We start from the raw sequence: 72,089 nt of genomic DNA, 5'->3' as shown, positions 1-72,089 counted from the left end.
TGAGCTCTCTTTCGAGTAGAGCGAAAGTTTCTCCTACCTGAGTTTTAGGAATTCTGTCAAAAATTCCCTTGCCTGCTCTTAAAGCCTTGCTGTGCTCACTGATCCTACTTCTAGGTTTTAGTCTGCTTCAAGTTTTGGCCAGGGAACCTCAGTGGGAAAACATGGTACATACACTGTGATCTAGCACTACTGCGAATCTTTTCTTCACTAGTCTCTCTGCTGCCATGTACTTTTCAGAGTCCCCAGATATCTGCTTTGGGTATTCTAAGTTTTTGGCTGCTTTCACTGGAACATATAGGGTAGCATGTGCTTGCTTCATCTTACTCTAAACTGAAACTGGGTAGAAAAGTTTTATTAGATCAGAGGGCGATATACTTTGAACTGAAAAATGTTTGTAATTGTAAATCTGATGGAGGACACTAAGTCCCCTAGTGGAATGGTGGTGCTGGTAGGATTATGTCAGGATCAGAGTTAAACAGCTTCTTCATAACTTCACCCAGTGCTGAGCCAGCTCCCATCTCTTGTCCCTTTCAAACCTCCAAGGTCTCATATTAAAGAGTTGGGGATGTTTTCAATACAGCAAAAACATTGTCATAGCCCTCAGTGTCACAGGACTGCAAATGGAGTGCCACAGAATTATACCTCTATTGACTTATTTTTCCAGTCAAGTGTCTACTGATGGTTTAATATGTCTACATTTGTTAACTTCATCATCATTACATATGAAACCTGTAGTAAGCCTAAAGACCATTTCATTTCCTATAATATCTACTGGATAAACCATACAAATCCTTTTACTTTATATCTTTGTTTTGAGTCATTCTAGATGTTCTCTTTAGATTGTAGTTGGTAGACAATTCAGGAGGGTGTTTAAATGGTGAGAGTTCACACCGCTCTGAAGTACACAAAAAGGATGATTACATGTAATTTGCTGGAATCCTCCTTGCATTTATGTTACCAGTAAATCTCTGGTAAGCAGTTTAGTTGTTCACACACTGAAAAGTATGTGGATTAAGGAGGGAAAAGACTGTGTGGGAATTTACAAAGATCAGGAACGCTGGCTGGCCCTGTTGAATCTAATTTTCTCCTCTTGAAGATCAGCTTAGAATAAGAGTATTACTCTGAAGTGTACATTAGAGACAATTAACCTAACTTATGAAAAAGGAAAACAAACATTCATGACTTGTTTCAGGTTACACGGCTTGTAGCTGCTAAGAGTTGGTGTAAAGTTTAGATCTTCTGACTTACAACCCATTGTACCATGTTTAGGAAGCAATTCTGTAGAACTCACTGTTAGCAGGCCTGGTGTTCTGGGTGTGAGGAGCCACCAACTCTAACAGGCACACAGGAAGTTTCCATTCTTTTGAAGCCTATATCCTGGCCTTAGTTCCTGTTTGGGTTGGTTGAGCTCTCATACACATTCTGAGAAGGTCTGGAAAGGGCTAAAAGTCAAGGATTTATGCACCTGCACTTTGGTCACTTAGCAGGACAATATCACCGGCTTTCTTGCTGGTATATTACTCAATTGTATTGTCCACAACAAGAGCAATGAAGGCAAACATTCACTGAGTGTTTGTGTGGCAGGCAGTGGACTGGTCACTGGTGATGAAAGGGTAGGTCAGGTTGGGTCTCTGCCCTCTGAGCTCATGATGTCATGAGTGGTAGTTGTGCTTTTCTGACAGATTTTCCTTAAGCTAAAGAATATATAATTAGAGGTCAGTCTTTTTTCTTTTCCTTTTCCTTTTCTTTTTTTTTTTTTTGTATTAATTACTCTTCCTAAGTGCCTTATGCATTGAAGAACTATTTTTTAAAAAAATTATTTGTCATTTTGAAAGTTCACAGGCATCTCTTGGTGAATAAGAACCAGTGACATGAGCACAATGATTCTTAAAGTGACCACACTCTTTTTCTGCATCCCTGTGTCCTGTCCTGCCCCCCACAACCTCCTGTCATGGAGGGCCACTGTGTCTCTGGTTTCTTGTCTTTATCCCTACTAGCATCTGGATAAAAGGTGTGAGATGTTTCTAGACTCAGCTCATGACTGGCTCCACTTCTTGTGACCTGCTTTGCTCTTCAGTGTCTGGGCTCTATCCTCCACCTCATTTGCCCTGGGTTGGGCCATGTTCTCTGACTCACTGCTCCCTGTCAGCACCAATATCTTGACTTGGGCTCACCCTGTTACACAGAGCATGATATCACCATGTACCCATATCACTGCTGAAAAAGTTATACACTAAACACTGAAAAACAGTGGCAAAATGAAACACAGATAATTGTTGCAATATAGTTCCTTGGAAAAGGAGGTGAGGTAAGGGGATAGTTCCTGATAGTAGCAATAGCTAGTTTTTGCTTTTCGCCCTATGTCTTCTGGGTTATCATATCAAATATATTTAGTATTAGATAGATAATGAAGACAAAGAAGTGGGGTGGATCCTAGAAATTTTATTTACTTCAAGGACTTTGTTCCTTTAAACTTATGTCATCCAGTCTTTAAACCTATACCCAAGAGAACATGGCAACTCTCTTCAGACAATGTGTAACAATACTTTTTAGTAGAAGTGATACTACTGATGATTGTGGTGAATAAACAGGTTAAGGAAGAATGAAACAGATTGTCTTCTGCAATCTAGGTTAGTTGTCTTTCAGTGTTAGTCTTTGTAGTTTTTTTGTTAAGATGTGAAGCTCACCATGTCTACCTGAAGTCTTCAGGTGGAGTCCCCACTCTGTAGGGGGAATCTATAGGCTGCAGTTCAGATCAGAATGGTCTTTGAAGGATCTGCCAAGGGGCTTTAGTGAGGATTGGTTAAGGCATAAAAACACTGACCCCCTGGGCATGTAAGACATGGACCTTTTTGCAGCAACTTAGACTAAAAAAGATTCTGGGAACCATCACCTTGGCCAGTCTATGCAGACTCTGAACCTATGCAGTCTATAGCCCTGGTTTATGCCTGAAGACATCAGATGAGGCAACAGGAATGAGGGTAGGGAGGGGAGTCAGTGGTTTGTGGGGTTCCTAATGCTGTGGGACAGAATCAGAACAGTTTAAGATACATCACTTTCTCATTTTACACATGAGGAAACTAAAAAATATCAAAGACCCAATATCTCATAAATAGAACATGGAATTTTTCTTTGTGCCAAATTCAGATTATTTGAATGATTCAATGTAAGAAAGAGAACATTCCTATTTAATGTGAGGACATTACTATTTATATGTGTCTTGTTCTTACTAGGGTAACAAAATTTGTAGTTTTAGATCTTCAAGATACCCTTTGCTTTTATGGTGGGGGAATCAGAAGCTTCGAAAGGCCCATTTGCCCCAAATCATACAAAAAAATAAATGGCAGAGCTGAGAGTAAAACTCAAGTGTTTTGACAAGCAAGGCAAAGTGCTTCCGCAAATTTTGATAGCAAAATTCAAACTGTTATGAAAGTTACTGGCTGTCTGTAAACATTCAGTAACCATTCAGTAATCATTCAGAATCTGCTACCATCTAGTGGGTCAACCGAGTAATTTACATTTTTAAAGGAAGTCGCAGATATTGCATGTAGAGCGCCTCTCTCTCTCTCTCTCTCAATCTCTCTCTCTCTCTCTCTCTCTCTCACACACACACACACACACACACACAAACACATGCATATGAGTATACTGTTATCAGTGAATATGAGTGAAGAGGAATTGGAGAGGCTCTTAGTCTATTACCAACATTTTATAGTTAGGAGGATTTGAGCACAAAGAAATTGAATGACGTCTCCAAAGTCTCACAATATGATGCTAAACTCCAATCTCTTCACTTTTGGTTCAATGCTCATTTCCCCTGTTAGACCACAAATGACAACGGTCTTTTGAATTCACGGAGTTCAAAATCAAAGTATTTGTCTGAAGCATTGTGAGGTATTCAGCATATGATCATTCAACTTTCAATTTTGGAATCAGTTATTGGTTAAAACAGTGGAAGGAAAAACTTGTGCATGTAGTATGAACATGGATCTATATGTCCACACTTGCACATATCTATAGTCTTTTTTACATAGGCTAATGCTAGAATAAATTTCCATTTCTTAGGAACCCGATAAGTTATGGTAGCCTGGATGTAGCCAGTAATTTTTTTTAAATAGTTAATATGAGAAATATATTTTCTATACATTCTAGGCTACCATAGCAGAGCCACAATCAGACTAGTGTCAGGGGAAACATTATCCTTACTCTTCTTCAAACATTGTGAAAGATGAAGTAGGTTGTTCTTCAATTGTATAAGGACAATGCTAAGTTCTGGCCCAGCTCTTGTCTTACAGGTTCCTGGGCAGGTAACAATGGGCAGAACTGCTCTCTGAGAGTGAAGCCTTTGTGACAAGTCAGGCCTGGCCAAGGAGACCTGGGCATGAAGGATTTATACTGGAGAATTACTTGGAAAACCACATAATATCCTTTCATCTCTCTTAACTAGTATCCCAGACCAAGGAAGGAGAAAGCCTTGGAAAGTGTAAACCAAAACTATACCTCAGAGGTAGGAATGAATTGATAAAGTTTCAGCAAAGCATATTTGTCTTTTTCTTCCCTCATTTTATTTTAAAGTTGTTTTTAAATGGATATCCTAAACATAAAAATTGTATGTATCAGTGTGGTGGTACCATGTAATGTTGGGATATCTGAATGCATTGTCTAATACTTAAATCAGGGTAAATATATATATATATATATATATATATATTTATATATATACTCAAACACGTATCATTTATGGTGAAAACTTTCAAAATCCTTTCTTATAGCTTTCTGAAATGCATAGTATATTACGGTAGAATGCATTGATTCAATCTTCATTTCCTTTTCTAGGTTAGATTTTTTTTCTTTCTCATTGAATCAAGTGTGGAAGGTCAATTTCATGATGATTGTCACTCTTTAGTTTAGGTGCATTATCATCTTCGTCCTATGTAAAGCTCTTGTTTAATTTATTCCCACTCTTCATCCTCCATTTCAATCTGTCTATAAGGAGCTACTTTATGTGCATCCTATGTATACTTTCATTGTATGTTCTTGTTAAATATAAAATATTGTTTTGCATGTGCATTTTTAATTTATGTGGATAGTATTGTGTAATAAAATCTGCATTTTTTGTTAACATTATTCTCTTAAGCTCCATTCATGTTGTTAGTTTTACATCTTCTGAAGTTTTTAGCTTCTGTGTGATATTCCTTGGTGTATATCTGATCTGTCACATTCTAGCTGTATGCTATTCTGGGGATAGATATCTAGTTTTCGTTTGAGTCTGCCTTTACCAACATCACATGGCACTACTATGTGAGCCTCTTCCCCTGGATTGTTTTTAAACTTCCACTCCAATAGTGAGAACTTCTGTCTTCTCTATCCACTTACTAAATTGTTCAGTTCCACCATACATGTGTAGCAGTATCATAATTGTTAATATATATCTTCATGGGAAGGAATTTTATCAATGGGAGTACAATGCTTTAATGCAGTTCCTTTTGTCTTAGACTTACAGATTCTCTTCATTTCTACAGTTATGTCAACAACACCTTTCCCCCCAACCTCTTCAGTAACACTTTCAATACAGTTAGATTCTCTTGTCATAGTTTGCATTCTCTCCTGGGAGCATCAAACTCTTAAACGATGTTTTTGAAATTGCATAGATTAAAGCTTACTTTTTGCAATATGAAGTTCTATGGATTTTTAAAAACGTATTCTATCATTTGTACACCCTTATGGTATTATACAGAATAGTTTCACTACTTTAGTAACCTCCTGTGCTTCACCTATTCATTTGATTGATGAATTTTTCTTTTGCTTTCTTTTTTGTTTATAGATTTGTAGGTTATATTTTTAAATACTTTAATACCTTGTCAGTTTTAAAACTGTAAATGTATTATTCCTACCTGCATTTTCCTGTGAACTTTATCCTTGATGTCTTTTGTTGGACATAATTCCTTAACCTTGATATAATTAAAATTCATCAAGTCTTATGATTTGTCCTTTTTGAAATTTTAAAATAAGTTGTTCTTTTGCCCATGCTACAAATATATTTGCCTTCATTTTTTTCCTGTTAGCTTTAGAAATCTATCTTTAATTTTTGAGTGTTTAATTCATTTGTAGTCTGCCTTTACATGTGTTTTTTTTTTTTTAAGTTTTTTTCTTCATCCTCTTGTACTTCTTGTGTGTGTGCATGGTGCTGGGGATTGAACTAATTAAGGGCCTCATGCATGCTAGGCAACTGTTCTACCACTGAGTCATACTCCTGCTCCTGCATGTGCTTTCGATAGGTTTATAGTTTATACTACCTATACAATAATACAATCTTTTTGCATTGATTTCTGATAGCATTCCTATAGTGTTCTAAGTTCTTTTATATTCATGATTTAATATTCCATCTTATTTATCTCTTTCTATGCTATTGTATTATTTATATGACTGTTTTATGTGTTAATATCGGTTATGCACATTCCTAGACATTTTTCCTTTTTAGGCTGATTTTGTTGTAGACTTATTTCCATATACATTTTCAAACACGAATTTTGAGTGACTCACAAAAATTCATCTGAAATTTTAATAGGGATTATGTCTAATTTACAGATAAATTTGGAGAGAATTGATATTTTTATAATAGTAAGTCATTTACTCTGAGTGCACGGACCAGTTTCACTTATTCAGACCATCTTTTATGATTTTATTAGAGTTTTAAAGGTCTGTAAATACAAGTACAAACTTTAGATTTCTTCCATCTTTTTTTGCTCCAGGGTGAACCTCTTATAATTCAGTCTCCCTCTCTCCCAAGGTTCCCAAGTTCAAGACAGCCTTAAAGGAATTCTCCAGTGTTCAGAATACTCCAGGGTTCTCAATATTGTTGTTATTATAGCTCTTAGTCCCACAAATCAATGTGTCTCCCCTTCACATTTTTAGCTTTTGCAGGCTTGATTTTGGAGGAGAGAGTCAGCAGCTTAAGCCAACATCCTAAAAATCCTGGTATAACTTCTTGTTGTTAAACCTATTTGGATAAGGCTGTGTATTTCTATTGTGTAGGGCAGAGAAAGAGATGTCACTTGCTTGATTCATTTTGGTATCTCTATACTATAGACCTGGCCCTGATTCCGCAGGCCTTGGCATAAGAGTATACACATGGAGGTCCAGCTAGCATATGTCTTAATATTTAAATCTTTGAAATCAAGCTGATAAGCTGTTCAATAAAGTACATTATTTTCTCCTGCCTTGGCAAATATACCTTCAAAACAACCTGGAAATCTAGGTTTACGTTTAAAATCTTTGATTCCTCTGAGTTCTGAAACAGAATGTGCAGAGTCAACATCCAGACTATGCAAGTCCCCGTTTTTTTCCCAGACCCAACTCAGTTCAGCTCCATGAGAATCTTATACATGTACATTGTTGACCTTGACCCACATGTCTAGACTCTGTCTGCATCCTCCAAATAACCACCTCTTGGCTCCCCTAATACCTAGAGCATTGCTCACTACATGCGGTCTGCCTGAAGAGGAGGTCTGTACAGATTACTGGCAGTTTGCATGAAAGTCGGGGTACTAGACTGCAATGAGGAAGAGTGGACTTGTGAGAGGCACTTTAACCCTATGGTTGCATGGACTCCTGGGGAGGGTCCTGGAGGAGGGACCATAGAGGAAGGCTAGAATAGGACTTTCTAAAGTGAGGTACTTGGAGCTGGGGCTCTGCATGGTTGGGTCCCAGGGAAGTACTGGTCAACTGCTAATGTTTCTTTTAAGCTTTGAAGAGAAATAAATATAATTTCTTCCTTTTAATTTCTAAAGAGTCATATTTGCTGCTTAACATAGTACAGAGGTGAACTTTCTAATCTGTGAGTAAAATAAGCTATGGATTATGAGAAGAGATGGCTTTCTGAAAATACATTTTCTGTTCTACCTGCACAATGCAGATATTAATCACAAGCTTCCTATTTCTCAACCCAGGTATTTAATGAAAATGGAGCAACCTAAAATAGAGGCTGGGAAGTGTGGCTGGTGCCTGGAGAAAACCTTTTGGTAAAACTTCACTTAGTATAGTATAGTCGTAGAGGTGTTTGAAAGTTATGACCAGAGGTCAAAACAAATGATGTGTTTATGTAATTATTATTTTGTATGGACAAAAGGATCCAAACCAATAATGACTTTCTTAGCACTTTGTTCAAGGGGCAAAAAAAAGTATTTTTTTAAAATTAAGAGTGTGGTGGAGATTGAGGGCAAAATATGAACTTTATTCTTAATTGGTTAAGATTGTGTCCAAGGCTGGCATTTGCACAGATTAAATTTTGCTTGGGAGGAGCCAATAGTACTGTTTCATATTACATAGCAGAGAATGTCCAAATCTCATAGATGTGCTTCAGCTGGGGAGACGATGAAGTTTGTGCAGTAATGCATCATCCTTCCTGTGCCTCAGATTCTCATGTGATGGACTCATGTCACTGGTAGTACACTGGGTGGATGTCACTGTTGTGCTTGGACTGAGTTTCTGGGGTTAAGTCCTATCCTTTGTCATGCATCTCCTATACTTCTCCTAAATTGCAGCAGAGAAGTAGTGATAAATCCCACAGACAGGTGCTCCTGAAAGAACCCTTACAGCTTTTTATTGAAGTATTTAAATCACAGCACACCTTGGCTGTGTGCTGGGATATTTAAGAGATAGGAGAAAGAACTGGGTATCTATTGTCACAAATACTGTTCTAATCTAAAATATGGTGAGAAGGTGCTGTTTAAAAATGTTTAACTTGCTCTCAGTGTTTGTGGTATATATTCATGGAAATCTTAGAGCAACAACATTTTGAAAAACAGTCTTGCTAATGAAAATATTGGGTATAATTGCCAATTGAGGAGAATAATGATTTTATTTGAATTGAAATTACTGCTTTCATTATTATTTGGGCTTCATTTCAGTCTTTTGAGTCAATAACTGATGATTCTTTACAATGTAATTCTTTGCCTGTTACACAGAAACAATCCATTAGAAATCAGAATAACAACTGAGCATAATTGTTGATTAACTTTTAGATATCATAATTGGGCACTTAAAAATAGCAATGAACCATATATATATTAAACTGGATAAGAAAAACTTATTGTGGATTTTAATTGTTTTCCTCCTCCATGTTAAGTTTATTTACCAGGGTTCTGAGTTTATACTCGTTTTTAAAATTTCATTTGATTAACTTTGTAATATTTGAGCTTATTTTATGAACTGCTTCCCAGATTGCTGACATAGAGAGTAATCATTTTAAAACATTGGTGACTTTGTTTCTGTTTAGGATGTTTTCATTTGACTTAGATTTCTTAGACTTCTGCCTTCAGAGAGGTTTGTTATATTCTGCATAGCAAAAATGTCAAACTAAGAACTTTCAAAGTGAATCAAATATATCTTCGATTCTCTCACTTTGTGTTTTTGTGCCCCTTATTCTCTATGGTCTTCCCCAACTCAGGTATTTCATTCCCTAATGGCAGAAAATATACACATGTACCCCCTCCCCTTATGGCTGAACCATTTGCCAGTGATTCCTTTCAATCATGTATTTTTATTGTCCAGTGTCTACTCTGATTAGTCAGGAAATATGCCCTTCCCATTATTAAATGTTTTGAATTTCACCCTGGTAAATCGTTTTTGGTCCTATTCCTTTCCCAACAAAATTAGTTTTAAAAAAAGTATCTATTTATCACATTTATTGACATATTTCTTTGATTTGGGGGTCTATGTTTTACATTTTCAAGGTCACTGCATTGGAAAATAGTTGAGACAATTTTATTTAAGCCCAGAGGCATTTGTAAGAAGGGTATCACTACAGGGTAGGTTGGCCTCACAGATAGTGAGGACACGTCCAGTTCTTCTCAGTTTGTCAGAGCTATAATCTGGTCTCCTGGAGAGTCTACTGTTCTAAAATATTTTCTCCTCTCCATCTATTTCTACAACTTGTAACATATTGAATCCTTTGCCTTTTAATTTCAGCCAATATGTTTTTGAAAAAAAACTCAAACATTTCTGAAACGAGAATAATACATTTAAATCACTTTAGGTTATTCATCCAATTTGGAGACTGAATAAACAAATGGAATGTAGTAATAACACAAATGCACTGAAAAGAATTGAAAGATACATAAGACGTCATTGTTGTTATCAGAACATTGAAGGCCTGAAGGAGAGTTTGAGTGAAGGGAGAATTTCTCAAAGTACAAAAGGGAGTCCAGAGTAGGTTACTGAAATCCTTGGAAGACATCTTCCTCCTCCCCATTTGCCCAGGTTTTACAGTGTCTGACTCTGTAGATGATGGCAGCATGATTTATTTTAATTGTATGATAAGTCACTCCCACCCATCACTAAAGTAAACAAAAAGCATAAAACCAACTTCTAGTGAGTCTTCAGTGAGAGATCAATGAATGGTGTGCCGTTCTCATTGTCCTTCTCAGCTTCAACTCCTAGATGGCATTTCAAGAGAGCTGACTTGGCTGTTGAGAGGCAGGAGGAGAAATGACAGATGATATGCTCCTCACACAGAAAAGAAAACTTTCAAGGTGACTGCGCTGGAGCTGACCCAAGAGTAGAGAGCATCATATCACCCTGAAGAGCCTGCATCCATATTATATTCAAATCAGGAAACACCACTGGCCAGTGTTCTTCTCAGTTCATCTTTAGTGATTCTCTTCTCTCTACCTGTGTCATTCTCTTCCTAGTTTATTAGTCTCTAGTACAGTGGAATTTCCCTTAATAAAAGGACTGTGCTTTCTAAATGCCAACTGGATGTTCCATAAATGTTTATTTAAAATATATACATTCTGCAAAACATAGCTTTGCTAGATCTGACTTTCTTGTGCAACTGGGATAAAGGGAAATATAAATATAACCTTTCCTTTCCTTTTTTTTTTTAACCTGCAGTTGGAAGCAAAATACCCTTCACAATTGTCATTGTGAATCCTGCTTCCAGTTTCAGTGTCACAAGAGTATGTACAGAGGTTAATAGTATACTGGAATCCAGAGTCCTGCTCTCTGGAATCACCTCCGACTGCTGACTCTTACTAGCTGTTTACCTTGGGGACATAATTTAGCCACACCATGGATCAGCATCCTCATCTATAATTGGGGATGTGAGGAGTATCTACCTCATGAAGGTTAATGGAGATAATGTATATGTGGTGATTTTGAAATATCTGCAAATTCTTTGTTACTTCATTCATTAAAAATTATCCTCTATTTCTCCTTCCCTGAACCTAGATGAGCCTTTGGACTTATTTGATGAATATAACATAGAAAGAAATGTAACATAGTAGGAAGTATGCTACCTCACTTCTGAGGGTCAATTAGAAGGGATAACTTTTGCTATTGTCCTATGGGAAACTCTGGGAGCCTTCAGCCACCACATGCAGAGCCTGGTTACTGGGAGGCTACTGTATGAAGAGACCACCTGAAGAGAGAGGTGCCTAAGGAGCTCCATTGTTCCAGACCCTTACTGTGTCATTTATCCCTGCCCAAGTGCCAAATATGCTAATGGAAAAGCTTTTAAGATGGTCCTAGCCCCTGCCTGTCACCACATGAAAAACACTGGCCATCAAACCCAGATTTCTAAGCACATTTTATGATTGTTATTGTCTTGAGTTGTTCTTTCATGGTGGCATGTTGCTAAGCAATAGATCAATGTCATAGTTACAAAGTATTAAGTGCTATACCTACCTAAGGAAAGTCCTGACTAAGCACACTCTCTATTGTCACACTGGTCTTTGTGGTTTGTTAATGTGTCACATTATCTAGTGTGTTTATCCCACTGAACCCACTTTACCTGTAAATTAGATGTGATAGTACCAGGATTATCTGCCTTGTGCAATTGTGATGAAGATTAGATAAGATCATAGGTCAGAAGGACCTTTGAAAAGTAATAGTCTATGAAAAGTGAGTCATTACTATATTTTACATTTTTTCTTACCTTAAGTGTGACAGGAGTTTAATATAGAGAAGGTATTCGTATGCCATTATCAGTGCTTAGACAAAAGGATCTTTTATTTTCCTCAAATTTTAAACATTCTCAGGTCTCTGTGTACAAAGTTGCCAATTTGACATAATTGTTAATAAATTTCTGAGAATAAAAATTGAAAATTCCCTATTTTACTAACTACTTTCCATGTTCTAAGTGGGGCTATAGCACAAAGCCTATTCCAGATGATTTTGTATTTGCCGTTTAATTAAGATCTGATATCAGAATCTTTTTGCATAGTCATATGCATTTAGCTATGTCATCCACAAGGTGGAGGCAAAGGTTCTTATTTGAATTAGGTATACTCAGACTTCAGTATGGCACACAACAGATACAGAGATAAATTCTGACTTTGAAGACTGTGGACAGACACTAGAATCATAGTTAGACACTTTCTTACTGGGATGGAAGCAATGTAGGAATGCCCAGACCCTAGTCTATGAGTGCATAATTTCTGTCACTAATTGCAACCTAAAACTTGCCAAAAAGCCTAAATTATGAAACCAGGAGGCTCGGGGTATTGGTTGTGGTAGAACGAACAATTAGGTGTTTTCTTGGCCTTTTGGGAAAACAAATATTTCAGATCCTGGAAGAAATGGACAAAAATGAATTAGCCTTAAAGAAAAGCAACTTTTCGACTCTATTATTAATGACTGGGATTCATTTGGTGGAAGATAAAAGTTTCATTCTATAATTAAGGACAAAATACTCAAAATGCAATGCCAAATTGAGATAACCCAGTGTCAGAAATTTGCGTGAAGGCTTGGAGTTCCTGAGGCAGTGATTTTTCAAGCTTGGTTAAACAGCAGGTTTTACTCAAGACTGATTAAACCTGAAACTCAGAGGGTGCTGGGGCACTGTTCCCCACCCTCAAAAGTCTCCATATGATTCTAAGATGTAGCAAGATTACAAATCACTGGTCCATAGGTTGGTAAGGGAGAAATCTCAGTAGTGAAGACAGGTGTACAAAAAAAGACCAGACAACCTTCTATGCCTTCTTATTTATTTTTAGCTATTCATCTCTCAATGAACTTGGGCAAACTGTCAAGCTGATCACATTCTTGCTTTACTAGGGCTTATTGCTGTTGAAGTATGTGACATAATAGAATGGCCTTTCACTTGTTGTATTTTTAAATCAAATATTCACAAAGGGAAGCTTTGTTTCTCAAGAATTTCCAGGTGAGATAATTATCCTGTGAAGACAGTTAAAGTGATGGTTCTTGGGTGATGTGTAAGAACCACCTGTGAGATAACCTCAGCATCCAGAAAGGCAAAGTAAGTGAGTATTCTAACTCGAAAGACTTCAAACTTTCTAAATGGCAATAACAGAAAGCTTGGGTGGTAATTAATAGGTGCCTACTTGGGCAAGTCATGGAGCCCATTTGTTTGGTGAAACATTTATGCAGACATTGTTGTAGAATTATGTGTAGTTGTAACTAACATTTACCATTAGCTGCCTTAAAGTGAAGGGAATTATCATTGGTAATGTGAGTGAGCCTCATCCAATCAGTTGTAGGCCTTAAAAACAAAACAGTTTTCCCAGAAAAGAATTCTACCTCAGGACTGAAACAGAAATGGTACCTGAATTTCTGGATTGTCAGCTTGCCCTGTGGATTTCAAACATGACATAGGGTGAACCAATTCCTGAAAATAAATCTATTTCTATTGTTTCCTTGGAGAACCTTGACTTACATAACTTGTAAATGTCGTTCTTAGAAACATAGTGGTTTTGTTTGTTTTCTATCATGGTATGGATCCAGGTGTTTGGATGCAGGTATACGTAAGGTATAAAAAGATTGAGGACTTCTTGTATAAGAGAAATGAACCAATGGAATCATCTGTGACTGACAGTAGAGGGAAATTCAAAAGCATCTCTAATGTTGAGCAGCATTTAGGAAGTTAGTATATTTTGGCAGCATTCTATCAAAAGATCTTAACTTTTTATAAAATGGAAAACTAGGCATAATTATATATATAAAATCTAAAATTAAAACTCATTATAAAATGACAATATTTGGATTGGTGATTCTTTTTTTTTTTTTTTTTTTTTTGTGGTGCTGGGGATCAAAGCCAGGGCCTTGTGCTTGCAAGGCAAGCACTCTACCAACTGAGCTATCTTCCCAGACCAGGATTGGTGATTTTTAACATCAGAAAAAAGTGGTGAATGGTAAAGATGGAGACGGTTGGCAAGTCACCGGAGAAGTCCGCTTTATTACAAGTTGAGGCTTACATATATACTCTTGGGGCTTCCGGGTTAAGGGAGAAAGTGACGTGTGGGTTTCTGATTGGTCCGGCTTGCCGCCGGCGGGAAAATAGGTGGCGGGAAGCCGAGACTTATGGGAAGAAGAAGCCGCTCAGGGGCCATCTTTGGTGTGGATCGGACTGCATATGGAACCTTACATTCCCCCCTCTTTGGTTTATGGGAATTCGGGACGTTGATTTTCAATCTGGCTGCTTCCTGCTGATCAGGGGCGTCGTCAAGGGGCCCGGGGCAGAGGGGTTGGTTGTGAGGGGAGAACAAAGCGTTGGCTATTATATTGCATAATAAGCCATGTCAGATCAGAGTGATATATTACTTCGTCCCCCGTAAAGTCCATAAAACTCCCTTGGAGCCATAAGTCCTCAATTTGGTCTAGGAATTCATTGTAGTCATTAGTCGGGTAGAGGAGCCATGCATCAGTGTCCAAGGTCCGTAGAAAGGATATTAGCCTTGGAAGAAGTTGGGGGAAGTCCATCATAGCAGGACGTCACCAGGCGTTGTTCCCAGTAGGTAGCAGTTGATAGTTCCTGAGGAGAAGCTGGTTAAAGGCTTGGTTAGAAATTTTTTGTACTTGGTCTCTAACGAACCTTATGAGACAGGGGAGGAAGAAAATGATGCAAAGAACTCCAATAAGTGGACCTAATAGAGGGAGGCAACTACATAATTTTTCCCTGTGGTGGTCACTGCTCCCGGGGTTGAGGCCCCTTTGCAAGTTGCACAGGGTTGTTGTTGACAGGTGGACCAAATCCAGCTAGGGTCAGGGAAAAGAAGGGGAAAAAAGCAGAAAGGTAGGAAGTTATCATTCCTCCTGAATGGGTGAGAGGCGCGAGAGACGGAGTTTCAAAGGATTAGAGGGATCCACGGAACTGGTGTAGATGTTTGGCTTGCCCATATTTATAGGGTCAGGATCCAGAGGAGTAGGGGGTGAGTCTCCTTGGTCAGCCAGGCAGGGTTTTAACCTGGAAATATGGATCCAAGGAGTGGTCTCGTTAGAAGGTAGGATGAGTTTAGCTGCGGTGGGGGTACTAAGGATTACTGGGTATGGTCCCAGCCATTTAGGAGATAAGGGTTCAGGTGTGGTTGGTGGAGTATAATAGGCAAGATCCCCTGGGTTCAAGGAGGGAGGAGGGGAGGTTGCAAGAGGATGGGGAAGTAACCAGTCTTGATGTTTCCAAAGTTCAGCTCTAAGGTGAGAAAGGAGAGGAAGGCTGAGGGTATTTGGGATATTTAGGGAGGTAGGAACGATTCCGGGGGGTACAGGAGATCTTCCATACATCACCTCAAAAGGGGACAAATTGGTAGGTTTCTTTGGAAGTAAGCGTAGTTTAAAGAGTGCCAGAGGGAGGAGGCGAATCCAGTCTAAATGGAGTTCTAGGGAAAGTTTAGTGAGAGTCTCCTTTATGGACCGATTTGCTCTTTCAACCTTATCTGAGGCCTGGGGACGATATGGGCAGTGTAGATGCCAGGGTAAGGCTAGAGATTGAGAGAGAGATTGGATTACTTGAGCTGTGAATTCCGGTCCGTTGTCCGATTGAAGGGAGGTAGGCATCCCAAAGCGTGGGATGGTGGAGGTAAGGAGGTGATTGGCGACAGTGGAGGCCCTTTTGTTGGTAGTAGGAAATGCCTCAATCCAGCCACTAAAGGTATCTAGGAAAACTAGGAGGTACCGGTGTCGGCGAACAGGAGGCATGTGTGTGAAATCAACTTGCCAGTCTGCCGCCGGAATGGAACCGCGGGCTTGATGTGAGGGATATGGGTAAGGAACTGTAGTGGTGTTAGGGTTGGTTCTTTGGCATATAACACAAGTTTGAGAAAGTTGTTTTAGCATTTCTCTATCTTGGGATGTGAGAGGAAAGAAGGATTGTAAGAAACGAGACAGGCTTTGAGGACTGGAGTGAAACAGGTCATGCAGCATTTGAAAGAGAAGTTTCTTGTCCGGGATTGGACTGGGAGAGGACAAGTGAAGAATGGGGGGTGGGGTCTCAGATGACTCGCTAAATGCCGCGTTCTTGGCAGCAGCATCAGCTAATCGGTTTCCTTGTGTAGAAGGAGAGTTGTCCTTCTTATGGGCTTTACAGTGGATAATTCCGAGCCGCGTGGGTAGTTGGGACGCTTGTAATAGCTTGTGAATTAGGTCAGAATTGGTAATGGTGTTCCCACGAGTTGTCATAAATCCTCTCTCTTTCCATATTGCCGAATGGGAGAGGAGTGTGTGGAACACATATTTAGAGTCGGTGTATAAGTTTAGGGTTTTCTCTTTGGCCAGAATGCATGCTCGGGTTGCCGCGATAAGTTCAGCTTGCTGATTGGTGGTACCCGGAGGGAGAGGTTGGGCTTCTATAGTGGCTGTTAGGGAGACTATGGCATAACCAGCTTTGGGGGCTGTTGGACTTCTATATGAGGATCCATCCGTGAACCAATTGTGATCCACATGGGGTAAGGGGCCCTCGACAATGGTAGAGGGAGAATGAGTTAAGGATTGTAATGTTTCTAGACAGTTGTGAAGTGGAGGCTCTGGGGTAGGGTGAACAGGAAGAAGAGTGGCTGGGTTGAGAGGAGAACAGGATTGAAAGGATATAGAAGGGTTTTCTAAAAAGGAAGTAATTAGGGCTAAAACTCGTGAGGGGGGTAAAGTATGCAGGGACTTGTAAGCTAGGAGATCCTTTAGATGGTGTGGAGAGCATATAGTTAAGGGGGCTCCAAAAGTAAGTTTAAAAGTTTCCTGCTGTAGTTTTTGGGCAGCTGCAAGGACCCTGAGACAAGGGGCCCATCCCCTTACTGTGGGGTCAAGTTGTTTTGATAAATAGGCTACTGGGGCAAATGTGGGGCCCTGCATTTGTCCCAGTACCCCTAGGGCCTGTCCCTGATTTTCATGAACATAGAGAAGAAAGGACCTTGTTAAATCTGGTAAGTGTAATGCAGGGGCGGATAGGAGTTTGAGACGTAGGTTATTAAAAGGCGTTTTAGGGGAGGAGGGGAGTGGTTCATTTGGGTCTCCTTTAGAGAGATCGTAAAGGGGTTTGGCTAAAAGAGAAAAGTTAGGGATTCAAGCATGGAAATACCCTGCTAAGCCCAAAAAAGAGAGAATTTCAGCCTTGGTTTTAGGTACGGGCCAGGACGAAAGGGCTTGTTTCCTGTCAGTTGTAATGGATTTATGTTGTGGTGTGAGTAAGAACCCTAGGTAAGTGACTTGGGAGGCTGAGATTTGAGCTTTAGAAGGTGTCACTTTGTATCTATGTTGGGCCAAAAAGTTAAGCAAGGCAGCCGTGTCCCGTTGAGAGATATCCCAAGAAGGGCTACAGAGAAGGAGATCATCAACATACTGCAAAAGTGTGGAAAGAGGACAAGTGGGGTAGAAATTTTTGAGGTCATGGGAGAGGGTCTGTCCAAATCGATGTGGGCTGTCCCTAAAACCCTGAGGAAGAACCGTCCAAGTGAGCTGTTCGGAGTGTCGTGTGTGGGGGTCAGTCCATGTGAAGGCAAAAAGGTCCTGTGAGGAAGGGTATAGAGGTACGGAAAAGAAGGCATCCTTCAAGTCCAGAACTGAGAAGTGAGTGGAAGAAGCTGGGGTGAGAGAGAGTAGAGTGTAGGGATTGGGAACAAGAGGGTGGATGGGTATGACAGCGGCATATATGGAGCGGAGGTCCTGTACCAAACGGTAGGAATCATTGGGTTTTTTTTATACCCAGAATGGGGGTGTTATAGGGGGACTGAGTGGGACGTAAATATCCTTTGCGAAGAAGGTCAGAAATAATGGGAGAAAGTCCGAGAAGGGTAGAGGTGGTTAAGGGATACTGAGGCTGATGAATAAATTTGGTAGGGTCCCGTAATTGGATGGAGACTGGGGGGCACTGAGCTATGGAGGGATTGTCCGTGTCCCAAACTGAGGGATTAACAGGGTGGGAGATACGTGGATGTGAGGAGGTAGGATCCTGCAATAGGGCCATAAAAAAGGAAGTAGAGGCATCGAAAAGTGGGAAGGAAATAGACGCCTTGAATTGGGAAAGAATGTCCCGTCCCAACAAGGGAATTGGGCATTGAGGCATGACTAAAAAGGAGTGGATAAAATGTGAAGAGGAATTCTTAAGGCGACACAGAAGTGGGGGAGTTCTGAGTGGATATATGCGTTTCCCTCCTACCCCGACAATAGGAGTGGAACTAGGAGTGGTGGCACCATGGAACTCTGTCAAAAGTGAGAAGGTTGCTCCTGTATCTAATAAAAAGGTGACAGACCGGCCATCCACTACAAGGGTTACCCTAGGCTCGCGAGTGGTGATACTGAGGGTCAGGTGTGTCCCAGGGCTCCGTCAGTCCTCCTCAGCCAATCCCACTATCGGAGGACAAGAGGGGGGCATTCTAGCGACTGGCCCTTCACCCCTTCGGGAGAAGGGGCAATCGGAGCCCCACTGTCCTGTTTGTTTACATTTGGGACAGGGTTTATTGGGGGGCCGCGGCTGAGGACAGGAGTGTGACCAATGACCCTCTTTTCCACATTTAAAGCAAGCTCCAGGAGGGGCCCTTGTAGGGATCGGGAATTTCTGTGAATGGGGAACAGGATGAGGAGTCCCCCAGATTATTTGAGCAACCATTAGTAAATCAGTTTGCCTGGCCTTATGCCTTAGGCGTTCTTTTTCGTCATCTCGTCCATGGAAAACCTTAAAGGCCAGCGACAGAATCTCACTTTGAGGAGTTGCCGGTCCATGTTCCAATTTTTTTAATTTGGCCTTAATGTCGGGGTAGGACTGAGCTAGGAAACTGGTCATAAGGATATGACGGCCCTCATCTGTGTCCGGGTCCAGTGTGGTATATTGCCTGAGGGCCTGAGTAAGCCTCTCTAGAAACTCAGTGGGGGTTTCATCCTTTTTTTTGGATAATTTCCTGGACCTTCTGAAAATTAACTACTTTGCGGGCTGCCTTCTTTAGGCCCACAATGAGACACGAGGCAAAACTATCTCGGGCTTGTATGCCTTGATTTGTATTGTAGTCCCATTGTGGATCGATTTCTGGGACCGCTTCAGGCCCTAGAGGGAAAGTAGGGTCTATGCGATGTGTTTCATTCGCATGAGTTTGAGCCACATCCCAAACTCGTCGCCGTTCCTCGGTCAGGAGGGTGTTGGCGAGGAGCATAAATATATCTTTAAAAGTTAAGCTGTAGGCTTGTAAAATCCATTGGAATTCCTTTATGTAAGTGGTAGGATCGGAGGAATAGGAGCCCAATTTGCGCTCCATCTGAGATAAATCAGCCAGGGAGAAGGGGACGTGGACACGGACAATACCTTCAGCTCCAGCTACCTCCCTTAATGGGGCCATAAAAATGGGAGGGGCCGGAGGGGGTCCATGGGAGCGCATGAGCGGTGGGCTGAAGGGTGTAGGAGCTATGGGGGCGGGAGCCAAGGCGTCGGGGGTGGGGGGAGAGGGGAGGAAGGTGGCTCCGGGAGTATAGGGTTGAGAGGAGGGGCCCTATAAGGGGGAGGCTCATCTGCCGGGTCAAAAGAATCAAGAGAGGAGGATGGGGGAGGGGAGGACAATGGGGAAGCAATCTTACATGCCAGAAGAGCCTGGGAGGGAAAGCAAGTAGTGCAAAGTGAGGGGTTTTGGGATAGTAACCTAAAAGCTTCGACATAAGGAATCTCCTTCCACTTGTTCAGGCGCTGGCAATAGTTGAAAAGGTCCCTTAAAAGATTTGGATCTAAAGAGCCTTCAGGGGGCCATTTGTTCTGGTTATCTAGAGGGTAATGGGGCCAATCCTGAGTGCAGAATTTTGTCAATAATTTGGGTTTAATGTCAGGCTTAAGAGAAAGAGGTCCTAAATTTTTGAGGAGACACTGGAGGGGCGTGTCTGCCACCTGGGAAGATGGGGAGGTCCCCATGGTTAGAGGGAAGAAGGGTGTAGGGAGCGGAAGACCTCGGGCGAGGAGGGAGCAGTCTGCGAGGTAAAGGGCGTCCCCAATGCCTCGAGAGAGACCCGGAGGGGGATCAATCTACAAGGTAAAGGGCGTCCCCAATGCCTTGAGAAGGATCCGGAGGTTCCGGAGACGGAACGGAAGGGAAAGCGCGATGGAGATCGTCACCTCGATCGCTATTCCCAAAGGGGTAAGGAACCCGGATGGCCACGAGGTTACCAGTACTGGATTTAGGCAGTTGGAGAGAAAAGGTGACTGGGGTTCCCCGGGGGTAGATTAAGCTCCTCACTCCTCATAAAGTGTCTTCTATTGGCCTCTTTTGTGTTCTGACGGAAGGGCACAGGGGTCCACTGTGACCATGAAGGTCGTGGTGGGAGGTTGTCCCCCCTTAACTCAGCGTCGGGAGGCTACCAGACGGTCATGGCTAGTACTCCCGCGTATAGCTGAGTTAAGGTGTGCTCTTCCAGGGGGAAACTTACGAATTTTCGAAGCCGGTGTTGAGTGTCAAGAGCTAGCGCTGGAGCAAGAGGACGAGGGTGGCCTGCCAACAGAGGAACGGAGTGCCGTTGAAGGCTAACTCCATCCCGGGTTTTGGCACCAATAAAGATGGAGACGGTTGGCAAGTCACCGGAGAAGTCCGCTTTATTACAAGTTGAGGCTTACATATATACTCTTGGGGCTTCCGGGTTAAGGGAGAAAGTGACGTGTGGGTTTCTGATTGGTCTGACTTGCCGCCGGCGGGAAAATAGGTGGCGGGAAGCCGAGACTTATGGGAAGAAGAAGCCGCTCAGGGGCCATCTTTGGTGTGGATTGGACTGCATATGGAACCTTACAAATGGCATCTGAAGTTTACTGGAAAATAAATCCAGTAGAACTGTGAAAATGCTACTTTGGTCAATCATGTAAAATTTATTGGCTACTTAGTAACAATAACAGCTGATTCTGTCTGATCAAGCATAAAAATAATTGACCAAGATGGACCAGCTTGTAGTAGTTGACTGTTATGGTTTAGATATTTGGTGTCCCCAAAAGCTCATGTGTGAGACAATGCAAGAAGGTTTAGAGGAGAAATGAGTAGATCATGAAAGCCTTAACCCAGTCAATGAATTAATCCCCTGATAGGGATTAACTGAGTGTAACTGTAGGCAGGTGGGGTGTGGCTGGAGGCGGGTCATTGGAGGTGTGCCTTTGGGGTATATATTTTGTATCTGGCAAGTGGAGTCTCTCTCTCTCTGCTTCCTGATCATCATATGAGCTGCCTTCTTCTGCTTCACTCCTCTGCTTTAGTGTTCTGCCTTACTTCAAGCCCCAAAGCTGGCTGCCTATGGGCTGAGACCTCTGAAACCATGAGTCCCCATTTAAACTTTTCCTCCTCTAAAATTGTTCTTCTTGGGTCTTTAGTCAAAGCAGTGAAAACTAAAACACTGATGAATGATATGTTATTGTGCTTTCTCATGTAAATACAGAGCAGAAATTTCCAAGTTGATTTCTCAAGACAATGATTTTGGAAAGTACTAGCACAAGGGAGGTTGTTGGTTAAATAAATTCAAAAACACTGAATTTATGTACAGTAAATTGTGACTTTCCGAATGAGTGATATACAATGTTGTGTTTCCAAAATAATTCAGTTAAAGAACATTTTGTTCAGTTATGCCTACTAACCTTCCATGGATTGCTGGAATTGGAAGGTAAGTTCCTGTTTTGTTCTTTGGTAACTGTATGAATTTGAGTCACTGATTTCAGCATTTTGGAGTCTATCTTCTTATATTTTATCAATGATATGTATTTCTCAGAGTTCCTTGAAGTTTCAGTGAGGTATTTTTTTCAGTAAAATAAATTTTAAAAATATAAGTGCTGCCTAATCATATGGTGGACAGTTTGTTGCTTTTCAACTCCATGGCATCCGCAGAATTTCTCTATTTGTGGTTAATTTCCCAGTTTGGGATCATTGTGAGAGTTAGAGCTGCACCTTTTATTACAGAAGATGCAAAGGTACAGGCATTTTATTTCCTAGCTATTTGTCATGTGGTGTCTCAGACCCAGGAAACAAAGTTCAGGGTTCGAGAGGTGGAAGAAGATGCAAAATGCAGTTGGGAGAGTAGATGTGCTTTATTTAGAGGTAGCAATAGCCTCCAGCTTCAGCTTTAGCCCCTAGTCAGTTCCAATATTTTGCCCCTTATTTGCCCCCATTTAGTCCTGACTCTTTTCTGTAGACCCTTTTTATATGCAGGCCTAACAAAGAAGGCAGGTGCCACAAGTAACCTAAGGGGGCCCATACTCACAAGTTAGTGTTTATGACCTTGAGTATATACCCTGAATCAAAGTGTTTCTGACCTTGACTATACACTGATGGAAACATAGTGGATTCTTGGCTTACTCACACACTAGAAATATAACCTAGTTTGCTGGAAGCCTGGGTGAGGGACCCTTACCACAACCATTTGGGGTCTGCCCAAACACTATTGCCTTGGGCCCTTGACCTTGGCTCAGTTAATGAAATGCTCCTTGCTGGGACTTAGACTCTTAGAAGTGATAAGGATGATTAAAGTCAAGTTAAATAGATGCTGATTGTATTTACCATGAAATACATAATATCATTACTATATAACCCTACAGCTACCAATAGGTGAATTCAAATTCCCTGATACCATTAATCATACATAAAGAAGGTTTTCCTTGTTCTTCCAAAGCAGAAATGTAGAATTAAATTAGCTTCCATGGACAAAGAAGGCACTTAGAAAAATCACAAATTTATATGGTAAAGTAAAGTAGGCTGAAAAAGTGTCATGTTCTGAAACTGTTTCAGTTAATCGCCTTCAGGGGCCTTTAGCAAAGACAGAAAACCAAAATAAAAACAAAATCTCATTGAGACTGCAATGATTTTCTTTTTGCAAGGCAAAACTACCTAATTAATGCCATGCAGCTGGGAGCAAGAAGGTAGTCTTAGGAGATGTTTAGTTTTGTTTTTCAAAAGTGAAATATTCCAAGCTGTTTTCAGTAGAAAGTTGGCTTTAATGGCACCTGCTAAGCCCAAGAAGCAATCAGGGAGTGAAGTTTAGTGTGTTGGGAATTATAAACTGTATGATTTATGTTGTGAGTTTTGGAGAGAAACAGCAGAGGTCTAGATTAAAGCAAGGGCTTGTGAGGTTGAAGCTGCCTACCACAGCAGCATTGTGAAAGATGTAGGAACAGTTCTGAAGATTAACATCATTCTCAGTTGCATTTTTGGTTTGTATTATATTTGAATTTATTCTGATAGCAAATCATCATGTTCATCATTTGTATGAAGACACTATGGCTGGATAAAGCAGTATCCTCGTGTTCTTCCTGGGAGCTTGGTGGTTTGCTTAGGTTTGGCCATCAGAGGTTATCACCCAGGATGGTTCCAGCTCTAGGTCTATGAGAACAATGGAAATGAACATGTTATGAAAACAGCTAATGGGCATTAACTGAAATACTGCTCATCAGCTGCACACAGGGTCATATTTTTGTGGTGAGGTCGAAAATAAGCCTGTCCAGAATGATCCATATATCCAATATGGCCCACCTCATGGGTCCAGAAAAAAGAAGTCAGAAATTCCCAGTACCAAAGAGAAAAGGCCATCACTGTTACTATGCCAAGCTACATCACATGTTGCCCAGTGCTTTTTCTTTTTCTATAAACTAATGATGTATTTGACTTTCTGCTCTGAGAATGAATAACCACTGTCAGAGCAAAAAAGTAAACTGATGGCATGAGGCCCTTTGCTCTAGATTGGATGATGTATGTCCCCCAAAGGCCCATGTGTTTGTTTTGGTTCCCAGGGTGGTAATCTTGGGAGGTAGGACCCAGTGGGCAGTCATTGGAGTGTATACTCTTTGAAGGAATGATGGGATGTTGGCCTCTTCTTCTTTGCTTTCTGACCATGAAATGATCAGTATATTCTGCAGCATGCTCTTGGCCACTGGAGGCCTGGAGCAATGGGTCTGCCTGGTAATGAACTAGAACCTCTATAACTAAGCTGGAATAAACCTTTTATTTTTATAAGTTAGTTATCTTAGGTATTTTGTTACAGTGATGGAAAGTTAAGCAATACAGCTCCTGATTGTGGATTTGAGATAAGAGGTCTATAGTTTTTATTTTAGTAAAGCACGGATAGTGTGAGTTTTTTAAAAAAATATAATTACCTTCTCCTTTGTATTATGACAAATGTATCCCCCCTTCAGTTTTTCTCTTTCAAGACAATCTAATAGAATTCTATTTGCACAGTACAAGAAATTTAATCTTTTATTTTCTTGAATGAATTCGTGTCTTGGAATGAAGATGAAATAATAGATATGAAGATCTTCTTCCCTCATGTAGTCCCAGTTCTTATGTTTCTCTCCTAATGTGAGATGTCTGCTGGGTGTGGTTCTAAAATATTTTTTTACCCAGCTTAATTCTACAGGGTAAGGAAAAATCATTTCTTTTTTGGCAGCCCAGGGAACCCTAAAACACTAATTGCTTCCAAAGCAAAAGGGCAAAACATACCCTTTGCCTTTTTCAGACTGAGACATTTACTCTCTTTCCCATGGGGCATGCAATTGTGACCACAATTCAGTTTGGAGGCTGGAAGAAAGTAATCAATCAGGGGGACCAAGTTTAACACTTTAGTTAAAAGTGAAATAGCATGAAGTTGTTGATCATAAGGTATGAATTGGAGGTGTATCTAGGAATCAGAACACCTTGAGAGACCAAAGAAATTGACTTCTAAGAGCTATTTAAATCTCCAACTTGAGAGGGGTGGGTCCAGGTGTTCACTGGAAAAGAAATACATGCCTGATACTGTACTGCTTCTTGGGGTATTTTATTTACTGCTTCAGATAATTCAAATTCTTAAAAATTTTTTTAAAAATCTTTTTTAGTTATAGATGGACACAATATCTTTATTTAATTAAAATTTATTTTTATGTGGTACTGAAGATAGAACTCAGTGCCTCACACATGCTAGGCAAGTGCTCTACCATTAAGCTACAACTCCAGACCCTAATTCAAATTCTTGATAGTTGAAAATCTGACTATGGTGAAATTATTCATTTTCTGTTGTGGATTGGAGGGCCTTAGTTTTCACATCAATTAGGGCAACATTGTCAATAAGGTAGCAAAATAAAAATTTGACAGCATTGGAAACCCTCAGTTCAACTAAACTCTGAGATAAACCCCAAATGTTTGCATGATTTTAAAATCTCAGATGTAATATCTTTAAAATATATATAGTTGGATCTGGAGAGAAATTTTTTGTTGTAACATGCAGAGTTAAGGTTACCTTCAGTTAAAGGTGTGGCATTAAATCAAAAACTATTTTGGGCTCTTAACATCAGACATTTTTGAAGGAGTGAAAATGTAATACCTGAAAGAAGCAAGTGATAATATTTCAACAGTATTGCTTTAATTCGAGGAAGAATACCTTTTCCTCCTAAGAACCTTGCTGTGTTTTTTTAAAACTTGATGAGCACTGTCTTGAAACTGTTTTTCCTATTGAAGTGCATTGGACTCCCTTACATGATCTGTATGGTGTCATTATCTCAGATGAGATATTACAATGGATGTAGCACCAGGCTGGGGTCAATAGATCTGGAGCTGGTTTTAACTACATCAGAAATTGGCTGTGTGCACTTGTGTAAGCACTTTAATTTTTTCTAGATATTTCATGGTCTCAATTGTAAAATGAATTTGAGTAGATAATAGGATAATTTAAATGATAGTCTTCCTGTTCTGTGATTTTTAAAGTACATGTCCAATACTGGATTCTTTACTGCTGTATTTTAAAAAATGTACTCACCTAAGATGAGATAAACACGTCAGCCTGCAGTATATCTTTCATTTCAGCATCAATCTGATAAGACAAATTATATAACTTATGAAACACTGTATTTATAGACTACTAGATCAGATAAGAAGTATACAAAACTTTGGAACCTTAGAGGAAAAGATTCTTGCCAAAATGCTATGTAATTTGTCACTTTTATTTGTCAAGCTTCACATTGATTTAACTTTTCATTCTATCCCCCCTTAAAGAGTTTGTAATCTGCTGTGAAAAAGAGACAAAGAAATGAGAATTGAATTTCAGTGCTGATCTGGGTGTAGTGGTGCACACTTGTAATCCCAGAGACTCGGGAGGCCGAGGCAGGATGGTCACAAGTTCAAGGCCAGCCTGGGTAAGTTAGTGAGTCCCTTCTCAGAATAAAATAAAAAGGGCTGAGGTTGCAGCTTAGTGGTAGAATGGGGATGGGACCACGACCAAGTGGGAAAAAGAAAGAAAGCGTTTAGTAAGTGCTGATGTGTGAGCAACACACCATATTATGTGGTAACAAGGAACTTGAGTGCTAGGGAACTCCCAGAGGAGACAGTCTCTAGAGTGAATTTTGAAGCCTGGTGAAAGCTAGGGATATCAGGCTGCATCATTTTGTGCAAAGACCTTGAGTTATGAGCAAGTGTAATGTGTTTGAAAAACTGCCTCTAGCTCAGGAGAACCCCAGGAGGCACAAGACACAGTGATGGGAGGAATTCAGGAATTCTATATCTCTTGAATATTAAAAGAAAAAAAAAAAGGACTTCAATTTGGTAGCGATGGAGAGGTCCTTGAGGAATATTTAGCCATTTTGCTCTTTAAAGAGGTTTTTCTGATCTCAATATAGGGATGGGATTGAGGATGAGTCACTGGTGACAGAGTGGAGACAGACGGGAGACTAAAGGGGAGCTTGTACTCCAAAGGTGACCTACAGTCAGATACCGAGAATGCTGAAGAAGATGGGTAGGAGACAGAAATGTTGACAAATTAGAATTGACAGGATTTGGGATTTGGTTGAGTAGGTATGGAAGGAAAAGGTATGGAAAAGGAAAGGAGAAATTATCACCAAGTTTTTTTTTTTTTTTTTTTTTTCCTTCAGACAATGGGTGAATGATGGTGAAATTCATAAAATTAGGAAAAACAAGAGGAAGTTTTAGAGACATGATTTTGGTCATGTTTACTTTAAATTTCTTGTGAAACAAGAAAGTCTAGTGATGAGGGGAAAGATCTCGACTGGAGGTAGATATTTGGAGATAAAATGTGCATAGATAGGAATGCTCAGGAAAAGGTTGTGGAGTTGAAGACAGGAAAAAAATGCCAGGAAAGAGAAATTTAATGGGTAGAGAGAGGAAAATATGAAACTAGAACAAGAAAGGAAGAGCCGTAGGACTAAAGGAATAAAATAATAATACACAACCTGAACAAATCGTTTCAGGAAGGAAGGAATAGTTGTAGTTGTCTGCTAAAGCAGAGAAGTCTGCTAAGGACTGGAAAATGTTAGAATTATCAGGGAGACTCTCCTGTGACCTTATTGATGGTGGTAGAGGCCCATGAGAGCCAGATTGCAAAGGGTGAGTGATTAAAGGAGGTGGGAGGAATCATAGGATGTCTTGTTCCTTCATGCATCTTGTAAGGGGAGAAGGACAAACAGGGAGGTGCAGAAAGTGTTGAGTTTATTATTATTTTTTAGATAAGGAGAAGAGCAACTTTAAAACAAATTGGACAAAGTAGTAAAAAGGAAGTGCTGAAGCAAAAGAAGAGCATATAATTAGTGGATGATACCAAGGAAGGGTGGTGGATAGAATTCAGAGTGATACTACCAACCCAGTACTGTTTTTGCCTTTTTAACAACAGTAATTTCGAATTTTCAGCCAATAGTTAGTAGTCTTTTTGGTGTCAAGATTTTACTTTTATGACTGTTAGCTAAGTTAGGGCTTAAGTCCATGACAATGATATGAAGTGAGAGTAAAGGCTAACACAGCTTGTGATTTTTCCTAACATCATATAACCTCTATAAATCGTAACCCATCTACAAGAGGGAAACGAAAATGGTACTTAACATTTAGAGTTGCTTTTAACTATTCTGTAAACATACACATGTAAGGCTATTCATATTCTGCTTAACATATCATAAAATCTTTATCTCCTGAGAGAGATAAGAAACTAAAGTGGGTACATCAGGTTTTCCTGCATTATGAGGTAGGGAGGAGGGGGGACAGAAGATGTCTCTTATCTTGTCAGTCCAGTTTCCACCTGTCTATTTGCATTTGTTCCCGTTTTCCAGATTTTAATAGTTATCAACTCCAGCATATGACAGTGGCCTTCTAAATACTTGGGGCAGTCATAGTTGTGTTGGCAAGCTCTCTGTTGGGGCATCTCAGAGGAAGCACAGTAATGAGTTCTCAGAAAAGTGCATAGAATGCTCTGTCAGCATGACAGTAGAGAGAGAAAAAGTACTTCAAGTCTGATTTGGAAACTGCATGTTTTTCTGTAGGCAATTAGTCCTCTCTGGTATAAACAAATAAACCGGTTCTGAGAGTGCCATGGTAAAGCCAAGAGATGATCTCACTCTTGGTTCTACTTTCTGGTCATGTCAACAAGAGGACGATAGTAGGGGTGGATTTCCACACAGGGAGACACTGCTTGGTGTGGTTCAGAAGCCCCTTTGCTACTCTTCCAGTACTTGTACCAAGTACAAGTACAATGGCAAACAGGGCCTGATCCCTTGTTGCAAGTGGCTTGATGTGAAAGGGCAGCTAGGCATATTCCTTTAAGGAAACAAAACTGTCATTCAAATATAGCAGGGAGTCTAACAAATTATGATCCAAATAAGGGTAAGTAGGATAAAAAGCCACAGTAAGGACTTGGAGTTAGGGGGAGAGAGATTCTGACAGGTGTTAATTAGCATAGCTTTCCTAGCTATGAGATCAGTTTAGAAGGACAGCCAGAAAGACCAAAGAAACACCAGAATGAATCTGAGCCCTCTAAATATTCAAATGCATCACAAGCACCTCAACAACTCCTTTGGCTATTTAACAGCAGCACTGCTATAACATTTCCTGGTGACAAACAAAATGGAAAGCTATAAACCTGCCATCTCACCATTGCCATTGAAACCAAGTGAATTTTAGAATGGATTATGATATAATGCAAAACAAACTGAAAATTACTTATATTTCCAAAGATATGAAAAACAAGGGACTGGAGGAAGAATAGATTTGGTTCATCAAATTCAGTTTATCATGTGTGATGTTAAAAAGGAAAATGCACATCTGGAAAAATAGATAAAGGTGACAGGGGGTTTCAGAAGTGATATTTCTTATAGAATCTAGAAGATTATTTAGTCCCCCCCTTTTAAATGGGTAAGACCCTCACAACAAATTTTTGTTGGTTAAAAAACAACTTTTAGGTAAGGTAATTTTATTTTTCTGGGATAAGGCAACCTAGATAGTCTAACTTTTTTTTAGTGTTTATGTTCAAATCTTATGTGGTTTGAATTTTAAAAAAACATAAAGATGACATATTTCATCAGTGGAATTTAAAGAGTGGTTTTTATTGTACTCTTTTTGTTTTGAAATTCCAACTTTATAAATCATTATAACAAGATTAGCAAATAGTTTTGCATGTAGATTATAAATTTAGAAATGATAAATTATAATCCCTAAAGTTAAGAAGGAAAATAAAACCAACCCAATATGCAGCTTTGGTTGTCAAACTGATGAAAGACTGTTTATTAGGCAGTAAAAAATAAAACTTCACAAAAAGACTAAGAGAATTGCACTCATAGCCTAAGACTTTAAAAAAGTGTAATTGAAAAGAAAGTCATTTCAAATATTAAACAACTGCTACTGAGAACAAAAGAGACATTTTCTATTTTAGAGAAAGCTAGGATAGGTTCAGTAGAAAATATAAAATTTTCATGAAATGATTTTACCTTGGCTATGTGAGATGAGCTCTAATATTTGTACTGTATTTTTCTTTCATTTTTATAAGCTGCTACCAGGTTATAAGACACTACATTGTATTTTCCTTCCTGGATTCACAAACCTTTTTGTTTCTTAAAATATACAATTTCCTACATTTTGTAACTGCCTCAGTTTGCTTTCAAGTGGGCATAACATGGAAACAGTCATTTTTCCTAGTTCTTCACAAAGACAACAAAGTTACAATAGGAAAATGTGACAGGAAAAGCCTATCACATGATAACATTTTACTAACAAAATACTGAGTAAATCTGAGTGCTCAAGTTCTTCAAAATCTCTGCAGTGATAAATAGAGGGCTGTTTTCCTACCTGTGAGTCACAGTAGAGAGGAGGTGAATTTATGGAACAGCACTTGGAGGCAAAGTCTGAATGCTTGTCAACCAGCCCTGCCAGCTCTGTGGGTGTGGCTTCAGGTGCTTTTGCTCTTAGTCGCTCTGCCAGTCTAAAAGACCATTTTTATTATGCAAGGTTTTATTAGATGTATTTTATAAACATTTCTAATGCAAAATGACAGTCATTTCAGATATTATACAATAAAAAAGAAAAATACTTGTCTGTCCCAAGAAAAATTCTATATATGTGGAATGATTTTCAGTGAGTCAATTTGAAATTAGAAAGTGAAATCAATACCTATTTCAAGAGCATAAAAAGAAACATAGAAATTGCTGCTGAGTTTGAATTCCAATCTTTCCCCATTCATTTGCTCATGATTTCAAAGAAAATGATTCCTTTTGTATGTGCTCTGAACTTTTACCTTCTCTCCAATTGATTCAATCTCCTTAAAGAATATTTCTTTACAGGACCTGATACTACCTTTATATCTTTTCTTTTATCTCATATTTCTCCCCTCAGTTTGTTTGCTTCTGAACATACTGTGCTCATTTAAATGTGCATCAAGCACTTTGACCCTTGTTTTTAGCTATTTGATTGACTGTCCATCTCACTTTTAAGATGTCAATAGGACTTAATAGCTCTGGATTATTTGAATTTGGACAATCTGTGATCTTGGTTCCTCTCCACCCTTGTAATGGATAGCTCAGTCTGGTTTTGGGGGAGGGGATTTCAAATACCAAAATGCAGTTGTCTCTGTCTTCTCTAATTTCATAACCCTGGATGTCAGTTCTGCTTCATGTTCATCTGGAATCATGACTATGTAAACAAATGATTACTTAATTGCCTCCTTGCATTCCTGGAATTTGTAACTGTCTGCAGAGGACTTAATCTTGAGTTAACTGTTTAACATTCAACTGCTCTATAATATTCTTTTGGGTTATACAATTAAATAGTTTTCTAATAAATGAGAAATAACCACTTTAAACTTGATTGGTTTTCATTTACTTCTTGAACTTTGCTAAAGTAGACTTTATAGGGCTCACTGATGGAGATGACCTTTGGGATTCTTTAGGAGTTCTGTTTGTGCTTATTTGAGGCCCAGACTGATCAAAATGATTTGAAGTGGGTCTGAGAAATTCACTAGATAAAGCTGAGGAGGATATGGTCTTCTCAATGGAGAACTTCCCCAAGAATTCAGTACCATGTCTTTCATTATTTAGTGCCAATGCCTATTTATAAAAAAAAAAAAAAAAAAAAAAAAAAAAAAAAAAAAATGCTTTCTATTCCCCTTAATGGGGAAAAAGCGACTTGAACATTATTGGTAATATTAGCATTCCTATTTCCAGTTTATAGGGAACATAGGCTGATGATGGCAGACTACTTGGGTCTTGTTGTCAGGCAATATGTGGGGGAAGTTAGATAATATTTTTCAGCAGTTCTATAGTTCCTCAGTATGCACAGCAATATCTACAAGTGGTTTTGGGGCAAGAATACTGGTCAACAATGGGCTAATGTTGCCATTTTGACTCAAGTTCTTGCAGGTAGATTGTATAATTTATATTTTTGTGTCCCTGTTTTAATTGGTCACTCAGTTCATAATGACATTTTCCTCACAGAATATAACTCAGCTACTTCTTGTATAGATATCAGATTATAATTACTTTTTATAATTCTTAATTTTACCTCTTTGTTTTGCTGTTCACTTAACGTATTCTGAGTTTTCAATCATGCATTCAAATCACAGTACTAGAAAAGTATTATTGAAACATTTGGTGAACACATCTAGAACAAGTGCCTTACTTTTTCTTGTACTCAGTAAATGTGTTTTCAGAATAATCTGCACACAATTCTTGTCCCCTTTCAATGAAAAGAGAGAGTTTCCTCTTCAGTAGATTGCCCTGTAAGAAAAGCAGTATTTGCATAACAAATTTCTTTATCTTGAAACACTGTCCCCTAAGGCCATTACACCAAAATTCTATGTTCTATTTGTATCAGAAATCAGCAAATATTTTCAGCATAAGGCCAGATTATAAATATTTTAGGTTTTGCAGGCCATTTATGGACTTATAACTACTCAACTCTGTACAAAGCAGTCGTAAACATATATGTACACGAGGATGGCTGTCTTCCAATGAAAATTTGTTTAAACACTGAAATTTGAATTTCAATTTTTATGCAAAATGAAATATTATTCTTCCCCCCAGCAATTAAAAAATGTAAAACCATTTATCTATTTTTAGCTTACAAGCTATACAAAGGTAGGTAGCGGTCCTGGTTTGACCCAGGGGTTGTAGTTTGCCAACTCTTGATGTACATGGTTGATAAAGAAAATGTAGCAAATTATACCTGAGACTTAAAGCAGGAAGTAGGGTCTTGAGAGTCACAGCATTCACTAAGACTTTTCAGGGTTATCTCAAGTATTTTGCTGAGGAATACTTCTGGAATGTGAGTCCTTCTACTTAGTTCAAATGTATACCTGGTATGAGAGAGAAAGGTGATAATACCCTTTAGGATGTATATAGATATGTGTGTATGTTCATGTTTTGAGTAGGATGTAGCTTTCATAAAGGCAGAGTACTTGGTTTCTGCATCTTAAGGTTTATCTCAAACTAATTCCCCATCAACAGGCTTTGGATTGTACAGCATTTTTCTTAAAATGAGTTATTTTATTGGAATACTTTGAATTTATTACAACATATTCATGAAAACATGTTAATACTTTTAAACACATAGTATGTATTTATATATTATACATAAACATATGTACTTCAAATTCATATGGAACTCTGTGCAAGTAATATAATTGATCCTATGAGTAACATCAAGGCATTTAAACAGCTTTTCTGTAAAAAATAAGTCTGTATAAATTCTTCCAGTATATCTTATTCCATTACTGTCTATGCACTGATAAAAACAATTAGTATTTATAAGAAAAATGTAAATTAGAGTTTTAGTCCTATCTAAAATCTGTGTCTGATATGGGGAATTTTCAAGCTGTTTGCAAATATTTTTATGCCTTGAGTATGCATGTATTCATACCATATGCAACTTGTGGTATGTTTACCTCAGTTCCCTTGTTAGATAAAATAAGATAAAGGTGCACCATTTCTTGTTTGGGAGGCAGTACGGGGGTTGAACTCAGGGAAACATAACTTGTGAGCCACACCCCCAGTCCTATTTTGTATTTTATTTAGAGACAGGATCTCACTGAGTTGCTTAGCACCTAGCTAAGTTGCTGAGGCTGGCTTTTATCTCATGGTCCCCCTGCCTCAGCCTCCTGAGCTACTGGGATTACAGGGGTGCACCACCATGCCTGGCAAGGTGCGCTGATTCTTTTCACTTAATCTCCTTTTTCATTTCGTGTTAGTGAATATCAATACTTTTAGGGAAAAACATGGTTCTATATTTGTTTATTTGTATCAAATGATCATTCTCCAGAAGTTTGATAAATGTTAGACTTTAGATCTGTGACTTTTAATTAAATGTGGTATGATAAAATTAGCTAATTAGAAACATTTTCGTTGCCATATTTTATGTTTATATAGTATATAAAAAGTTTTCACATTTACTAACCTTTCTAGATGAGTTTCTTACTAGCAATCCATGCATTAAGTAAGGAAGTATTACCATTCTCAAGAAGAGACTAGTTCAGAAAGATCTTTTGACAATACACGATAATCAGAAGAGGCAAAATTAGTAATGCCAAGCTCCTTTCTCCACATCCAAACTTTTTATTAAACTCAGTTGTTCTTTCTTAAAACAGAGTTTTAAAAATTTGAATTATTTAAAATCAATTAACCAATACTTGAAGGTCATAAAAAGTGTGCAAACAACTGCCTACATTTGAATGAATGATGTCATACCTTCCCTCAATCTGGCCACAGTGGGATACATGTTGTTCAGGGGAAGTTGATACAGAAAGACATTTCATATCACCTCTACTTACTGAGCCATGACTTTGGTGTTTTTAGGATCACACACATCTTTATTTGTGGGTAACTCAACATCTGGCAGTTGTGGTGGTTGGGCAGCTGGCATGAAGTAAGTACACATAAAAATGTCCATGGGTGTTTTTTCTTGACAACACTCTTCAAACTTAGAATTCTTCGTGGATAAGTTGTCACATATTTTTACTGTGTGTTCAGGCAGCTACAAAAGGAATGGTGAGTTTGTGCATTTTAGCTTCCTTGTTGGTCTTATAAACTCTGGCCTCATGTTTAGGCAAGTAACTGAATGCTCTTGGAAAGTAAAATTGCTACAGCCCACAGGAAGGCAATTTATCAATATGTACTAAAAGCTTTAAAATTGTAGGACTTTGTTTCCAAGAATTCAGACTTAGAAAATAATTATGGATAAAGGGAAGACTAAATATAAGTCTATAAAGTGGAGCATTACTTAAAATATTGGAAAACAAATACAATAATAGAGAATTAGTTAAAACATGATGTGTCTGGAGAGAAAGATGCAATACATGCAATTCACATATGCAATAGAGTCCTTTATAGCCATTATATGTCATTATAGAAAACATCTAGTAACAATCATGTATCGTTGGTGGAAAAAACCCGGAAAACACAATGCATATATTGCTGAAGAGGTCAAAAAGATTTTGGAGACTAACCCTCACCTAAAGCAATTATTCCAGTTTGTGTATACTTATGACAATTATGCAAATTGAAAGTGGTGAAAAAATTTGAAGTGTTCATCAAATTATTAAAAGTGTTAATAAAAACATTAATAGTCTCTAATAGTATAATGGTTACAGCACTAGTAGGATTTTATGCAATAATGAAATTTATCTGTAACTGCTCTGTACTATACTGTTGTGCATTTGAAATGTGACTGTATAACTGAAGAACTGAATTTTAAATTATGTTCAATTTAAGTGTATTTAATTTTGTTATAATTAAAGTTATACAGTATCCCTATGAAGCTAAGAGTTACTGTACACTTTGGATTATGGGCTTGGGATTGAGGTAATATTGTCCTTGCTTGTTGAATTTGTCACTTACTAGTTCTATGATCTCAAATTATTGCCCCTGGTTAATTTTTTTTGTTTCCTCATCTGTAAAATAAACTGAAGAATATATTGATATCACATAGGATACATGTGAAGATTCATTAAAATAATGCATATGAAAAGCAACTTGAAGAGCCTGCCAATAAGGGCACAGCACTCCCTGCTGGGCACACAATGGAGATAATGGGGACTGCCTTACCTCTTTGGCCATGCAATCCTCAGAAGTAGACTCGCAGCATTTGGAAAGGATTTTAGTAACATCTTCAGCCAGTGGCAAAACATCCTCCAGATCAGCAGTAGGCACTTTCTGGGCTAATTTTATGAGATGGCTAAGCAGTTGAAAATGAATCTGTTAGCTTAACATGTCCTCAGTTTTCTTGGTTTCAATGTAAACATACTTCCTAGAGGAATAATGTTCTTTCAACTGTTTGACCTCAACAGATGCGTGGAGCACATCTGCTTCAACATATGATGGAGCCTCCATACCAAAGCTTCACACTCAAAATTAAACTATCCCCCATGAGTCTTTTCAGATTTTCAGTGCTCAAAGGCAACTTCTGATTTGGTCAGATCTACACAATAAGTATTCCTTTAAGATGCTGGGTGTAAAATAGCAACAAAGAAAGCACTAACATCTTTCTATTCATGAGGCCAGTGTTGTGTCTTTATAGCCTCTTAGTATTTACAAAAGTTTTATAAATTTGCTTAGTTTTTTGTTTCATTTTTGCAGTGCTGAGGATTGAACCCAGGGCCATGTGTTTGCAAGGCAAGCACTCTACCAACTGAGCTATATCCCCAGTCCACTACAAATTTACTTAGAAATTGTAGGCAAAAGAAATAAAGAAAAACCTATGGCCCTATACTAAAGAGTAAATAAATGTTGATATTTGGGGTGTGCAGTGCTTAAGTGTTTTATAGGGATGTGGATGGGATTATGCTGTACTATTTTTATATTTGCTTTTTCACTTACCATATCAGGAAATCATTAAATGTTTTTATATATTACTATTCTTAATATAGAAGGATATCATTAAGTATTCTTGCTTAGAATTCTGATGAAATACAATTAAATTTAGCATCCTAATTTTTTTGATACATATAGTTCAGTAGTGTCAATTATATTCACATTGCATTGCATTGTATCTCTGCAACTTTTTCTTGCAAAACAAACTATAGCCATTAAACACTGTTTCATCTCTTCATGGTCCCAGGCCCTGGCAACTACCTTTCTATATTTTGTATGATTTTCAACTACTTTAGATAGTGCATAATAGTAAAATTGTACAGTATCTGTCCTTTAGAGACTGACTTATTTCACTTAGCATCATGTCGTCAAGATTGATCCATGTTGTAGCATGTGATAGGACTTTTAAAAGGCTATAATATTCCATTGTATGCATATTTAATATTTTCTTTAGCAAATCATCTGTTAATGCACATTTAGTTTGTTTTCACCTCTTAGCTATTGTGAATAATGCTGCAATGAATGTGGGCATGCAAATAGCATTTGGAAATCCTTCCTGGAATTCTTTTAAATATATAACTTGAACCAGAATTTCTGGATCACATGGCAATTCTATTTTTAGGTTTTGAGGAACTTCCACTCCATTTTCCTTCATGGATGCACAATTTTAAATTCATAGCAACAATGTATAAGTATTCTGACTTCTTTTTATCCTCTATCATTTTCTATTTTCTGCTTTTTGGATTGGGACTATCTTTTTAAAAATTTCTATATATATGTATTTATATATATGTATATATATGTATTTATACATATGTATATATATATGTATTTATATATATGTATATATGTAATTTCTTTTAGTTGTTGATGGACCTTTATTTTTATTTATTTATATGCGGTGCTGAGAATCAAACCCAGTGCCTCACACCTGTTGGATAAGTGCTCTACCACTGAGCCACAACCTCAGCCCCTTGATTGTGACTATCTTAATGGGTGTAGAAAATATATCATTGTGGTTTTGATTTGTAATTCTCTTATGACTAATGATGCTAAACATCTTTTTATATATTTGCTGGTCATTTTTATATTTTGCTTTGGAGAATTTATTCAAGTCCTTTGCCCATTTTTAATTGTTATTTTGTTGTTAAGTTGCAGTAATTCCTTACATATCCTGAATATTATCTTCATATAAGATGTGATTTGCAAATATTGTCTCTTATTTTGTAGGCTGCCTTTTCACTGTTGATTATGTCTGTTGAACAGAAGTTTTAAAGTCTGATGTAGTTCCATTGGTTTATTTTTGCTTTTCCTGTCTGTGCATTGGTGTCATATCCAAGGAATAATTGCCAAACTCAATACCCTGAAAATTTCCATTATATTTTCTCCCAGGAGTTTTATAATTTTAGTATAATTTTAGTTCTTACAGTTAGATGTTTAATCCATTTTTTAGATTATATATAGTATAAGGTCAGGATACAATTTTATTCTTTTGCATGTGACTATCCAGTTTTCTCAACACTGTTGAAGAAACCCTTTTTTGAAAATCACTTGGCAATATATGAGTCTATTTTCAGACCCTCTGTTTTGTCCCATTGGTCTATGTATGTTTTAAGGCTAGTGTCATAGCATTTTGATTATTGTTGCTTTGTAGTGGGTTTTGAAATCAGGAATTATTTTTCTGTAATTGTTGTTGGCACCACGGATTGAACCCAGGGTTGCTTAACCACTGAGCTATATCCCTAGCCCCCCTTTTTTATTTTTTATTTTAATACCGGTCTTGCCAAGTTACTGAGACTGACTTTGAACTTGTGATCTTCCTGCCCCAGCCTCCAGACCTGCTGGGATTACAGGCATGTGTCTGGTGATATCAGGAAATTTTAAGCTTCTGACTTTGTTCTTTTCCAAGATCGTTTTGTCTGTTTGGAATCTGTTAAGATTCCCTTGAAATCTATTAATTCTATTAATAATCCTATTAATTTTAGGATGGTGCTATGATTTGGAACTTAAATGTCCCACAAAGGCCCATGCGTTAAATGCTTGATCCCAGTCAGGGTGGTGGTAATTGGAGGTGGTGGAACCCTTAAGAAGTGGGATTTATTGGGAGGTCTTCAGCTTATTGGGCATATGCCCTCCAGGGGGTAGTGGAACCCCAACCAAACACTTCTCTTTTATCTTCTGGCTCTTGAGTAATTTGCTGTGCTACACACCCGCATCATGATATACTAGCACAGGCCCAAAGCAATGGGTAGATCATGAACTGTGACCTCCAAAACTGTAAGCCAAAATAAGACTTTTCTCTTTATAAGTAATTCCAGGTATTCGTTATAGTAATGGGAAGTTAACAAGATTTTTTTCTATTTCTGCAAAAAAAAAATTCATTAGAATTTTGAGAGTGATTGCTTTGAGTACTATGGGCATTTTAATAGTATTAAAACTTCCAAACCACAAACATGGGATGTCTTCCCATTTATTGTACCTTCTTTGATTTGTTTGACCTACATTTTGTGCTTTTTGTAAAATACTTTTTCACAATATAATTTTGACAATGTTATTTGGAACATATTCTATTCTAGGGACATTTATGAATTCACTAATTTTTTTTTCTTACTAAAATATGGCACCATTTGTTGAAGAGGCTATCTTTTCTCCATTGCATATGTTTGGCCCCTTTGTCTAGTATGAGAAAATTGAATTTATTTGGGTTTGTGTTCATGTCCTCTATTCTGTACCATTGATCTATCTGTCTATTTTGGTACCAATACCATGCCATTTTTGTTACTGTTGCTTTGTAGTAGATTGAAGTTCTCGTATTGTGATACCCCCTGCTTTGCTCTTTCTACTGAGGATTGCTTTAGCTATTCTGGGTTTCTTATTCTTCCAGATGAATTTCATGATTGATTGCTCTATTTCTGTAAGGTCATTAGGATTGTAATTGGAATTGCATTGAATCTGTATAGCACTTTTGGTAGTATGGCCATTATGACAATATTAATTCTGCCTATCCAAGAACATGGGAGATCTTTCTATCTTCTATGGTTTTCTTTAATTTCTTTCTTTAGTGTTCTGTAGTTCTCATTGTAGAGGTCTTTCACCTCTTGTTAGATTGATTCCCAAGTATTTTATTTTTTCGGGGCTATTGTGAATGGGGTAGTTTTCCTAACTTCTCTTTCTGAAGATTCATCACTTATGTATAAAAATGCATTGGATTTATGAGCATTGATCTTATATCCTGGTACTTTACTGAATTCACTTATGAGTTCTAAAAGTTTTCTGGTGGAATTTCCCGATTTCTCTAAATATATAATCATGTCATCATCAAATAGGGACAGTTTGAGTTCTTCTTTTCCTATTCGTATCCCTTTAATTTCTTTGATCTGTGTAATTGCTCTGGCTAGAGTTTCAAGGACAATGTTGAGTAGAAGTGGTGAAAGAGGGCATCCCTGCCTTGTTCCAGTTTTTAGGGAGAATGTTTTCAGTTTTTCACCATTTAGAATGAAATTGACCATGGGCTTAGCATAGATGGCCTTTACAATGTTAAGGAATGCTCCCACTATCCCCATTTTTTCTAGTGTTTTGAGCATGAAGGGATGCTGGGAGGACCTTGGAATCAGACCAGAGACCCTTCATCTTATAGAAGAAAAAGTAGGTCCAAATCTTCAACATGTCGGCCCAGGATCAGACTTCCTTAACAGGACTCCCATAGCCCAAGAAATAAAAGCAAGTATCAATAACCGGGATAGATTCAAACTAAAAAGCTTTCTCTCAGCAAAGGAAACTACAGAGTGATAGAAAATCTTTGCCATCCATATTTCAGATAGAGCACTAATTTCCAGAATCTATAAAGAACTCGAAAAACTCTACACCAAGAATACAAATAATCCAATCAACAAATGGGCTAAGGAAATGAACAGATACTTCTTCACAGAATATCTACAAGCAATCAACAGATATATGAAAAAGTGTTCAACATCTCTAGTAATAAGAGAAATGCAAATCAAAACTACTGTAGGATTCCATCTCACCCCAATTAGAATGGCAATTATCGAGAATACAAGCAACAATAGGTGTTGGCGAGGATGTGGGGAAAAAGGTACACTCATACATTGCTGGTGGGGCTGAAAATTAGTGCAGCCACTCTAGAAAGCAGTGTGGAGATTCCTTAGAAAACTTGGAATGGAACCACCATTTGACCCAGCTATTCCACTCCTCGGCCTATACCCAAAGGACTTAAAATCAGCATACTACAGTGGTGCAGCCACATCAATGTTCATAGTTGCTCAATTCACAATAGCCAGATTGTGGAACCATCATAGATGCCCTTCAATTGATGAATGGATAAAGAAACTGTGGTATATTTATACAATGGAATATTACTCAGTCATAAAGAATAATAAAATTATGGCATTTGTAGGCAAATGGATGAAATTGGAGAATATCATGCTAAGGGAGATAAGCCAATCTCAAAAAACCAAAGGCTGAATGATCTCGCTGATAAGTGGATGAGAATGTCGGGGGAGGGGGAAAGAATGGAGGACGGAGGGACTGTATAAAGGGAAAAAAGGGGTGGGAGGGGTGGGGGGAAGGGAAAAATAACAGAATGAATCAAACAACATTACCTTGTGTATTATTACATAAATGGTATGCCTTTACTTCATGTACAAACAGAGAAACAACCTGTATCCCATTTGTTTATAATAAAAATAAATTTAAAAAATTAAGAAAATATGGCAGCAATATTTTGTAGCTTAATCTTTGTTTAGACCAAATGTTATTTCTTTGGGATAAATTCCTAGACACTGATGTATGTATAAAGTGAAGGTGAGTAAAGTAATGTCTATTTAGTGGTTTTATATTATAAATTCCTATGTTCTACATGTCAAACTCACTATCTTAATGTAAAAGGAAAACTGAAGGAGATCATTGAATATGTGCATAGTCTTGTGGTAGACTATATTCTATATTTTCTTTCACCAACATCTGTGAGAACTCCGACATTAGGGATAGTGCAGAAGCAATGTTCTAAATGTGATGATGATACTTAATCTTTACCTGAGCCTTGATTTCTCCTTTCCATAAGCAGCATATTGTGAACAGACTCTATTTGACATAGTGGTAAGAAGAGATAAATGTTTCATCTGAAGTCTCTAGAAAAAAAAAGTGAATCTCATCAATGATCAGGATTCATTGAAAACTGTGGACACAAATACCATAAATAAAGTTGTTAATTTCATGATTTTTTGATGACTAGAAAGCTGAAAACTGACCAAAGTAATGTTGATATCCCTTTCTGAGGTGGCATGTTTATTTTCCAATTAACCGCAGGTGAAGACATTTTTGAACGCTTAAGTGCAAAAACCTCAACATTTACCATTATTTAAAAGAATGTCATTATAAGAAGAAAAGTGGCACATAGCTGTGTAATAAGCAAACAGAACCTACCTCTTTCAAAAAGCATACTGTTGGATTTGCAGAGGTACAGCAAGATCCTACCATAGAGAGATAACTCTTGGTGTACCCAACTAAAAGTGGCAGAGGAGCTTGTCCATAATTACTGGAATATTCATACAAAAACCTGTGGGAGAAAAATAGGGTTGGTCAACAAATTTATAGGGAAACAAAACCTGATTTTTTATATGTATGTTGATAGAGAAAGAATGTATGTTATATCAGTTTTTAGTTAAATGTCTAAAAAGCATGAAGGACCTAGAGAAACAAATACTAGTCACTTTTAACCAATATGTATTCTTACAAAACTAGTTGCCTTAATTCCTATGTGATCTGCTTGAAGCAAAGAGCCATTTGTCCCTATGTTCACTTAGTGTCTAGTCAAGTGCATCACCCATATTAGGTGTTTATTAAGTCATTTATTGAATTAATTACAATGAATGTAATTAGCAGGTTTACTCAGGTTTATGCTTACTCACCTCAGTTTATTCTAGATAATTGCTATGCATAAGCATAACATTAGTAGTTGAGAGAAATCATTTCAAATTTTAGGAGCACAAAGTCATAGATTTAAAAGAAACTGAAGTCTTGGGCAAAATCCTCTTTGGAAATTTATAAGAATGGGCAAGCCAAACAGGTGTTATAAAATTATTACCAATTTGAATTACATTACTTTGATTTGTGCAAATAGTATCTTTATGTTTCCATAAATTCTTTTGCAGCTTTTCATACATTTTTATGATGTTCTAAAACTAATACAATCAGAGTATAATTTGGTTCCTCGTGCGTGTTAAACAACCAAAGGGTCAAAGTCACATGTTTACTTTTGTAGTGCATGTGTCATGTTCCTAATGCCCTTTGTACAAATTTAGTATAAACCAGAAACCTTGCATTTCATCATTGCTGTTACAAGCTTTTATAAAGGGTCACATGATCAAAATAATTGGTTATTAGGAACACTTGACCTGGGGAGCTTTAAATGAAGTATCTGAGCGTGATGCTTGAAAGAGTGAGAGTTCCCAGCACACTATCTATGACTTCAGTATAAACCAACCTCAGAAATCTTCCTGCTACTTGCATTCCATAACTGCTGTTGTGAGCTGTTTCTGAAGATGTGTAGAAGCTGCTCCTTTCCTATGCTTTCTTGGAAAGTATTTAGAAAGGACAATAAAATTGCTTCCATTTTATGGATTACCTCTAGCATAAGGGCAGCCATAATAGAAGCTATAAAATCTTGGAAAATATGTCATGTGAACAGGGGATCCAAAGGATTCTCCTTTAGATAATAGACCTAGGGCTTGTGGGTAGGAGTTTGGGAGAGCTGATTTTATCTCTGTCTGGAACAGACATAAACAATAATCAGCACTGACAGGGAGATGTCAAGTTTCCATCAATGGTGGTTGTCTGGGTTCTAGAAGAAGTGTTTGCATAAAGTAGCAGGTTAGATTAGATTCATTTCAGATGTTTTTATGATCCCAATCCGTTTTATAATGAAAACAACTTACTGGTCAGCAAATCCCTTTGGATCTTTTCTGAATGCTTCACAGATTTCATCATTTGTTGGCTCCACATAGGTAGGAAATTCTTGTGGCTGGTGATTTAGGGCAGCCATACAGAGCTTCCGCTCCAGCCCTTCTTTGGTACAGCATTCAGGAGTTCCTGGGTGCGCTGGGAACGGAGAGTCACTTTCACAGGATTTGGTAGATAGTGCTGAGGTCTTCAAAGAGAGAAGAAAAAAAAAAAAAAAAAGAGAGAGAGAAACTTATACAATATGTGCAAACTTTCAGGCTTTTAGTTCTCCATTCAGTATAACATCTTATGTAATTTTAAAATTGTCATCAGTAATCAAGTGTCCATACAAAACTCCATGAGATGATTTGGGAACAAGAAAAGTTGGATAGGTATAGTTTCAGGCTAGTATGGGATCTTATTTATGTTAATGTTGAGTGTCCTCAGAGTAGAACAAAAAGCAGAACCTTCATTAACAAGTGGACGTATGTTCTACTGTATTCATTAGAGTTTTATCCCTTTGCCCCAGTGTTCCTTCTTAACATCTCTGAGGAGAGGGTCACTTGGAAAAGTTCCACTGATGATTCTGGTAGCATCTCCCATATGTCTTCTGTTGCTGTTACCCCACTAAGAACAAAGACTTCCCTCTGCCCCTTTCCATTCCTTTATTACAAGAACAGACTCTTGACCCTTGACTGCTTTAGAGTTCTGTGTTGTTTTGCATCTTATCTAATGGTTCTGGAGCATGCTTCTGCATCAGAATTGTTTGTAGGATATGAAAAAAAAATAAGAAATGCCTGGGTTGCACAACCTAGAAGTTCTGATTCAGTAGGTCAAAGATAGGGCCTAAAAATCTGGTTTTCCCAAAGTTTCAAGATTCATTCTTGAGTATAATATGGGTTGAGAACCTCTGGGAGGTTCTGGGAGCTCTGTCATTGCTTCAACGCTGCTACACTGATGCTTGAAGCACCATTAAAGCAATTGTAGCAACAGAATGTTCTTTTTGGAAATAATTCGATACTTGAAATAAAACTATAGAAAAGAGGTATCATAGAAAAAAGAATTAGAAATATTATGGAAAAATTACTTACACAGGAAAATTAACTTGATATTTTTATACTTATTTTATGCATTGCTCATCTTCTTAAGGTAAAACTTCTAAAGAACTTTCCTATCAGCAGAGAAGAGCAACGTGATGAATAGTTTTGCTGACCAACTCTTAATCCTCATACATACCCACCCTATCAGCCTCTCAGAACTTAGGAATCAGGTTCTCTTTAAATCTTATCTCTCCTATTAGACCATTACCTTTTCTTTTCTATTTATTTTCCTGGCAACTTTTCTCTTTTGCCTTTTAAAAATTATTCTCTTTGAAATAAAAATAGAAGTTGAAAAAGTATCGACACTTTTTCCCCCTATGTTTATAAATATCTTGAGTAAGCAGAAGGAAGTTGTCATGCAAATAATGCCACCCTTACCCTTGTTCTCTTAAGCTCCAGGACTGTAGAGACAGGTCACATCTTTGGTCAATGGATGCATTAGCAAATATAGGAAATAAAATTTAAAATGTGCTGTGATGTTTTGACCATGGTTGATAGTTTGATGCTTGTTTACTTTGAGGTGTTACAGAAGGTGAGGTTGACAAAGAAATTAAAGGGATACGAATTGGAAAAGAAGAACTCAAACTATCCCTGTTCGCTGATGACATGATTATATATTTAGAGGAACCTGGAAATTCCACCAGAAAACTCTTAGAACTCATAAGTGATTTCAGTAAAGTAGCAGGTTACAAGATCAATGCCCATAAATCCAACGCATTTTTATACATAAGTGATGAATCTTCAGAAAGAGAAATTAGGAAAACTACCCCATTCACAATAGCCTCGAAAAAAATAAAATACTTGGGAATCAATCTCACAAAAGAGGTGAAAGACCTCTACAATGAGAACTATACAACACTAAAGAAAGAAATTAAAGAACACCTTAGAAGATGGAAAGATCTTCCATGTTCTTGGATAGGCAGAATTAATATTGTCAAAATGGCCATACTACCTAAAGTGCTATACAAATTCAATGCAATTCCAATTAAAATCCCAATGACGTACCTTACAGAAATAGAGCAGGCAATTATGAAATTCATCTGGAAGAATAAGAAACCCAGAATAGCTAAAGCAATCCTTAGCAGGAAGAGTGAAACAGGGGGTATTGCAATACCAGATCTTCAACTCTACTACAAAGCAATAGTAACAAAAACGGCATGGTATTGGTACCAAAATAGAAAGGTAGATCAATGGTACAGAATAGAGGACACGGACACAAACCCAAATAAATACAATTTTCTCATACTAGACAAAGGGGCCAAAAATATGCAATGGAGAAAAGATAGCCTCTTCAACAAATGGTGCTGGGAGAATTGGAAATCCATATGCAACAGAATGAAACTAAACCCATATCTCTCACCATGCACGAAACTAAACTCAAAATGGATTAAGGACCTCGGAATCAGACCAGAGACCCTGCAGATTATAGAAGAAAAAGTAGGTCCAAATCTTCATCTTGTTGGTCTAGGACCAGACTTCCTTAACAGGACTCCCATAGCACAAGAAATAAAAGCTAGAATCAACCACTGGGATAGATTCAAACTAAAAAGCTTTCTCTCAGCAAAGGAAACCATCAGCAATGCGAAGAAAGAGCCTACAGAGTGGGAGAATATCTTTGCCAATCATACTTCAGATAGAGCACTAATCTCCAGAATCTATAAAGAACTCAAAAAACTCTACTCCAAGAATTCAAACAGTCCAGTCAACAAATGGGCTAAGGAAATGAATAGACACTTCACAGAAGAAGATCTACAAGCAATCAACAAACATATGGAAAAATGTTCAACATCTCTAGTAATAAGAGAAATGCAAATCAAAACCACCCTAAGGTTCCATCTCACCCCAATTAGAATGGCGATTATCAAGAATACGAGCAACAACAGGTGTTGGCGAGGATGTGGGGAGAAAGGTACACTCATACACTGCTGGTGGGGCTGCAAATTAGTGCAGCCGCTATGGAAAGCAGTGTGGAGATTCCTTAGAAAACTTGGAATGGAACCACCATTTGACCCAGCTATCCCACTCCTTGGCCTATACCCAAAGGACTTAAAATCTGCATACTACAGAAATACAGCCACATCAATGTTCATAGCTGCTCAATTCACAATAGCCAGACTGTGGAACCAACCTAGATGCCCTTCAATTGATGAGTGGATAAAGAAACTGTGGTATATATATACTATGGAATATTACTCAGCCATAAAGAATGATAAAATTATGACATTTGCAGGCAAATGGATGAAATTGGAGAATATCATGCTAAGTGAGATAAGCCAATCTCAAAAAGCCAAAGGACGAATGATATCGCTAATAAGTGGAGGTTGACACATAATGGGGGGGAGGGAAGGGTTAGAGTTAGGGTTAGGGAGGGGGGCAAGTATAGAGGAAGGAACTACTGTATAGAGGGTAAAGAGGGGTGGGAGGGGTGGGGGGAAGGGAAAAAAATAACAGAATGAATCAAACAACATTGCTCTATGTAAATTTATGATTACACAAATGGTATGCCTTTACGCCATGTACAAACAGAGAAACAACATGTATCCCATTTGTTTACAATAAAAAAAAAAAAAAAAAAAAAAAAAAGAAGGTGAGGTTGAAGTGACTGTTATTTATGAGCATGGAGGTGGAAGAAAATGATTGTAGAATTCAGAGAAAGTAAATAAGGGCCACATAAAGCAATCTGTGAATAAGAATATTCATTGCATAGTATCTGTTGAAATCAGATCTTTGGAGACTTCTGTAGGCTAATAGACTTGAGCAGAGATGCTGATGTGTCTATGGAGGTCTTTATCAAAATGTCTTCATCATTTGCATTGGGCCTGATTACTCTATTAGTAACTTGCTAAAACTACTCAGTTTTCATGTTTTTGAATCGTTTATAGTTTGTACTGTCATTTCAGAAGTTCAATTTCTGCATATATATTATATACAGAGAACTCAGAACCAAGTGTACGTATACAGGGCAATTTTTGAACCCCCCAAATAATTTAAGTCCATCATTAAAGTGTTCTGGGGCATGTGGTACCAGGGCTGACATGATGATAAAGGCTTTTAAGCTGCATAGAATGTAATAAAATTATTTTAGGAGATTCATGATCTGATATCTGTAAGGAATGAATTTATAGTGATTTAAAAAAAAATGCTAATTTAGAGTAAGATCTGGATTCATATTCTTCAGCCACTTTCTCACTGGAAGTGTACATTTAGCAAGTCCCTAGGTTTCTTTAGCACAGTTTTATCATTTGAATCTTGTAAAAATGAGTAAAATGGACTGATTCTGCTAGAATAAACCTGGGATCTAAAGATAGTAGGCTTCATATTCACCGTCCCCCCAGACTAGAAGTAGGTAAACTTGCTGCCTGAAGTTTCTCTAAGACATGGCAGGGGAGCCCCTCATGGCTTCCTGCCCTGGGCCATTGCAGAGAGGGCCAGTCACATAAGCTCACCCTAGTGTCGTAGCAGTCGGGGTCAGCCCCTTCCGCACAACAGTCTTCAGTCAAGGAGACAACTTCTTTCACCAGCTGGCTGACCTGTTCAAATGTGCCACTGGAAAATTTTCTGCTATATAGAACTAGTGACCTGAGGAAAATAGTCAATATATAGTTAGCATTTAATTTTTATTTTTGCATTTTGATACATACTAAAATGAGGTCTGTCTATTCAGTTTTTTAAATGGAATATTTTATACATTTACTTTTATATTTGGGTAATAAAAAGAACATAGCATTTAATTTTAAAAAGTAGTTTTCGTTCTAAGAAAATGTATCTTGTACATTTCTACTGTACAAACAGTAGAAATTGAACTTGGAAGTTCCACCAAGTTAAGCCTGCTATTATGTTTTAAGCACCCGTAAAAGGACCTGTTCTGTTCCTTATGACCTCTGTTTGCCAGAGTCCTGGAATGTACTATAAATATATACAATTTAATTTCCCTTTGAAAACTATGCTTATCTATTCTCTTTAACCACATTTATAAACTTATTGCTGACAAATTCTTAGATCACAGTAACTACAGTTCAACTGGGATCTTTGAACTTCCTCCATTTTCCTGACACCCTTGCCTGTATTGACCTGGGACTCTGTCCTCTGTCTTCTCAGATAAGTTCAACCCTCCCTCAGTTTTGTTGTAGGCCAAGCCACCACGGGTGAGCTGAGTGCATACTGCACACTTACAGAGATCTGAAGTCATCTTTTCCCAGAACAGCCAGTTCCTTGCAGACTTTATCCTTTTCATAATCTCGGCCTAGGACCAGAAATAGAAAATTTGTATATTTTCTCTTCTAATAAATATTAAATTAAACATAGAAAGTGGTAGTCTACATGGTCTATGGTAAAGCAGCATTTTCTCATTAGCTAGATACAGTTTCATTTTGGAAGTGACTTTCTAGCTGTTTTCTCATCATAGGCCACAATTTTATGGCATGCTGTTGTATTTTAATAGGCAGCAGGAAATAAAAGGAACTAATGTTGAGAGTAGATAATTCAAACAGTAAGTGTCAACTAGTGAATCAGACTTTATTAACATGAAAATCATTCTCTTAGATTCCATCTTTATAGCAGTGCTAAGATGAGAATGCTTCCTCTTCCTCCATCTCTCACCTCCCTTCTTCCCTTTCCCCATCATCCCCCTCTCTTCTTTCCCACCCTTACCGTTTTCCTCAGTTGTCACTGAAGGCTTCAACAGAAGAAACAACAAAAAATAAATGGAGAAGTTTCTTAAATTCCAGAGTAAAGGGCCAGCCCCACTAATGTAGGACTTTAAAGGAGCTAGCTCCGCCACGCTGGGTCTATTACCCATCTCCAGGCTCTATAAGAGAATGCTAGGAACTCCTCTGGGAATAACATGGAGACCAGGCAAAATACATTTTGGAGAAAGTCATCAGTGTAGTAAGTCTGGGAATGATGGGGAGTGTGTCCACCCATGGCAAATGTAAAGAGGAGCTCCAAGGAAACCACTCAGAGACCATGATGGGTGAACCTTGGAGTTTGGGATAGAGGGGACCAGTGTCTGATTAAGGCCAGAGAGATCTAAAGGGTGAGGGCTGGTTGGGTGGCCTGAGGAACAAAGGAGAGGGCCATGGATGGAAGAAACTAGATCTGATGTAGACCAAGCAGGAGAGCAAGCTAGCCTGGAGCCATCTTAAATATTATCCCCCTTTCAAATGCTATCTGGAGGGCAGCAGGCTGCTGCCAGTGAGGCATCTTTGTGTAGAGGCAGGTGACTTGAAAATCAGGGCCCAAGAGGAAATCCTAAGGTGCCAGCTGGGTATGATACATGCCCACATATGAAGGGAGAGAGTTTGCTCAAGAGAATACATCAGCATCATGCCTCTCCATAACCAGAGGGAAGGTCAGTCATTCCCCAACTGCCCATTGAGTTAGTTTTCCCTGCTTTTGCCTCTCCTGATAACTTCTCCCTCCCCTGTGATAGCCCTGGTGGAGCTAGAAGCAACCTAGAGAGTAAGTAGAAGTAAAGGGAATAGGCAGAGAAAGAGAGATTCAAATGTCCACATTTGTCATTTCTACCACAGCACTGGAACAGGCAATGAGGAAGTTACTTCAGGGTTCAAAAAATCAGAAGATCTTTTTGTTAGTGGGAGTGAAAAGACATGAGACCTGGTCTTCAGTCCACTCAAGCCTCAGGGAGTAACTCATTCCCACAGCTGGAGATGAGTTCTTTACTGATTGAGACCTGCCTACTACAGGTCATAGGGGAGCCACATGGAAGTCAGTCAGTGTTCTCCTTCCCTGATCCATCCATCATTTATGCAAATACATTCCCAACACCCTTTGATGCTGCATCTTCTGAAAATTTTTAAGTATATGAATGGCTTTAACTTTTAGTAATTTATCCTCTTGGCTCTAAACATTGGGAAAGTGACCCCAGAGATTATGGTGGTAACCACTGTCATTTATTTTATCCCCAAGATGTCCTTGCTTGTCTAACAGTTATAGTTCTGGGAATACTGAATATGCCTGGGTAGAAATTTTTGTTTTATAGTTGGGTGTGTAGATGGTGATGATTGGGTACACACAGGGAGTTTTTTTTTTTTTTTTTTTTTTTTTATTTTTTGTAGACTTGGTAGAGTTATGATTAAAGCTTTTGACTCCATATTTTTCAGATTGACAACCCAAAATATATTTTTGGGGTGAGAAAAGTCAGAAATGAGAAACAAAAACATTCTTCAGTGGCATTTTAAAAAATTCAATCTTTACTATACAAACAGAAATAATACAAACAAAATAAATTAAGGACCACAATGCACATGATGCCCAAGATGATCATAAATACACACTGGCAAACCAGACACCAGACAGGCAACAAAGGCAGCAGGACAGCTCTTTCTTCATAGCCCTTGACCACCCCCAGGAGGCACAGTGTCCCACTTGTCCTAGAGAAAGAAGGAAAAACTCAGCTGACAGAGGCCTCAAAGGGGGCAGTTCTGAAAGCTACATTTCTTGTAATTCAAATAGGTGTCCTTGTGGCAAGGTTGTGTGGCTCACTTTTTATGAACAGAACTGTTACTTTCCTCTGTGTATTTGTATGACTAAATACAGTTAGAGCTGTCACCTGCTTTTACTTAATTTTAATGGCAAACCTCTTCCTGTGATCTTGACCTAACCTAGAGGAGCTCCTGAAATTTTTACATGCTCAAAAACTTGGAATAATCTGCCTGCTCAAAAACATCTTTAAAAAAGCTGACTAGGAAACTAAAGGGGAAAAAGGACACAGGCCTCACACATTCTGCAGTGAGGGGTGGGGGAAATCAGGGATTAGCAATCATTCTCTAGGAAGAAACACAAGGAATAGTCCCGGAGGTCAGTGGGAAGGAAAAAAAATCCCTAAACCCCCAAACAACCACCTAAATGCCCATTTACTGAAGAGATGCACAAATGTGTTCCCTGGTTCTTTCCACTGCCCAGCTGTGGGTGGGGAAGGGAGGTGTGAAGGATACCAATCCATAATTCTGTCACAAGCAGGTTTGGGGGACCTCACACCTGTCTAGAGTGTGAGGCCATTGCTGACCTCTTTCTCTATCATGGGGTGGATGTGTTGGGGGAGGCTGAGCAGTGGTGGCCTGGAGAAGTCCTCCTTTCTAGAGGGCATTCCAAAAGGCTCCCCTACACCCACAAGTCAGCCATTAGAGGCAATCTTCTGATCAGGAGGAGGCTGGCCTCTCGATCCTGCCACACTGCCATTGGTCAGGCACATCCTCCTCTTCTCCAACTTGAATTTCTCATGCTCTTATAAAACCTCGACCATGAAATCCTAGGAATTCTGTTTGTAAGACACAGCTAATTGCATCATTGAAGAGCTTCAGGACATTGATACCATCAGCAGCTGAGATTAAAACACAGAGGCAGGAAGAATTTCCTGGCAAAATTGAAGCTTTTTAGGGTCACGTGTATGTCTATTGGTTTTTGTTGGCTCTACAGTGCATGGGATCTCTGGCCTGAACTTAAGCTGTGCATACCAGAAGCTCAGGTTCTTATAGGTGACTCTCCTCTGTACATTGAATATCATGATGCAGGTATGGTAGTAGGAGGTATAAATACACGATGCAGGTATGGTAGTAGGAGGTATAAAAACTGTTCCTGGCCAAAAGTTCACGAGGATGATCTTGCAGTCCACAGTGGCCCTGTGTTTATGCAGGGTCAGGGCTTTATGTGGACCACTGCTGTAGCTGAAATCCATTCATGAGGAATCTCTCCATGAGTTTAGACTTGCCCACTGCACTGGGCCCCAGGCAGATGATCTTCAGGTTGTGATCAGCCTGGTATCTCTCTTAGTCCAGCTCATAGGATTTGGTTCTGTCCCCTGACGTTGATTCTTAGTTGTAGGGAGGTTCAGTCAGATGGTCTTGTTCCAGTGTGAGGGATGGAGACACTAGGGAGGCCACCGCCCTCTGGCCTCAAAGCTCCTCTCTTCCACCAGCCCACACTGAACGTGGTGCTGCACTCAGTTACCAGCTGGGTGGCATCCCTGCCATTGCTTAAGCAATAATTAGAGACCAATTTTATAATTAGGGATCAATTCTATAATTTATTTAGAAGAAAGGGATGGGGAAGGAGGGAAGAGAGCAGGGAACAGGAAGTACTGGGAAATGAAATCTACCAAATTACACTATGTTTCTGTAGGAATATACCACAATGAGTCCTTTGTTACACTAATTAAAATAACAATAGTAGAAGGGAAGAGTTCAGTAGAGGAGAGTAGGTGGATCAGTGAGGGATGAGAGAAAGGGAAGGTACTGGGGAGAGATTGACTAAATTATGTTATGTGATTGTACAAATATGACATAAAGAATCCCCATATTTACAATTTTAAGGCATTTTTTAAATTTAAAAAATGAAATAAACATAATCAAAGGCTCTTAGAATAACAATTTTAGTCTTTCCTAAGTGCTTTGACTATGTTATTATCATTTAGGAGAACTTTAAGTTCTGTAGTGTTGGAATATAGCACACATTAAGAAATATCCCATGCAAGGTAGAAAAGACCCACATATTCAAATCTGACATTATTCTGGAAACTAGACAAGGTTATAGGATTGCTAAAGCTAATTGTTTATAGGATACAAAAGGCCACTTGCAACCAACCTCTGAGAACATTTGCATTTAGTACAGTTTTTGAAATTAATTGATTAGTTTACAAGATTGGATATTGTAATGAATTCAAAAGGTCAAAGAAAGGTAGAAATTTTTCATTAATTATTAATGGTATTCTAAGAGGCCAAAGATTAGAACATAGAATATAGGTTAGAACTGCCCTCATTTAATGAAGAGCTGTACTTCAGGGTGTCAGTAGAACTGTTTTATGTTGTTGCTAAAGTAGAGATGGGAAGAAGGGCCAGCAGTAGCATGTAGGTCAAAGTAAAAAAACTTTGTTATAACTGTGACTATTTAGTAGCAGAAATGATAACAACATTTTAAAAAAGCAAGTTTGTCCCTGGAGATATATATTTTTTTGTTGTCTATAAATTTTATTTAAAGTCATCTCAACAATTATGATATGTGTTTGAAAGCAAAAAGTTCTCCATGGCTAATGTCCCAGAATCATAAAAGATGTTGGACTATCTTTGTTTCATTTATTTTATATATTGATGAATTTTTTTTAAATTTGAAATGTGAATTCCTTTTTAAAAATTTTTTAAATTTTAATTTTTTTTATTTTTACAGACTGCATTTTGATTCATTGTACACAACATTGTACACAACTTTTTGTTTCTAGGGTTGTACACAATGTACATTCATACCATTTGTGTAATCATACATGTAATGATGTCTGTCTCATTCCATTTATCATACCCCCATACCCTCCTTCCTCTCATTTCCCTCTATGTAATCTAAAGTTCCTCCATTCTTCTCTTACCTTCCACCCCCATTATATATCATCATCCAATTATCAGGGAAAACATTTGGCCTTTGGTTTTTGGAGATATTAAAAAGAATTAAAATAGCCAGATACATTAAAGATTCTTGAATTTAATACAATACATGCTCATGATCTTTAAGATCATTTCCCAGGGATTACATATTAGTACTGATTAATCCACCCCAAACTTACAGTATTTTAAGCCACAAAATATGGTCTTAATGATTTTTTTTCCTTTTAATGCAAATGAGATGACTGCTTAATAAATTCTCCCTATAAAACTGAAGAGATTATTTTTGTGGGTACTTGTATTGTGACAATTATCCACAACGAACCCCTGTATTCAAATGGTTTACTGCCAATGAACATTTTGAGAAATATTTTGTTTTTAGCTTTCTGGTTTCAGATTTCTCATTTCACACACACAAAACAATAATAATTTCATCTCATACATTATGAGAATGTAGCATGCCTAGAAAGGAGTGTAAATGAACACTGTAGATTATCCCATTAAGTAGTTTTAATTAAATCATTTGCTTGTTTGCACACAAGTGCTTTAGAATTCATGGCCATCATGCACAGCTTTAGTTAGAATGCATACCAATGGGAGAAAAGTGGGAAATTAGATGAACTGCAGAAAGCTTAAAGTGATTTTAGAACCATTTTTGCTCAACATTCAGCCTTGGGCATGAGAGGAAGCAAGGGAAGAAGGCTTAATAGGGAGGCACTGAGAAAGTTCGGAATTCAAATATAAGGGTAAACTGCTCCTAAAAAAAAATTCATAAAAGAAGTTATTGCATCCTGATCTTTCATATGAACTATCCCCAAACATATTTCTGATTAAAATTTCTTTTATTCATTTATCCAAAGAGAAGATATCTAGTTTACCATGCTAGGGAAATAAGTTAATCATTGTCTCATTTTGCAAGAAACAGAACAACAATAAAACCCAGCAAATGAATACTGAACTTAATTTGTAATATGACTGAATATGCAAATTGACTCCCCATAGCAATTGAATACTGCTCAGTAAATGTTTTCTACACCAGTTATCTCACTGTGATTCATATAGTTACAATACATCTCAAATGAATTGCAAATGACATACTCTGTCCTGTACCATTTAGTCATAAAGAGGGTGATTTGGATCTGGATACAATGCCAGTGAATATTGGTATGACCTTAGTGACTCTTGTGAAATAATTTTTACATTAGTGAGGACTCAATATTAAAAGTTTACAAATTTCACTAACAACATTTTTTTACTTTTTTGTAACATAACAATTTTTATCTGTATTGTGAAATATTCTGGTAAGTCATGTCTAATTCTGGACTTTTGAAAACAAATTTGATTTACTCTGAGGAAATATTTATTGCTTCATACACTTTACCTTTCCCAACAAACCAGATGGTATTCATCCATATGTGCAACAGATGAGTTTCGAGTACTTGCTCTGAGCCAGGTATACAATGGAGACCAAAACAGAGACTGCTGTCCTTATGGAACTTTCATCCTAATGGATAGAGTCAATAAGCTGCTCACTGTCTTGGTACAAAAAAATATATATTTTGGGTGTTTGGGTGTTTTTACTACTGTTAAAATCTTTCACTAACAACTGATCTGGTCTTCTTAGAAAACCAGTTGTATATCAGGAGCAATGAGTGGATCCTAAATAACAATTTAGGGGGACTTGAGTTGATGCTTATATAGGATGCTAGAAACAATTATGGTTTGGATATGAGGTGTCCCCCAAAAGCTACTGGGTTAATCTAGGAATGTTAAGAGATAAAGTGATTGGATGGTGAAAGTCATACCTGATCAGTTCACCTAGTTTGAATGGACTTACTGGGTGGTAACTGCAGGCAGGTGGAATGTGGCTAGAGGAGGTGGCTTACTGGGGTGTGCCCTGGAAGGGTGTATCTTCCCTGCAGCCGTTTTCTCCTTTTTGTGCTCTGCTTCTGACCCCTGCAAATGGAGCAACTTCCTTCTGGCATGTTCTGCATGAGATTTTGCCTCACCTTGGGCCCAGAGCAATGGATTCTGCAGACCATGGACTGAATCTCTGAAACCATGAGCCAATGTAAACTTTCCCTCCTCTAAGTCACTCTTGTCAGTTATTTTGGTCACAGCAATGCAAACCTAATACATTATCTCAAGTTGCTATTTTACTATTGTGTTCTGAAGAACCACAGGATTTTGAAGTTCTGTTAGGTATTCTATGTTTTTGCAATTTTATTTCTTTGGCATTTCTATTCTGCATTGACAGACTCATCTCTTTTGGAAAAGGTGAGTATATATATTATTGTTTCTTTTAAAACATATTTACCTATTATGAATACAGTTTGCAGTCTTATTCAAATTAATTAGGCTAGATACTAGTGATTTCAGAGTAATAATTTTACTTGACAAAGTAAACATTGGTCTGGTTTAAGAGGCTGCCCTGGTTATCAGAGACTAATACACCACTAGAAATATTGTCAACAAAGAATAGGGAATTGAATTAATACTTTTAAATTTTCAGTTTTTTTAAATTTCCATTGACATTTTTGTTGAGCATTGACTTGGGATTTCATATAAATACTGATGACTGCAAGCAGATATGCAGTTTTTTGAGTTTGACTCAGTGGAAAGAAATTCAATTTTCTTAAGATCAAATTTTGAGACCAATGTAACATTTATAGATTCACTAATCTAGAGGAAATTAAATGTGCCTCTTAGAATCATATCAGTGGAACAAGCTGAACTTCATTTTGGATTTTGAAAATTTGAAAACAGTAGGAGATTTGAGGTCAATGAGTTAATGACCCACAAACTACATCTGCAACAGAAGCAGCCTCAAAGATTTATTCAAACTAACATCCTTGGGTTAATACCAGGTGGGATCCTGTCCTTGAGATACTCACTGAAGTCCCCAAGGAATCATTTTGTTTACAATATTCTTGTCCTAACTCTCCTCCTTTTCATGGATTATGCATCCTCATCTATAGTAGCTTTTGCAGGAGTACAGATAGTTTTCTCTCTTGCTTTGGGATGGGTAAACGTAATCTCTACTGAATCTTGACTTGGAAATTTAGAATGCATCACTGTGCTTACATTGTAAAGCAGTATAGGTTGAGTATTTCTTATCTGAGACCAGATGTGTTTTGGATTTCAAGGATTATTAGATTTTAAAGTATTTACATAGACTTTGCCATTTGAGCATCCCTAATCTGAAAATACAAAATCTAAAATGCTCAGATTTTTGGATTAGGAATGCTCAATCCGTGTAAGTGTAAATAATAATAAGATAACAGTTAACATTTGAGCACCAATAATTTGGTGAGTACCATTCCAAATATTTGACATACTCTATTTTCTTTAATCCTTACAAAAAATCCTGTAAGATAGTAGTTCACCTCCAATGTTAACTACATTTCTGTACAGCACTTTAATAACTTAATCTTTGTGTATAAGTGATTTTATGAAAAATTGTGTTTTAACTTTCAAATAATCAACATTAACTTCTTGAGCATATTACATCTATGAATTAAAGAATTACTCTATTGGAATTTCTCAATATTCTCCTCATGGTGTTTAAGAGTCATTATTCATGCCTTTCTGAATTTTAATCTATAACAATCAATACTGGAAAAGTTGATGGCTACTCTTCATTACCACCCCACCTCCATGAAAAACAAAACAAAAAATGAAATTTATAGGATTTGTTACAGGGAAAGGAAAGTAGTTTGACTCAAAGTCTCAGTTAAGTTCTTGTGTCTCAGTAGAGACAGGAACATGAAGTAATACTTGCTAGGTATTTACTGATAGATCTTGTAAAGAAGGTTAATACTAATTATGTTTCCTTTAAGCAAAACTTTTTATTTTCTATTAAATTTCTTTTTGGGAAAGGTCCTATCTAATTTAGAGGTCCAGGATGCCTTGGTACAGTTTTAGACACAACATGTATATTTTAAAAAAATGCCAGTTCATCAGGATGTATTATGAAATCTTTGGATATTATCATTCAATAAGGGAAGACAAAGTTGTATTTCTATATTGTATTCCTGTAATGGAGTGATAAAAATAGGAAGTAGCAGTGATTTTGCTTTTATAGTTAGCCGTGCACTATTTATCACAATTAAAACTTCAGAAAACATCAATTCAAAATGAATTAAAGAGTTAAATATGAGACCTGAAACTCTTTAACTTATGAAAGAAAAAAAACAAGGAAAAATTATTTAACATTGGTCTGTGCAATAATTATTTTGATATGACTTCAAAGGCACAGGTAACAAAAGCAAAAAACAAACACATCATATTAAAACTCTTCTGTACAACAATGGGAAAGAAAGTGAAGAGACAACCCTATAGTTTGGAAGAAAATATTTTTAAACCATACAACTGATAAGGGGTTAATATCCAAAATATAGGTCAGGTGTGGTGGTGCACACCTGTAATCCCAGCAGCTCAGCAGGCTGAGGCAGGAGGATCTCAAGTTCAAAGCCAGCCTCAGCAACTTAAAGAGACTCTAAGCAACTCAAGTGAGAACCTGTCTCTAAATAAAATACAAGAAAAGAGCTGGAGATGTAATTCAGTGTTCAAGTGTCCCTGGGTTCAATACACATCACACACACACACAAATCCAAAATATGTAAGAAACCTAATCACACACACACACACACACACACACACACACACCCCAAATTAAAAAATGGGTAATGACTTGAATAAATGCTTCTCAAACGAAGATGTATATTTGGTATATTTGGCCAATAGGCATAAGGAAAATGTCCTCAACACCACTGATCATCAGGGAAATGCAAACCAAAATTACAATGAAATATCACCTATACATGTTTGAATGGCTATTATCAAAAATAAGAAAGATAAGATGTTTGTGAAAATGCAGAGAAAAGGGAACCTTTTTATACTGTTGGTGAGAATTCATTATGGGAAAATTCATTATGGGAAATAGTATGAAGTTTTCTCAAAAAAATTAAAAATAAGAACTATCGTATGGGTCAGTATTATACTTCTGGTATACATTGAAAAAAATTGATGTCAATATATTGAAAAGATTTCTGTATTCCAATGTCATTGTAGCATTATTCACAATAGCTGAAATACGAAAACAACCCTAGTGTCCATAATGGATGAATGGATAAAGAAAATGTATTAAGCATATACAATGGAATAATGTTCAGCCCTCTGAAAGAAGGGAATTCTGGCATTTACAATAATGTGGATGGTCCTGCAAGACATTGTGCTAAGTGCAATAAGCCAGGAACAGAAAGAAAAATGCATGATTTTATGTGGAATCTAAAAAAGCCAAGGTCATAGAAAAGTAGAATGATGGTAACTAGTGGAATGGAAAATTATTGGTCAAAAGGTGTAAAGTTTCAGTTAGATAAGAAGAATAAGTTTTGAGATCTTGGACTCAGGGTGACTATATTCAATAATAATGTATTACATATTTAAAAATAACAGTAAATTTCAAATGTCTCAGCACAAAAAGTGATAAGTAAGTGATTGACATATTCATTGCCTTGATTTAATCTTTCTACATTGTGAGTATGCACACACCTAAAAATATCACATTTTAGCTGTGTGGATGGTACACACCTGTGATCCCAGCAACTCCAGAGGGTGGGCCATAGGAACACAAGTTCAAGGTCAGTCTCAGAAAATTAATAAGACCCTATGCAATTAAGCAAGACCCTCTCTCACAATAAAAAATAAAAAGGGCTAGGGATGTGGCTCAGTAGTTAAGCACCCCTGGTTCAATTCCTGGTATCAAAAAAAGGACACATTGTGTTCCATAAATGGATTTATCAATTAAAAATAACTTAAAAAGTTTTTTTTTCAGAAAAAAATGCATGCAAGTAATTTTTTCACTATTTCCTATTTATGTGTATCTAACTAATTGTTAGTTATGCCAATATAACATGAAAATAAATCATGCAATCTATTATCAAGAATGTCTTACATACATCATTTATATTTCTTTTTTTTTATCATTTTTATATCTATTATCATACCGGATTTTTGTCAAGCAGAACCCCCAACCATTTAAATGTGTTTAATTGCAGCAGACTAAAATTGCATGATTCCATATAAGTAAACATTCCTTTAGAGATTAATAATCATTCTTATAATTATAAAAACTAGCTTTGTGAATTTTTTACCTTATTTTTATTTTTTTAGTAGGGCATTATTGATACATGTATACATTGTACAATGTTTACCTCAAGTTAAACATATCTGCTCATTTATCATTTCTTTATGGTAAAAACTCAAAAAATTTTTTAAAAGCCCAAACAATTATATAGCGATTATTTGTGATGTGGAAGTACCAACAAGATTTTTATTTCCTGAATGGGGTACAATTTTCTAACTGAATCCTAGTGAGAAGCTGAGTATTCGTTATTGGCCATGTATAATGATTGCAATTTTAATGGGACAGTTCATTAAGCATTCAATGATATTTTATGCTAAGCTTTGTGATTTAGATTGTTTTAAGAGTTTTATAGCACTCCATTTATCTTACTAAGTCTAAATAGAGTTTTTTAGGCAAATAAATTAATAATGACTTGTACTAGTATCATTTAGGTAGAAAATACCAGTTTTCCCCAAGACATGTAGTATGTATTAAATTCAAGTTTTCACTAGGATGTAATACTTCAACCATATTGGCTATGAGAACTTCAAAGGAACACCCATGAGATATCAACTCTTCAGAACAGTAACAGGCAGAGAGAACTGCAACTCAAACTAATCTCATCCTGTAAGGCTGCTTGGAACCCAAGTTTCTGCTGAACCCCTTTTATCTGTATACTTTGTAACCTCCTGCCAGGAGAGAACTTGCACAGCTTCCAGGTAAATCAATGACCTGGACTTTGGGTCAAGTCAGAACTGGTAGATTGAACTTCTATTTCCAAATACTGTGTATTTGTTGCTTACAAATATATTTATGTGTCTCAGAATACCATCTGATATATGGACCTAGGTAAGGCTGAATTTCAAATAGTTAAGGGAGCTTTGTTGAGTTTTTGAGCATCCATTTCGTCTGGGACTAAGACTGCTGAGAATGTCCAAATAGACATTGCAGACAGTCCTATTAATTCTCAAAGGATTTGTAATTATGATGTGGAGACTATGAACACATACAGAGTCAGCAGTTCAAGAAGGCAACTCGCATCCCAGGTTCATATATATTTCCAAGACGTGGCTCATTACCAGACCATTGTGTTCATATGTTCTGATCTGAACTAGCATCAGTAAGATTTTTCAGGCTCAGATCTTCCCCAGGAAAATCTGGGGCAAAGGAAGAAGCCTTCAGAGTTTCTTGGAAATTACCCACATGATTTAGTTTACCTTCTCATATCTTGTTTGATCTCAGACATTGTAGTCTTACCTAAGTACTTGTAGCTTACTTAAGGATCTATGAATGAATATGACAAAATTTAAAATAATTTGGACAAAAGATGCAACATCAAGGAAAAGTAAGAATAAAACTAGAGGTTACACATGTTACAGTTAATGAATGATAATTTCTGGTAAAACACATTTTATTCCACTGGTTAAATACATTACCATTGCACTTATTGATTCCTGCTTTTATTTCTTGTGCTTTGGGAGTCATGTTAAGGAAATCTAGTCCTAAGCCGACATGATGAAGATTTGGACCTATTTTGTCTTCTATTAGGTGCAGGGTCTCTGGTCTAATTCCTAGGTCCTCGATCCATTTTGAGTTGAGTTTTGTGCAGGGTGAGAGATAGGGGTTTAGTTTCATTTTACTGGCATATGGATTTACAGTTTGCCTAGCACCATTTGTTGAAGAGGCTATCTTTTCTCCATTGTATGTTTTTGGTACCTTTGTCTAAAATGAGATAACTGTATTTATGTGACTTGGAATAGACTCAAACTAAAAAGCTTTTTTCTCAGCAAAGGAAACAATCAACAATGTGAAGAGAGCCTACAGAGTGAGAGAAAATCTTTGCCACACATACTTCAGATAGAGCACTAATCTCCATAATTTATAAAGAACTCAAAAAACTACATCAAGAATACAAATAATCCAACTAACAAATGGGCTAAGGAAATGAGCAGATACTTCACAGAAGATCTATGAGCAATCAACAGATATATAAAAAAGTTCAACATCTCTAGTAATAAGAGAAATGCAAATCAAAACTACCCTAAGATTCCATCTCACCCCAATTAGAATGTCTATTATCAAGAATATAAGCAGAAATAGGTGTTGGTGAGGATGTGGGGAAAAGGTACCCTCATACATTGTTGGTGGGATTGCAAATTGGTGCAGTTGCTCTGGAAAGTAGTATGGAGATTCCTTAGAAAACTTGGAATGGAACCACCATTTGACCCAGCTATCCCACTCCTTGGCCTATACCCAAAGGACTTAAAATCAGCATACTACAGTAATGCAGCTATACCAATGTTTATAGTGGCTCACAATAACTTCATTGTGGAACCAACCTAGATGATCTCCAATAGATAAATGGATAAACTGGTATATATACATAATGGAATATTATTCAGTCATAAAGAACAATAAAATTATTGCTGGTAAATGGATGGAGTTGAATAATATACTAAGTGAAATAAGCCAATTCCCAAAAACCAAAGGCCGAATGATTTCTCTGATAAGTGAATGATACATATGGGGGGAAGTAAGGAAGGATGGAGGAAGGATGGATAGTGTAGAGAAAAATGAGGGTTGGATAGAGGGTGGGGAGAAGGAAAGATAATAGAATGAGACAAACAGCATTACCCTATGTACATGTATGATTATACCAATGGTGCGATTCTACTGCATGTACAACCAGAGAAATGAAAAGTTGTACCCCATTTGTGTACAATGAATCAAAATGAAAAAAATCACAAGGAAAAAATACATTAGTAACGTGAATATGAATGTATGACTTGGGTGAGGCTGTTAACTGATAGCCTAAATGAAGTTTTTTTTTTTATTTTACAAAGAAGGATGAAGGCAAATTTCCTAAACATTAAAATCCAGCAAGAAAAGTACATTGAAACTGATATGGAAAGTTCCCAAGCTGTGAGATTCATAAAATTGTATACATCACATAATCTGTTTGCATCATTAACAAAAAATTTTAAAAGATTGCCTGAAGATGAAGACACTATTGGAAGAATGATTTCAATGAAAAACATATTTCAATTATTTTTGGTTGTGTTTCATAGTCACAGAAAATTCTTATGTGGGAGGTATTTCAGAAATGCATTCTCAAATATTGCACACATATAATTCTTTGAGGAGGATCAAAGAAATCTCTCAGCTGACTATGCATCATTGACATAGTGTATTATGCTGTCAATAAGGATCGATATTTGCAATGTGAAAAAATGCTTAGCCATTAATTAGTTTCCAATTGCATTATCTTTTGTATGTTAATTTAAAAAATTTGTTCTAATTATACATGACAGTAGAATGCATTTTGACACATTGTACATAAATGGCGTATAACTTCTCATTCTGGTTGTACATGATATAGAATCACACAGGTCATGTAGTTGTATATACACAACTGGTAATAATGTCTGATTCTACAATCCTCCCTACACATTATCTTTTTTTAATTTTTAAATTTTTTTCGCATTATCTTTTAACAGCTAACACATTTCTAATTTCGAACCATTTCTTCAGATTTTATTTATCAAAAAAGAGTGGAGGGATAATTGATAAATTATATAATTCCCTTTTCTTCTTCATGAGGCTCTTGGTTTTTTCCCCCTATTCCCGTTCAATAGTATATGGCATAATTGAACTCAGATCAAACCCTCATCAATCATTCTCTCTTCCAACACAGTCACCAATTCTTCTATTTCTTAAAAGGTAAGAAAATTAAACTAGTAAGGATTCTTATTAATGGTCACAAGAGAAGTTTTACCTCTTTCAAGGCCATGTCCAAACGCTACAGCAAGCAGGAAAACCAAGATTCTCTTCATTCTTGCCCCCGGGAGTACTGGAGCACCTATCACTGGTAGGCTGCTATGTGAAAGATGATATCCAAAAGTTACCTGTTCCCTTTACTAAGACTCCTGACTCTGAACTAATCAATTATTAATCTCTACATAGAAGCAAGGGACAGTCATCCTTGGCCCCAAAGAGATAAAATTGTCATCAATCAAGGCAAATAGACACTCTGGGCATAATGTAGTGGAAAATCTGGGAAATTTTTAATCATTAACTTTGTCCAAATTCAAAAGAGCCAAAGTATTATTTTCCACTGTTGTTTTCAGTAGAATTGATTTTACTGTATTGATAAGGAACACATTTTCTCCCTCTTTATAGGGCTATTTATCTTCTTTGTACACTCCCACTCTTCTAATGTATTAATAGAAAATTGGAGGTGTGATTTCTCTTTCACTTTGTATACTTAAGTCTACTTTAAATAATCATTGCCTTCAAATATCACAGTTCAAATGTTTTAAGTAAAAAGGAGAAAAAAGAGTGAAGAAAATTTAGTACAATTCCTTGAATCTCTGATTTTAATTCTGTAAAGCAATTTCAAAATGGTGGCATAGTACTTTCTATGTTATATTATACACTTTTTGAAGCACTGGTATATACCCAAGAGCTGATGAAGTGAAGAAAATAACTGAAGAGGTTAAGTGACTTGTCCCTAGTCCTCTAGATAGTTTAAAGCTCCTTCTAATATTCCACAGCTGATATATTTCATGATAATATAACTTGGGAGCTCACAGTGGCATTAAAGGTCATGGAATCCAATAACTTCATTTTATAGAAGAGAGAACTGACTCCCAGGTAGTCTCTGTGACTGGTTCAGAGAGGTGCAAGTGGTGATCATTTATGGGAATTAGGTCAGCTCCTGATCCTCTTGTCAAGAAATACGTATAGGTTTTGGAGCCAAATCTTTACCCAGATCTTATTGCTATGTAATCTTGGGAAATTTATTTTATTTTCCCTAAATCTCATTCTCCTTACATGCACTGTGGTGATTTCATAGTACCCTTATCACATGATTGCTTGAGGTTAGGATAATCTTTGTGCAGAATTTACCATAACATCTAACATATGGTAATGTGCATTAATATTAACTATTACCTTTTTCTTATTACCACTTTCCCCTCTGCATCTCTAAATTGGTAACATCTGGGAAGGTCATTGGAAGAAGTTTAGAACTTGGTAGAAGATTTAAAATCTAGGCCTGTTCCCTGGGTCTCACAGATAAGTGATTTAGAATTCCATTATCAATCCATTAGCTAAGGATTAACTCTATGGAAATAGTTCCCCACAATCTCAACAAGTGATAGTAACCACTTATATTTTTAGTCAGATCTTCTAGCTATATAGTAAATATGTCAACTCAGACACCTGTCAGTAGACAAATGGATTAAGAAATTGTAGTATAAATAGACAATGGAGTTCTACTCAGCCATTAAAAAGAACAAAATTATGCCATTTGCCAGTAAATGGGTAGAAACGGAGAATATCATACTCAGTGAATTTAGCCAAACTCAAAGTCAAAGATCAAAATTTTCTCTCATATGTGGAAACTAGAGTAAAATAAAGGGAAGGGAGAGGGAATGATAGGATATATAAAGAACTAATGAATATAAATTCATAGATGAGTGAAAGGAAGTCTAATAGAGCAGAGGAAGGAGAATAGGAGAAGGGAGGGACAACAGGAGGGAAAAAGGGGAAGGAACAGGGGGATCATGAACTGAAAACAGTTTCCATGTATGTGCATTTGGAGTTTGTCAGGATGAACCCAACTACTGTACACAACCATAAAGCACCAATAAAAAAATACATGGGTGTTAGGCTCATAAAATAGAGTATAGCTAGTTGGAAAAGATAACACTGCAAGATCAAACAAATATTTCTGTAAAGTCTATGGAAATCCACGTGGCAAAGCCTAGCAGATTCTGTAACACTGATGGGGAGAATAGCCAATTTTATCCTATTCAAAAATCAGATTACTGTTTTGACTAAATCTTTGAATTTTCCCTTTGGTTCAACTCCTAGTTTATTTTGCAAAATAAAAATGTGGATTGATTTTACTGGAAGTTATTCAGGAATAAATTATAAGTGCAAAAATTTAAAAAGTACTGAGAACCCCAGAAACCCATATAACTAATAATACATTAGTGTTAGTGTTCATTTAAAGATAATATTAAATATACTTTTGTGTCTTTTGAAAATATTTGTCATCTTATGATTAGTTCATTCAAAGATACATTTAGATGATTTTCCATGAATTTTTTGCTACAGCGTTTAAGTCCAGCTCCTTCTATAATTTTTTAAAACTTATAACTTTATCTCTGCTTTTGCAATAAAACCACTTTTGTTTAATTATAAACTACATGTTGCAAGAATTGCAACATCTTATTTAGGTACCCTCTTGAGAAATCTCTACACAAGCTGCCAAATGCATTCTCTTGGCTTTATCTTTCTCTAACTGAAAATTGGCACTCACTTGCCTCTTTTTCAGTCTTATTTATGTGACTGTTCATCTTTCAGATCCTGATTGCTTACTATGATTCTAAAACCGGGCAGAAATAATTAATCAGGATTGGCATAAATGAGAAGCCTTGTGTTACTCTAGTAATTTCAATGCAGAGAGAAATGGGTGAAGAATACCAAATCAAACCTGGCAGTGTTTGTTACAGCAGCAGTTAGTGGTACTCGGAAATTTCTTAAAGAAATGCATACTTTAGGAAAATTACTCTTTAAGCATGTAAAGAGTGTAATTGTACAGGAATTGTTAATCCCTTTTAGTAGCTCTTAGATTTTATACTCTTTACCAAAGCAGACCTTTTATTTTTATGCTGCTATGGGTTGCTTTAAAACTCTTCCGTTACAGTTCTCCAGTAGAAATGACCATTTTCAGAAGGACCTCACTTAACTGAATATTGTATTTAGCTGGATTCTCTTTATATTATTAAAATGCTTATTTATATGGCCCTGCCCTCGACATCGCCATAACAACAGCTCGAGCCCTCGCTGTGCCCCTCGCTGCTCCCGCCCAGTGCCCTCCTTGGAACCGGTGGTTGAGCTGGGGCCACCGAGTACTGGAACTGTGATGGCACAGCAGAGCCGCCGGCAAGAGCTTCACCTGCCGCTCTGCGCCCCGGCTAGGCCTTTCTGACAAGAGACTTTGGGATCCTTGAGGATATTCAGCTATGCACTTTTGAATATCTCTCACCATATTCAACATGAAATAACATTCTTAATGATTATCCTCAGCAGGACAGCCTCTTTCAAGTATATCACTTCCCTTCCCAGCAAGTCTAGAGGATGAAAGAAGAAAGGGATTTCCTGGAGACCAGGTGCAATTCTAGACACAGCACCAGCTATTTCTATGCCCTGGTAACTGGGCGGGGGACTAGCCATGCTGTGAGGAGCTGTGAGGAGCTGACAGGGCCTGGTGATGGCTCTGTCCTCCCTGTCCCCTTACTAGTACTCACCCCCTTCCATCTCCAAACCCCAGGGAATTTACTTATTTAGAGAAGCTGCCATTTTGCAAAGAGAGTCTTTTATCAAGTGACCAACAGAATTGATACCACAAAAATCACAAACATAAAGTCAAGGTCTGGCTAAGTTGTTTAGGGCCTGAATAATTTGCTGAGGCTGAATGTGAACTCAAGATTCTCCTGCCTCATACTTCCCAGTCCCTGAGGATATAGCTGCCCCCAAGGGAAGACAGTTTATTGGTCAGCAGCAGAGACATCAGCGGTTGGACTTGGCCACACGCTCCAGCTCGTCCTTCTTCTTGATGGCGTAGGAGTTAGAGGAGCCCTTGGTGGCATTAATGAGTTCATCTGCCAGGCATTCGGCAATGGTCTTGATGTTCTGGAAGGCAGCCTCTCGGGCTCCTGTGCACAGCAGCCAGATGGCCTGATTCACTCTGCGCAGCAGAGACACGTCCATGGCCTGCCTCCTCACAGTGCCAGCTTGCCCTATGTGAGTCGAGTCCTCCCCGGGGGCCACTATTGATGATGGCATTCACCAGGACCTGCAGAGGGTTCTCACCAGTGAGGAGGTGGATGATCTCAAAGGCATGCTTGACGATGCGCACGGTCATGAGCTTCTTGCCATTGTTGCGGCCGTGCATCATCATGGAGTTGGACCTGTGAAGAAGGCTAGGGAAGAAATAGGTATCTGCTGTTGCAGTGGTTGCCATTGATCCAGAAGTTTGCCAGTGGACCTCAGATTTCTGCAGGCTGCCTGGGCCCAAGCCAGAGTGTAACCACACAGAATATGAGAAAGTGGAGCTGTGCCTGTTCCCTGTTGCCCACTTCTGGTCAGCACAGCCACATTCAGCTCATCAAAGGTTAGGAGCTGTGGTTTTGTATTCACAGTCATCAGAAAAACAATGACATGAATTACAACACCCAACTTTTCAGATCTGAGAATGTTTTACATGCCAGGTGTCATAAGGAATCAGACTTATGCTCAGAACTAGCCCAGCAAAGTAAAAGCAAAGTACTTCTGCAGTAGGGTGTGCTACCAAATAAGGTCTGCAGAGCAATAACACCTGGGTGGGCAGTCCACCTGCTTTTATCCCTAATGTAGCTCTGACCCTTGACCTGATAAAACAAATTTGGGGGTATAATTTATGCATTTGGCTAATTTAGATATTTATAGAAATATACCTTGATTTGTTCCTCCCTCACTGTGTTCTCTTTTGGCAGGAAAGCATTCTTGTGGTGCATGCATTCTGACATGTATTTAGCTCTTAGTTAAGTTACTCTGGCTTACCAGAGGGGTTTCTGTCTTTGTTGGTTAGACTGAACCCTTCCCCCACCTGTTTGTCATGGGGATGTTCAGGTGATGAATTTTGGATCTGCCACATCCATGGGCTCTGGAGAAATCGTGCAACTTTCTTTTATGCTATTTCCCCTCTGGCTACCTTTCTTATATCTCAATGTAACACTTAAGGCTAAATAGACTTATTATTCTGAAAATAGACTTCTGGACATTCTATTTCTCACAAGAAGAAACTGAGAAAAGATTTGAACAAGTTGATCCTTAATAAGAAGTAAACATTGAAAGAGCCTGCTGTAAGAGAATCATGGGAAAGCCTGTGGCCAAGACAGAAGCTGAGCCTGGTGGGCTGGGATGAGTTCCAGCTGCGGTCACGGGATGTAGGTGCATACACACACAGACATAACTGAACTTAAGGACACTGGTTCCACTGGACTGATGAGGAAACTGAGGCACAGGAAAGAACATGTGTGTCTGAGGCTGCCCACCAGTTGACAGAGCCAGGACTGATGTTGGATCTGGTATTCTTCCCACTGTACTTGAATTTTTTGTGTCCACAGCATCATATCAAAGGAAATGGAAGCAATGATGCTGGTGTTTCTGGGGATGTAGTTAAATCTCTTAATAATGTAAAAGCAGACAAGTGACTGCAAATGACTGATGACTGTGCACTCAGGTGGAAGGCAAAGCCACATAGAGGGAGCTGAGGGCTCACTGGATGCTTCTGTTGGTGTCCAGGAGGCAAACTGATCTGGATTCTCTGCTTGAGCTCAATTGCTATTCTACCATTTTTCTACTCTTTCAATGTGCTTCTTCATTATACCTCTTTAATATGCTCTCTTCATTTAAAAAACATGGTAATGTTTGTGTGGATAAAATTCTAAATAAGATTTTAATTCATTTTAAGTCAATGAAAATGAGATTATCATTAAAAAAATGCTTATTTATCTTCCCCTGTTATGTGACCTAATTAAATGGATGTTAATGGCTTGAAGTAATCCTTCTCCCTTTTTAAACCTGTTACCTCACCAATTTATTATACTAGCAACTTTTACATTTTAGCATTATTATTAACTGTGGTCACTGTGCAGTGCAATAGATCATTAAATGTATTCCTCAAATCTAACTGAAACTTTGTAAGCTTTGGATAACACCACACCCCTTTCCCCATGTCTCCTTTTCCCGCAACCCCAGCATCTGGTAATGACCTTTCTACTCTATTTCTTTGAGACTGACATATTTTTAGATTCTACATATAAGTGAGATTAAATCATATTTGTCTTTTTGTATTTATTTTCCTTAACACAATGTCTTCTAGGTATCCATGCTGTTGCAAATGACAGGATTTCCTTTATTTTAAGGTCATGTAGTATTCCATTGTGTGCATATATAACTACATTTTCTTATGCCATTCATCTATTGGTGGATGTTTGTATCCATATCTTGGCTACTATGAATAATGCTGTAATAAATATAGTAGTGCAGTTATCTTTCTGACATATCAAACTCTTTTGGATATATAACCAGATGTGGGATTGTTGAATCAAATGGTAATTCTAGTTTTAGTTTCCTGAGAAACAGATATACTATTTTTGTTAATGAGTTTAATAATTTACATTCCCACCAATAGTATTCAAGGGTTTCCTTTCTATATATCCTCACCAATACTTGATATCATTGATATTTTTGATAACTATCCTAATAGTTGCAAAGTTTAAAGTATTACCCTTAATGTTGACATACAGAGAGGAACAAAACACAGTGCAGATTTAAGGTATTTTTATTTTATTTTTATTTTTATAATTTTACAGATTAGTGGAATTACTATGAAATTTCCATATATACATACATTGTGAATTGATCAAATCCATCCCACATTCCATCTTTGGCCCTACCCCTGTACTCTTCCTAGTCCCTACCAATCTGTCTTCTACTTTCAGGTCAGCTGTATTTATTCTTCAGTTTCCACATGTGATAGAGAACATGTAATACTTGTCTGTGTCTGGCTATTATTATTTAATATGTGTGTTAGACAGCTTTGTACCATGGTAACTGAAATAACTGAAGAGAATAGCTTAGAGTAGGAAAGCTTATTTTGGCTTACAATTTTAGAAGTCTCAGTTCATGGTTGACTGATTCCTTTGCTCTCTACCCAAGGTGAGGCCAGAGTATCATGGCAGAAGAGAAAGGTGGAGTAAAACTGCTCAGCCTGTGGCAGGCAGGAAGCAGAGAAATAAAGGGGGAAGTCAGGAAAAAAGGATATAATCTTCATGGGCATGACCCAGTGACCCACCTCCAGCCATGCCCCACCTGTCTGCAGTTAACACCCAGTACGGTAGTCCTTTCAAATTTTTAATCCATCAAATGGGTTAATCCACAGATTGGATCACAGCTCTCATAATCTAATCATTACCTCTGAATATTCTTGAATCAACACAGGAACTTTGAGGAAACACCACATATCCAAACCATAATGTTCTGTCACTGGCCCCCCAAGAGCTCATGTCCATCTCACAATGCAAAATGTATTCAGTCCATCTCAAAGAGTCCTCATAGTTTTAATAATTCCAGCAATGACCAAAAGTCCAAGTCCAAAGTCTCACCTGAGAGTCCAGGGAAACTCTTGGCTGCAAACCTCTGTAAAAATCAAAAGTAAGTTATGTACATTCAACATGTAATGGCAGAGTAAATATTTCCATTTCCAAATGAAGAAATGGGACCACAGCTGCAGTGATCTCTGAGTGCTTGGTCAGCTTAGTACAGTGAAATGAAGTCCTGAGAAAGGACGGAACCAAAGCAACACCAAAACCCAACTGGGCAAACAAGTTCTTTAGCTCCATGCTCACCATCTGGGGAATATGGCTATGAGATGTGAGCTTCAAAGGTCTTGAGCATCTCTGTCCCGAAAGCCTTTCTGGTAGAAGCTCACATGGCTTCTCTTAGGCTTCCTTTGTCCATAGCCAGCAGCCTTCCTAAGCAGACATTCCATATTACTGGAATCTCTTAATCTCTGGGGTCTCCATTCTAGCTTCAGTTATAGTCTCACAACTTCACACATCATCCTCTTAGCCTAAAGGAATTACAACTCAGTCATAGGTTGCCTGACCTCCCAAGTCTTTTGAAATCTCAAAGGAAATTTTGTTTACCCATTAACTCTAGCATCTTGCATTCATGCAGAACCAACATCTTATGGACAATGTCAAGGTCTGTCACTAGCTTGAGCAGTAGTTGTGTTTTTTGGACCACACCTGCAGTGATCTCTGAGTGCTTGGTCAGCTTAGTACAATGAAATGAAGTCCCAAGGAAACAATTTTCTTCCTGGGAACCCCTGAATGAACAGGGAGTCCATAATTCTCTTAAAGGGGATTTAATTTGACACCCTTGAACCTGTGATGAGTGTGGTCTTGCTGATTCTTAAGAGGCCCTCAAGGCATCTTTTCTATTGTATCTACAAACTATCTAGCTTCTCTTTAGTGGCAGTAATCTCTTAAGAGACCTTGCCTTCGTTGGCCCCAGTCTTTCATGTACTTATTCTCTGGCCACACTACAAGTTTTTCAAAACTTTCCTCCCTGCCTTATACTCCTGATTCTCACAGTAAACCTGACTAAAAACTGTCAGCAATACTCAGGCCATGATCTGAATT

At 37.8% G+C, this 72,089-nt stretch overlaps 1 protein-coding gene and 2 pseudogenes across 3 annotated transcripts; all 3 read right to left on the bottom strand.

Annotated features, from left to right (window-relative positions):
• Positions 1–23,368: 23,368 nt before the first annotated feature.
• GC (GC vitamin D binding protein) lies at positions 23,369–63,761 on the bottom strand. The gene is made up of 13 exons (XM_079152730.1): positions 63,602–63,761; positions 48,487–48,556; positions 47,760–47,892; positions 43,210–43,421; positions 41,699–41,831; positions 41,309–41,403; positions 35,492–35,621; positions 34,219–34,421; positions 32,619–32,748; positions 32,073–32,170; positions 30,249–30,381; positions 25,948–26,001; positions 23,369–23,543 (listed from the first exon to the last, which is right to left on the bottom strand). Exons 1-12 carry the CDS (start codon positions 63,657–63,659, stop codon positions 25,948–25,950), a joined length of 1,449 nt encoding a protein of 482 aa, XP_079008856.1. The 5' UTR covers positions 63,660–63,761; the 3' UTR covers positions 23,369–23,543.
• On the bottom strand, positions 48,563–61,072 carry LOC306669273 (rab-like protein 2A; annotated as a pseudogene). Its single transcript has 2 exons — positions 61,044–61,072; positions 48,563–52,095 (listed from the first exon to the last, which is right to left on the bottom strand). The product of its transcript is annotated as a rab-like protein 2A (transcript).
• Positions 63,762–67,362: 3,601 nt separating the features above from the next.
• On the bottom strand, positions 67,363–67,807 carry LOC306669272 (small ribosomal subunit protein uS7-like; annotated as a pseudogene). Its single transcript has one exon. The product of its transcript is annotated as a small ribosomal subunit protein uS7-like (transcript).
• Between the last annotated feature and the right edge of the window lie 4,282 nt (positions 67,808–72,089).

Source organism: Sciurus vulgaris (assembly GCF_902686455.1).
Source record: "Sciurus vulgaris genome assembly, chromosome: 9".
NCBI classification, from domain to species: domain Eukaryota; kingdom Metazoa; phylum Chordata; class Mammalia; order Rodentia; family Sciuridae; genus Sciurus; species Sciurus vulgaris.
This window is presented reverse-complemented; position numbering and strand designations above follow the sequence as displayed.

Coding starts and splice junctions, on each gene's coding strand:
- GC (XM_079152730.1), bottom strand. CDS start 63,659: ATGAAGAGAATCTTGGTTTTCCTGCTTGCTGTAGCGTTTGGACATGGC. Junction 47,893..48,486: donor AAAGATGACTTCAGATCTCT/GTAAGTGTGCAG, acceptor TATTTTCCTCAG/GTCACTAGTTCTATATAGCA. Junction 26,002..30,248: donor CTCTCTACTGTGACTCACAG/GTAGGAAAACAG, acceptor TTGTCTTATCAG/ATTGATGCTGAAATGAAAGA.